Source organism: Lemur catta, chromosome 8 (assembly GCF_020740605.2).
Source record: "Lemur catta isolate mLemCat1 chromosome 8, mLemCat1.pri, whole genome shotgun sequence".
Lineage (NCBI taxonomy): Eukaryota > Metazoa > Chordata > Mammalia > Primates > Lemuridae > Lemur > Lemur catta.
In genome coordinates, this window is record NC_059135.1 from 82,349,955 (window position 1) to 82,422,043 (window position 72,089).

Consider the following 72,089-nt stretch of genomic DNA (forward strand, 5'->3'; position numbering starts at 1 on the left):
TATGATTTCCATGGAGAAATTACAGAAACGTGGACAAGCTATGATCAGAGCACAAACTACTTACTTCAGCCTAGCACAAGGACACACTGTGGCAGGGAGGCTGGCCCAGGGTGTGAGTTCAGCAATTCTGCAGGAGTAAAGCTACTGAAGTCTCTTCCTCAAAGCTATGGGGACTGCTCAGATCGACAGAACATGCAGAGTTGAGAGCTGATGATGGATATCAAGGTACACAGAGCGGAGGAAAGGACTGAAAGGTTGTCAAAGTAAGGAGAATCAGAAGCAGACATACAATACGCAAATATGGAGGTGGAATGAGAAAGGCAGCCAGGTAATATTGTGAAGCAACAGGTGGAATGGCTGTGTGTTAGGGAAGATACGGGCAAGTTCAAGGTACAGAGATTGTTGTCATTGCTGGCTTTCCATGATGTGAGTGGAAGAGCCAGGTGAGCAAAAAAGGCCAGAGTTAGAGGGGAGACAGATCGCACCTAGGGTTGGGAATTATTCTTAAGGAACAAGACTTTGTAAGTTGCAAGACAGGGTCCTTCCCACTATGTACGATAGTATTTGTATTCTTATTAATATGTATACATTCACTCTTAGAATACCTGTGGAATAAATTGCATACAATTTTATTTTAGGATGAGTTTATGCATTCTCAATGAATCCTTTGGTGTTATTGCTAAAGACTAAGTTACTTGCCTCCCAAGCCTGATATTGTTACAGAGAAACAATAGGAAGAGACAATAGAGGTTTGAGGCCAAGGGCAAAGGGTCTGGATCTGCTTGCCCAGGTGCCAGTTAACTTGTTTAATCCATGCGTTCTTTAAATGTAAAATGGGACCATTAATAGTCTCTCATAGAATTGTCCTCCAAATTAAATGGGTTTATATGAGGAAATTCCTAAGAAGAGTGGTACACTGAAAGTGTTCAATGAATGTTCACCATCATTCTGATAATTATTTTCTGGAATGGATGGACACAGTTGACAAATGTGACCAAATTTTGGTAGCCAGAGAAACAGACACAATAAATAGGTCATTTCTCTTCAAGAGAGTGATAGTAATGAAGCTTATTTCTTATAGGTGTGTTACCTATAAAATCAGAAAATGGGGCCTAACCGTATAGTTGGTTAGATGAAGCATTATTTCAAATAAATTAGAAAGTAAATCCCAACACAGTATATGTATTTAGAAGATAAACTGAGGAAGTAAATTTTATTGCCTGCTACTTCAAAGTTTGTGGGTTATCACATTTGAATATATACATATAGAGGTATATATATATTTCCACCACTGTTATTTTGTGCCATAGAGAATTAGAGAGTTTAATAACTCTCCTTTTACTTAATTTGAAGCTTCTTCGAGCTTAATTCTAAAAAGACACCAACAAAAAGAGGCCTAGACAAATTTCTTAGATTTTATGATGGAAGTAATATGAAACTTTACGTACAGGAAGTGTGAAGGTAAACAGCTTGTTTTCTTGAGTTGTATTCAAAAAAGGAGACTCCTGAGTAAAAGGAATATGAACAAAAAGCACAAGAAACATCCCAGCTCTGAAAAGTTAAAGTGGTCCTTTCAATGGATTTGAATACAGCATAATTTATGCAACTCTGAGCACAGAGTTAAATGGGGAGGAATAAGGTAGATTTGGCACAAAATGACTTTTGACACATGCCATGTATCATTTACCAGAAAATTCTACCACGTGCATTGACGTGACAGGCATAGGTACTTGATCAGCTGAAGCCAATTGGTCAGTACATATAGTGAAATTTGGTTTGGATGTTTGTGGGTGTATGTGGCGAGAGGATGACAGTAGGAAACTCAAATATCTGCCTCCCGAAGAGAGGAAGTTGTCTGAGTAGAGGTGAGCGTGGGAAGAGATGGGAGGGCAGAGGTTGAGCTCCAGGCCAGCGTACATCCAAAATTGGTAGGTTGTGATCACTCTTGTGAGCTCCGACAATGGTTTATTTCTTAGCAACAACATATCACTACATCTGGCTTTTCTTGTCCTCCTTATGAAATGAAGGAATATCTTCTCTATCTATCATCAGTGATGATAAGATGAGAGAAGGAAAATGCTTTGAGGATTTAGAAAGAATTATGTTAAACAAAACCTAATGTGTAATTATTTTTTACTTTGTAAGAGAAAGTTATTCTCCTTACCCTTCCTGCTCTAGTTGTACAGGCCTCCTCTGGACCCATCAACCTTATGGTTTTTCATGAGGACAAGTCAGTGCTGTGTTCTCACCTTGTGATGCCTCAGAAAGTGGCCTCCCTGTCCCCAGTGTAGGAAATCAATTTGATTTTCTGCCTTCTCCCACAGCCTCATGTTTCCCCTGGGACAGCTTACGATACGAACAAAATATGAAACATGCCTACAGTTTTTACAGTGACAGAGCCAAAGATTTTCCTGCTATCATTTGTGTAGCCCATGGGGAAATATCAAAATAGGGATTGATCTTGGCAAAGAGATAGTCCACAGAGATGGTTGAGTTTAATAAACCCCTGCTATAAAAGACTTATTTAAGTTCCAGCAAGTCTCAAAGCTCATTCCGCCAAGGCTATCTAATCTCTTGCCTCCTCAGTTACAAATTAAATTTCCCTTTGTCACTATTTCTTTGGAATCTATTTTGAAGGAGATAAAAGATGAAGGCACTCCATCAGCCCATCCCCTGCATTACAGAAAGTTCAGTCCCTCAGGCTAATTACTTTGATATGTGTTCCAGAGGAAATGATGGCTTGGTAATAAATATTACTTAGGCTAGGTGACGCTACCTTTCGAGGACTACGGAAGTTCTATCGTTCATTTCTATTATTCCCAGACTTCTCAAGAGAATTCATTTTACTCATGAGGTTCAAGGAAGAAGAGATACAAAAAGAGATTACGCAGCTCTTTTGGCAAATGATTGCTTTAAAGCCAAAGGTAGTTGGTTGTAATATAATACAATTGACTGATGGTTCTGAAAATAATCTGCTATCAATTACATATGTATAATGCACACATACATGTATAAAATGATATATACATATGCATTATGTTATATATGATTATAACACATAATATATGGTATTTGTATATATCATGCATTGTACAATATATAAATATATAATTATACATGAATATATATATTAACATGCATATTTAAGATTAATAGAACAACAAATTTAATTATCCCATGAAAAACTCTTTTAGCCTGGGTTTTCACAACTTTGAAAAGACCGATTTGGACCATATGAACTTTTAGATCTTAAATTCCATGATAAACAACTTCAGGCCAATCATAGCAACTCCACCATAAGCATTTTCTCTAGAACCTAGTGAGAAAGGAAAACAGATCAATTTGAGTAGGGCTTATGACCTCTCCCGCTGCTCCTTGTTTGTTTAGCATTGTTGTGATTAGTCGTGTAAATTACCCAGTGGATAATGATTTATTAGAGGACAGAACTCAATATTCTTCATTCGTGAAGCCAAAAGAGAGAACTTGCACACTGTTGGCATTCAACAGAAAGTATACAGGCAAATTGTTAAATGACTTAGAAGAGTTCTCAATCATCATTACTTTAGCTTTTATAATAGAATTATCACTGGACCACTCCCAACACTTGTGCATACCCACATCTTTCTATGTGCATAATGCTTTTCTAAGCCACTGTGTTAATATTGTGTTGCATCGAGTAGCAGCCCCGGTCACCTCAAATAAACTACTGGAATAGATTTATATTTATGGCATTTGATTTACTAACAATACACCTGAGGCTGCAGGGCTTGTACACATGCATAATTCATGCACACTCAGCATTTTAAACTCTACCCGGGGTTTACTTTAAAAAGTCACATTGATTTTGATTTAAAGCCCTAAAGAACAAGCAGAACCAGGCTGCTAGGTTATTTTTATTAATAATATTTTATTCTTTACCACTGGATAAGATGGTAGTGACGACAAAGCCCTTGCTAAGCCTATGTTCACAGTATAAATAAAGGCCTTTTGGAGAGTTGTATTCTAAGAGTAATCCATTGAGTTGGAGGTTTAGCCAAGACAGTATTTGAATTTCTTGACAATTTGGAAATAAACAGATGCTCTTTAAAAGGATCAGCAACTTACCTGTATTCACCAATCTAGGAAAGCCATCCCTCTGACCAGCCTGACACTTTCAGTGAGTACTTAAAACAATAACTAGAATGGAATTTTATAACTAAATGCCAGGCAGCACCGTCAGAAGGCAGAGAGACCGGGAACACAATGTCTTCTACTTCAGTTCACTAGATTTTTCCTTCAGAAGCTGGAATGTAGAAAACATGCTATCAGTGCTATCAGTGTGTTCTGTTCTTACTTTAGAAACATTCAAAAAAGAAAAAAAAAACCCAGAATAGGTGGAGGAAACTGTCTTAGTATAGTCTAGATATGTCTTTGTTTTAAGTCTCAATGTCTTCACCTATGAAATGCAAACAACCTTTAAAGTCCATTTCATCTCTATCCTTTACCCTCTTAGTTCCCAATCTGGCAGCAAAGGAAATGGCTAGAGTCCCAGAAGGGAATTCCTGGGAAGTGATTTTTCAAATGAGTGGAAAAGGCAAGTAGTGAATTCACATTCCAGCCTGCAAGGAACAGCCTGCAGGATAGTTTACCTTAAGCTGATTGCTCAGAGAAATATCCTTAAGCATTCGTTGGTTAGCTGAAGAGACCTCCCATTCATACAGGTTACTAGAGGTTGTCACTCTGCCTGGGACTGAGAGATGTATAAATATTCCCAATATCATTAGAGTTTGGCTATTGATTAGCCTCACTGGGAATGATATATGCCTGGGGGTGGTGGTTTAATAGCCCACTACCACACATTGTACTATCCTTGGTTTTGCTACTTACATGGGATAGTTAAGAGGGAGTTTTTGTTTCAATTACCATCTACATGCCCAGCACTCTTGAACCCAGGCCAGCCTACTAAGACGTTTTGGTGATATTTTAACTTAGCATGTCCTGAATCAAACTCCTTTTCTTCCTTTATACACTTGCTTCTTCGTCTGTGTTCAAGTCACAGTAAGGGATACTGCCGTCCAATCAGTTTCACAAGGTAGAATTCAGGGTTCACCCTTGAGCAGTTGCTCTCCTTTAGACCCTGCATCCTATCTGGCAAGTCCCTTCAGTTTTACCCCCTACATGACTCTCAAATCTGTCTACCCCTGCCCATCTCTGCAGACACCATTCTCACACACTCGCCATCATGTCTCGCTTGGATTACTCTACTGTCCTCCCGGAACCCTGCTCAGATTCATTCTCCAAAGTGCTTCCAGGGTGAGCTTTTTTAACACCAAGACTTCTCTGATAAAAAAATCCTTTAAAGATTTCTCATTATTCTTAGGATAAGGAAGACAATCTCTGCCATGGCCCACAAGGCCCTGCATGGTTTGGGCTCAGCCGAGCTCTTCTGCTTCATCTTGTACCTCTATCCCCCACTCCCCATCTCAGTGTCGCAGACACAATGGGCTCAACTTTACTCCTCAGTGGTGCCTCACTGCCTTTTGCTTCAGAGCTTCACCAGTGGTTACTGCCCTGCCACAATATTCTCCCCCTTATTTTTCCTTGGTTAATTTCCACTATGTTGTAGCTCCAATGCTATTTCCTTAAAGAACCCTTCCTCAACCTCCCGGGTTGTGCTAGATGCACCTGCTCTGTCCTCTCATGGCTTCTGATAAATTCTCTTCGTAATACCTATCACAATTAATATTGTGCATGGCTACTCCATCAATAGCTCCTTCATCCATGTCCAGGGTCAAGGTCTAAGACTGTCTTTTTTCATTGTCACAGCATCTAGCACAATGCCTGTTTCACAGTCAACACTCAATAAATACCTGTTGAATGAATTTAAAGAAGTTCTGGGTAGATCAGTTGATCCATTAGAAATGTAGAGTGCAAATGTTTGTTTCCATAGGTAATTCTGAATCACAGGAAATGGATTTGCTAGTAAACAATTCCAGTGTATATAAGAGTTTGTCTTTGACCATGAGCACGTTTTTAATCTTTCAAGCAAGTGATGTACCTTCCACCTCAAAAGAGAAGACTTTTCCCAAAGTAGTCAAGTCAGCAGCTCAATTTGGATATAGCCAAAATGATCCATAACCTTGCTTTTTTCTTTAATGACATAGAAAATACAAAATTCTTCATTTTACCCATAAGCATACCTTTGCAGTCTTTCACTCTTCATGAAGGATATAGGGATCTGGAAGACACATTGTGCCAGAAAGTGGCTAAAAAACTGGAGGCAAAAGGATAAATACAAGGTATTGGGCAGTCTTCAAATGTTTATAATGCACTGGGATAGAAGAAGCAGTAGTTTCGTTTGGCTGAAAGGTAAAGTTGGACAAATGTGTGGAAATTATACAAATCTAGGTTTCAAATCAATTAACAAAGAGCTTGTTGACATCATGTGATGTATGCTTAGCAATGAAATGGGCCATTTCCTGAGTTAGGGATCACCATGCCAGGTCAGAGATGCTGTGGGAGAGATTCCTACATCAGTTGCTGGGCTGCCTGCATAATGGCTCCTTCCTGGCTTGGGTTTGCAGAAGGACCGAAGGAAATAGAAATTTAGAGCTCTGTTTGGTTCTTAAAATACTGTCCAGCTACAAATCCAAATTTGTTTGAAGGACTCTGCTTAACTGATAAGCTCAGTTGTATATGGATTTCCACATGTGTGAAGATAGCTAACTCGAATGTGTTTAAAAATAATTGATTGAAGGAAAATAAGTTTAAAAAATCAAAAAGAAACTTCTTCCAGTTCAATTTAAGAAACATTAGTATACAGTAATATGCATGACATTTTAGAAAAACTGGCTATTTTATGATTAATTGCTAATATTTGAGACATGTGCTATATTTCCTATCTAGTTATTTTGCCAACATTTGATTATGGTGAGGCAATTTATAGACAGGGTAGCTTGCTGTTTTTAATGAACTGGATGTGCTCTCTAATGGAATTGCTAAATTGGTGTTAAATTGTAGCTTGGAGACTTATTATTGTGAGATTCTATCTTCTTTTCATTGGTTTTCTTCATTACAGAGAAGAGACTTGAATTGACTTCAGGTAGAATAGTGAATAATAATTGTTAGTTTTTATAAGAATTACCCTATATCTTTGACTTAGTTTAACTTTTATCAGATATTTAGTCTGTGGAGGATGTAAAGACTCTTTCACTCTCTATTTTTATTATCAAGTCTAAATTATTCTAACACTTTGAATTATACATGTGGCACTTATCACAAATGCCCTTATCTTTTGGTTTGCAGAACTTAGTTTTAAATTCAATATTAATAATAATATCTATCACATTTAAAATTTTCTTTACATCATGTCAGTCTCCTCTGAGGCCCCAACTATCTGCTTGGTGAGAAGTTCAACCTCATCTGAGTTTGGAGTAGCCCACCCCACTTCAATGGGACAGAAGGGATCCTCCTGCAGCCTCTTTAGAGATCAAAGAAGGACTCTCTTCTGTAGCATACTTGGCTTGGAAAGGTGTTTCTTAACTCAGGAAACCCACAGTGTCACTGGGGTAATTGAGAATTTAAGGCATTTTACAGCACAGGAAATCAAGAAGTAGCCAGGTCTTTAGTTCATGGTGGAGGCATCTTCACCACCTGCTCTCTCCACTATCTGATACAACCATTAACGTGGATCCTTCATCACTCATTGTCTGTGCTGTTTGGGGCAGACCCAGGGACGCTCTCGAGGAAGTTTTAGTTTCTAACCACGTACTCATGCCAGGAGGCCTCAGCCACTGGTCTTCAGGCCTTTGTGCTCTCTGACAGGCTCTGCAGGTATGTTGAAGATATCACCCACCTAGGGGATTCTCCAGTTGCAGAAACTATTCAAATATGGTTCTGTTTTTTCAGGCTCAAGGAACCTTTAATACATACACCCCTCCCCGACCCTTTTGACCTATCTGTCTCAAAGCATTTGGCTCCACCCCATCTACCTTTGAAGTGATTCAGCTTAATTCTTCCCTAAATAGATTTGAACTTAAAAAGCTGCTTATTTCTCTCCAGATGATGAAGATTGAGGATAGCATAAATAGCATCCTCTTTTGTCCATGTATGGCTAGAGAAAGTTATTTTTTAAAATAATTTGTCTTGTCACAGTTTTTATGTATGTTTTAATAATTCACCCTGTTGCATTTTTGTATGTGTTTCCATGTCTCATTTGCTCCTTTGTGTGTGAAAATTAGCCATTATATCAAGTACAGTGCTGTGCTTTACTTTATGCCCTTAACTGGATTCTATCTTAAAAACAAGGGTTACACCTAATACATTAATCTGTCAGCCCCCAAATCCAGGACAGGGTCTTGTACTTTGCAGATTCCCTAAACACTAATGAACTAATTAATTATTTGTGTATGATGACCACATCCCCTTTCTTCTAGCCATTAGTTTGATCCTGCAGTATTGAATGGGGGACTAGACTCTCAATGTAACAAGGACCTGCATAGAATACCAAGAATGACGATGAGGAATGACCACCTGGGCCTGTGTGAGTGTGCATAAATGTGTGTGTCCCAAGTATTTAGGTGTATGAATGAGAATGCAAAAATCATTATATCAATTCAAAGGATATTAAAGTAATTTCTAGGATCTCCATATCCCTTCTGTCTTCCAGTTAACTGAACTCAATTGAGTTACCCAAGTGTTAAATGCATGTTAGTTGAGAAAACCTTGGTCCGAAGGTTGTAGGGTCCTGGGCAAGTGTGTAACCACTGTTCTGGATTGGAATAGGGGAGTTGGGACCTAGTTTGATTCACTGCCTATCCCCCAAATTCAGGTGTAGGGACTCTTTTCCCCAATAACCAATTAAAGGTCCTTAGCCCTACACCTGCTTTTCTTGTGCTCATTGCTCCTATGGGATATTGTGTGTGTGTCTAAGAGTTTGTGTGGATGTGTATATGGGTGTTGGGGGGAGGGTCTTCAAAAAGTCAGATGGAACCCTGGAGGTTTGGGTACTTATTGTCACAGATTATGGTCACCACTTGTGTTGGGTGGATTCTTGGGGACTAACAAACAGAGTTCTGCCCTGGACTGCAATGGGAAGGACAGCTGGTGTAGCCCCTGAGTGCAGACAAAGAAAGGTACCCACGTGCATGGAAACCAGGCTGCCATGCATGGTAAGTCAGCTTCCACTGGCAGGAAGGGTGCCTCTCGCACTGTCCTTTTATTGAGTTGTCCCTCCTCATTCTTGTCCTTGCAGCCCTCATGTACAGGTTATCTCTTAAGGAACTAGCCAAACCACCCACTTATCCCTCTTCTTCTTCCACATTCCTTCTGACATTTCCTGTTCATCACATGAAACGCATTCACCTCTCCCTCTTCATGTTCCTCACCCATGAATCTCTCCCTCAACTTTAAAGCTCAGCTCAGAGTTATAATCCCTTTAACCAGCATATTCTTTTGGAAGCAAAAGCAGGGATGATTAAACTGCATTCTTCTTTTTATTTCTCCTTTTAGCCACCTGTGGGAAAGGGAAAAAACTGACTTGAATTAATATCTCAAACATATGACCTTGCCAAACAACATTCAGAATATATATTTTTCCCGTGATCCAAATTACTCATTAGTAATTAAATACTTTTCATTAGATAAATTATATGATATGTGGAAGTGCATAGTGCCTTAGAAAGCCCAAAGTTCCCCCCAATTCCCCCAAATATTTATGTGATCAGAAAGAAGTACTCACAGTCCTATTGGAAGTCATTAAATGCTGGCAGAGCAGAAATAAAATGAAACTCATTACAGGTGTCCACACTATGATCCCATTGCACACTAACTGCAGTGTTATCCAGAGGGACAAAGGGGGGCTGCCCCCCTGAACTAGCAGAATCCAAAACCATATTGTTGGCCACCCATAGGATCCCGATGGTCAAGTCCATACATGTGCTTGTGGTGCTAGAAACTGCTTTTTGATGTAGAGAGCAGTGATTCATTGCACTGTAGCTGCTAAAGCACAAGAGAAAAAAATCAAGTCTAATAAAAGAAAGCAACTTTGGAAGGTATACTCATATAAAGATATTTTTCTCATCTTGTAGAAAAGATGGATGATCCTTTGTGAGAAGGTAGATTTGGGGAGAAACCAATCAGAATCATGGAAAAATACTTCCTTGGTTAATGCCAGGGAAAAGCAGGTACTTATGTGGTAGCTTCTTTATCTACAACTATTTTTTTTTCCTGCAGAGTTTTTTTTTTTCCTTCAGTTGTCTTTCCTTCCTTCTCTTTTCTCTTTGCACTTCTTTCTTTTGTTATATTATATCTATATCCTCTCCTCCTTTTGTTTCTAGGTTCTCCTCCTCTCCACGTTCTGCCTCTGCCTCTCTCTCTGCTGCTAACACTTAGCCTAATCTCACGTCACTGGGATTCAATTCTAGTGGCTACCTGTCATAAAGGATACCTCTGTCCTACCCATAGCCTTGATAACTCACCTCTTCCCATCTATACCCTCTGACTTTTAAACACCATCCTGGAGTCAATGGTTAATTCTATGAAATGGTTGGAAACCTTTTAGATACCAAAGAGCACATCTATTTCTGGAATATCAAAACGTGTTTTCCAGAGAATATGACTCATTTTAATCTGCTGTGTCACTACATTACAGAATTTTAAAATACATTTTAGCACATGTTTTTATGAGAACAGTGGGGGATGTGTAAGACATATTCAATGTCAGTCACCTGGAAACGCCACATGCTGTTAATGGCAGGCCTTTGTGACTTTCTATGGATGTTAATCGGATCTATTTGTCTGTCCCACAGCCAAACAGGTGGCCAATGGCCGAGGCAGCACTCATTATTTGATTTGCATGTCAAATATGCATAAGGACAAGCTGAGAACAGAGTACACTTCCACCCATCTGGATACGTTGCACAAGGGAGTTTCTGAGCCACTCACAGTAACCAACCAGGCAAGAATGTGCTCCTAGTGTGTGTCAGCCCTGACAGCTATTGTGGGGGAAACAGGTTAGTGTCATCACCCTCAGAAGCTGACATAATCTGTGTCCATATGTGGGGAGACTTCTGAGGACCCTGCCATTTATCTCTTTTGGAGACAGATACTGTTCTGGATGGTCTGTTCATTGTAAGCTTTTAGTAAATGTATTTTGAAACGGTATATAGATGAAAGGATTTTATGTTTGGCAAAAAAGTAATCTGTTACATTTATATTGTTTGTCATATAATTTGTTTGATTCTCACAATTCCTGAGTTAAGCAGGGAAGCTATTATTCTTTCCATTCCATAATCACAATTGATTGATTTGCTCCAAAACAAGGTGTATATGATAGAGAACCAAACCAAAATCCAGACTTTCAGACCCATAAATTCAGTGTTTCTCCATGATGGGAAACTGAGGCAACATGCACACATATGCCATGAGCATGGGAGTTTGTACAATGAGAGCTAGTTAATTTAAATTCTTTAAAAAGTTAGTATTTGATAATAGGAAATAATATACAGGAGTTACTTAAAAACATTTGAGATACTTTATATTCACTAAATATTAAGGCACAAAAAGCACCTGTAAGCTTTACTTTTCAAGCTAAGTTTTGGCCCATTCACTTGCCAGGAAGTGAAAAAAAATATATAAATATTTATAAATATTAATTATAGATCTTAATAATCAGTGTAAACAATAACTCTACTTAAATATTTCTGAAAGCAGACATTACCAACTCTGTTAATTTAGCATCAGCTTTGCATAAGCTCTTTGGCTAAATTTCAAAATTTTAAATCATACTACAGTTAAAAAATGCCTTGCTGTGAAAAATGACATACAACAATCATGAATGTTATGGAGATACTTTGTTTCATTTTTCCTTTTAAGAACTGTTTTTTTTTACATCTTGGTGACCTTTCTATACCCTAATTTATAGATATTGACAGCTTTTAAAGTCACGCTTTGTTTGTTTCATAGCTCATAAATGAAAACATGCTTTTATTTATGTAATTTACTATTCTTCACTTTTATTGTTGTTGCATATGTTAATGTTTTGGCTTCAGAAATAAAGTACCATGTAGGTAAGCAATTAACTTTCTTCTGTAATTTACCTTCAATACAGAGAATAATTGAGCAATTTTCATTGAATAAGGAATATAGACAGAGATAAAGAGAAATGATATTTTTCTTTTGGATGTGCAGAAGATATGATGTGATTAATAGCATCATAAACATAATGTAATTTACTCTGAAGCATTGGACAGGATATGAGTTCTTAAACGATGACCCAAGCGAACTGTATTTTAGAGGTTTATATCCTCCTTTCTGCCTGTGGTCAAGATTCAATTGTAAGGCTCACACAGTTCGCTTTATAGTCACAGCCGGTGGACAATTAAAGTAGAATCCATTTATTTTGGATGAACAGTGATTTTTATATGAATAAATGAATGACTACATTTCTGATAGATGAATTTGTGTGTTTATTAAATAATTTCAATCTATGTGGATCAGTCAGTTAAGAAGTCTCTGCTGTGTTAAAAAAATCTTTTGGGTTTGGATTTGTTTTTTGCTTTAATCTTTCAGAGGTAGAGATGAAATTGAATCTGTGTTTTCTAATCTGTTCTGTTCCAGAGCCCAATCTGAAACTATGTACTCTGGAGCTAATATGATTTTTTCTCCGGTGCTTCTGAGCAAATAGCAAGTGCACTAAACAGTATCATAGCCTTCCTATAACCCAACTAACAATCTAAGAAAATGGTTTCAGAATTAGCGCTAATTTCTCTCTTTGGAGAAAAATTTCTGACTTTTAATAATCTGGCCCAGAGAAATGTATGAAGTTACAGAACTCTTTTATGTTCCTGGTTAACAGTCCATTTTTATGTGGTAGATGCCAGGAACTATATGTTGGGAAGCTGAATTTGATGTGTTGTACTAGAAAAAACAATAGAATACTTGTAGTCAGAAGACCTGACCACAGTTTTGGCCCTCTTACTAGGGCTAGAATCTTAATTCTTAGGGTATGAATTCTTTATCTGAAAAGTGATATTTTTCTCTGTACTATCTAACTCAAAGGAAGGTTATGGGGATGAAATTAGCTTATCAATGTGAAAGAGTTTTCAGAATATTTTAAAATATGCTATAGATATGGTATACATGACCTTATAAACTTGGATCATTGAGAAAACAAGCTGTTTTTTTTCTTGTCTTACTGGCTGAAATAATTGATCTACAGTCAATCATTTAATAACTCTTGAGTGCCTTGCTAGGGTGATTCAAATAGGTACTAGATACAGTCACTTCCCTCCAAAAAGGTGCATTACAGTTGAAGAGATCAGGCATTTAACATATGCAGAGTTAAATAAAGACACAATAATTAAAATTTAAAAACATGGAAAAGTTATATGACATCACAAAACAGCACAAGGTTGACTATCAAATGGAAGAGTTCAGAACAGGGAAGCATCATGGATACTGAAGTAGTCTAGGGTAGATAGGGAGGACCCTGGATTTCTGCCATGAAGAAAGGTGGAGCTGAAACGAGTAAAAAGACAGAGAAACTAGAGTGTGAGATAGGAAAACAAAGTATAAGATTTGGTAATGACAAATCAACCAGTTTGCCTAGAGGGAACATTTTATGATAGGAGGGTGAATTCATTTTTGATGGGGGGTTAGTCACTATGTGCCTCCCACACTCCTTTCCCTCGTGTCTGAGACAGCAATAGTGACAGCCCCTGTGACCACTGCACAAACCCTCCGCCTCAGTCCACCTCTCAGCCTTTGCCTGATTCTTGTCATCTGCCTGCTTGACTGATGAGCAGAAACTTCCCCTGATGATCAAATGAGCGAAGAGTCCTTGCTCAAATGCTGCAGAGTGGATGAAAGAGAAGACACATATTTCACCAACACTCAAGTTAATTTTATAGCAATGGGGAGTGGGAAGAGAAAGGCTACAGTGAGAACTTAGGACTTAGAGGCTGAAGGGGAGGATGTACATTCCTAGTCGTAGTGATGTGAAACACTGAAAATTCTCCAACTATCTCTGTCCCCTATTTATATTATTTGGAGTAACATAAAGCTTGACCCTAAAATGAATTTGGGAAAAATCGTCTAGTTCATTTGTTTATTCATTTATTCTTCTATCCATTCATTCATTCTAAATTTATTTATTTAGTGCCCAATTGTTTTCAAACATCTCAAAGGTGAATGAGACATGGGTTTGTCTCTTCAGGAGTTTGCACTGTAGTGGGATGGTGGAGACCCCACTACATTTTTATAGATAAATATATGTATATAAAACAAGAAATAACAATGTTTTAAGTATAAGGATAGAGCTATATAGTTATTATATTAATATAATATTTTCTGGAGTGAAAGTAGGGAAGCCATTTGTAGGAAGTAAAACCTGAGCTGAGGCCTTAATAAATAGAAGTCAGCAGTAAATATGTAGGGATGGGGAGAGGTCAGAGAGCATTTTACTAAGAGAACACAACATGTATGAAGTTACAACAGCATGAGGCCTGCTCAGGCCCAGAAGTTATGACTTGTCAAGGTTATAGCCATGTTGGTGATACCACCTAGAGCGGAAACTTGTATAGATTGAGCATCCCTAATCTGAAATTCCAAAATCTGAAATGATTAAAATACAAAATTTTTTGAGCACCAACATAACACCACAAGTGGAAAATTCCACACGTGACCTCATGTGACAAGTAACGGTCAAAACTTTGTTTCAGACACAAAATTATCAAAAACATCATGTAAAATTACCTTCAGGCTATGTATATAAGTTGTATATAAAATATCAATGAATTTTGTGTTTAGATTTGGATTCCATCCCCAAGGTATCTCATTATGCATATTCAAATGTTCTAAATTCTGAAAAAAATCCCAAATCCAAAACACATTTGGCCCCAAGCATTTTGGATAAGGAATAGTCAACCTATATTTCTAACTTTTTAGTTGAGCACATATACCACACACGCATGGCTTAGTATGAAGGGGCTCTTTTCCATAATATCCCCTGATAAAATACATATAATAACCAGGGAAAGTTGTAAAATTGATATGAGTTAAGTACCTAGTGTTCAGGCAGAGAGAAAAGTCCTAAGTGGGGAGAATCCAGGGCAGGTAAGTGAGAAAGAGGAAAAGATCAGAAAATGAGTGCGGGATGTTCTTTAATTTGAAGGAAAGAGGATGTGATAGAAGTTGAGAATAACCCTTTGTCTTTTAAAAATGTGGCCACTTAGGCCATTTTCAAGGTTCTAGAAGTTGTAGGCAATTATTTTCCATAGAATAAGGACAGGTGCAATCTAACTGTACCCCCCACACACATGTGATCAGTATGTGATTAGTCATAGGAGCAAAGGCAAGAAAAATTCTTGATAGCAAGAATCAGCTGTGCTGTGCTTTTCCCATCAAATGCAAAAGGCTTGACTTCTTTCGGGTAGAAGTAATATAGTGAAAATTTTTGTATGTGCATCTGACAATTACATGAGTTATAATTAAATACCTTAAGCAATCGATCCAGTAATGTAGGAGTCTGACACTTCTCAGAGTGTTAAAAGATGTTCAGCCCTGACGTGGAAGGAGTAAAATGTTGATAATCACGTTCACTGGGGGGCAGAGCACTCAGTTACCAGGAATATTTATTTCCTTCTTTCAGTTCTCCAGTCAGAGAGATTCCTTCTGCTCTATAATACTAATTATATGGGATACTAATTATTATGGGATATAACTTTTCGAAGTCTGGTAATTCAGTTAATTTCAAATACCGAAGTCAGTTGGTTGAAGAATCCTCACTTCTAATAAAAAAGTTACCATTTATTGACCAATTCTTATATAACAGGAGTAGCACTAGTTGCTTTGCATTTATTAAAGATAATTTTCAAAATAGTCTATATGGCAATTTTGAAGTGCCAGTTCTCTACGCCTTGTATGTCCCTGGAAGGACTGTAGTTTGAAAAGAGGCATGTCCATGTGACTTGGTTTGTCCAACAAAACAGAAGCAAAATGACTCTCAAGTGAACTGAGGCAAAATTGATTTGTGATGATAGAGAAATAAATGGGCTTGAGTATGCTTCTACCGTCACAGCCAGGAGAGCTTGTTTACTGGTTTATCCACTCTTTGTTTAGCCTCTGATGTCTCCACTAAAGCAGACCCTTAGTGGGAACTCATTGGTTTTCAGTAAACATATATAAAAAAAAATGATGAAATTGGCCTTAAAAGTTTTATTGAACAGAACACTTAGAGTGAAATGCTACTACTTTTAGGTAGAGAAAAAAAGTACATAATTACTGATTAATCTTTTTCAATTTTGCTTTTTGAAGTATATTTTCTTTAGTATTTGTCTACCTGTTAACGTCTAGGAGTCCATTGCCAAAATAATAATAATAAAAAATGATCCCATTAAATTTTCAATTATTCAAAATCCTGGAGACGAAATGGGTTCTTGTCAGGTATTCTTAAATGGTGTAATGTGGAAGGAATTTTGCACTTGGCCTTAGGATGAGAAAAGTGGTTCAGTATTTGTAGCAAGTGCAGCTAACAGTGCTGGTGAGTGATGGCCATGCTTAGGCAGACTGCTGATGCAGGAATACAAAACCAGGGAGATATCAAGCCGTCTGATTTAAGGCTTAGAGACAGTGGGGAACTATGAGATTGATAGCCCAGAAAGGAATCTTTTGGTAGAAGTCCATGGCCCGCATCAGAGCTTTTGGGATTGATAGCGTACTGTGCTATCAATCTCAGCACTGTAAATGGGACTACTATTCTCTATGAAAAATGGGTCATATTAAATACTCTGACATTGACTAGATTGAGAACTGCAGAATGACTAAGGAAGAATACATGTTTGCAGGGATAATGCTGTACCATTTCGTTTTATAGTTTGTTGAAGGAGGAGATTGAAACCCAACACTAGTCCACACATATCTTAAAGAAGCAATCATGTTTATTGTATTGTTACTGTAAAATTGAAATTGAAATTGATGAGAGCAGTCATGACAATCTTGTAGCCTTTGAAAGGTAGAATCATAATCACTCAGTAATAATTTAATAAAATTGAAGCAAATGAACATATGGCTGGCTGTATTGCTAAAGAATAAAAATTAAGCCCCAATTTGTGAAATGAAAGATTTAAAAGAATGGATGTGAATAGAAATCGAATGATGTTTAAAAATTTTAAAATGTTTCACTCATATATCCAAAGGACCATTATTGTGGCTGATATGTTAACTGCTATTGTCTGGCATACTTTTTGGTGCACAAAAAATAAATATTCATGTAAATGAATCTGTTGAAGTGAATAACTAAGCTATGGCTTAGAGACACTACATTTTCATTCAAAATGAAGTTTTCTCCATTTCCAATATTTTCTCATTTTATTGAAAATTCTTTTCAAGTTTATATTTCTTGGATCATAAGACATTAAATCTAAAAAAGACTTTAAATTTCATTTAGTCTAATACCTTAATTCATAATACATAAAACCAATTGCAAGTACCTAAACTTCATATATAGTCAAAGAGAAAAAACTTGGGGTAATTAAAGCTCATGTGAAAACTGAAAAAAAAGTACTATGAATGAAACGTTTCTTGAAATGAATGTGATTTGATTCCAGTAAAATCTGGTATGAAACCTGCTCAAATGTAAAAGTTATTTGAGTCAAGTTTTGGTCCAAATTGCCTTCCACAATCACTAAAATTGATTATTTCCCTGCAGACAGTATTGTTCAATATCATATAAAGTATGATATAATAAATTAAAACTTAAAAAAGTCATTATGGAATATCGTAGTCTTTATAATATATAATATCTTTCATTTCACATATTATGCCACTGGTGAAGCCCTTTGAAGAAGATAAGTCAAATGTTATTATCTCTGATATCAGTATTGTGCAAATTTCTCCTCATTTGTCCCCAAAAAGAATTTGGAAAATTATGTACTACTGTTGCACATTTTTAAGATAACATTTAAAATTTCTCTTCCTGACTTTAAACAATGTAATTTATGGCCTATTATGTTTAATAAAATTTAAAAACAAAACTTTTATTTTAAGTCTCTTATTTTAAAAGCGTCTAAATATGATAGCAATTTGATATTTAAATTATCTCTTGAAACAGACATACTGTTTCATGACAGCAGAAATGTTAACCTTGTTCCTTTTCCCCTTGAACTTGTATTTTTAATCCATTTTCCTCACATAATTTTATCTGAAAGCACTATATTTTGTATAGGAAAGTTGTTTATTGATTATCCTATTGTAATTTTCTGAAATTAAAATAATTTAAATTATCATTTAAAACAATTTCCTTGGTCTTTTGGATTGAAGTGTTTAAAATTCTGGATTGAATTGATATCAAAATTGTAACAGGTACACAGTTGATCAAAATAACATGCATATTTATAATTTTATAAATTTTTTAGCATAAAAAGTAAACTTTTATTAGAAGTGCATTTCAACGTAATGTGTGAGATTCTTTTTAATTAGTTAATGTACACCATAGATGCTCACCTACATCTATCAAAAGGAAAAAAGGAAGAAAATTAATACTGAATTTTGTCCAAATCAATAAATATTACTTATTGCTACATTTGGAGAGAATTCAGTATTAATTTTCTTTCTGTTTTTCATTTTGATAGATGTAGGTGAGCATCTATACTTATTTGCAGAAATAATAAGTATGGGAGAATTGAAGTTTTATTATATCAGTATATTTGAATTAAAGTCCTTCTTAGTTCTATACCCAAAATCACACACTTATAATTAATAATTTTTCATGATATATCAGATCTTAGGTTCTTCAATTTGGTTAAAAATAAATAACCAGAAGCTACTTATAATCTGTCTTAAAGACTTTGTTACCCATTTATTAAATTTACCAAATTCTTTAAATTCTGGGAATTATAACAAAGTAAAAAGCTTTACAAGACTCAACAAGTGACTATTAATTAAAATTGGTACTTTTTTAGTAGAGATATTTTATTGATAAAGCTCAAATTAGGTGAAATTGAGATGAATCAACCTCATAGATTGGATATTGTTCATTTTAGGATTTTGTCTATTAGCTGTGAAAACATGTTCTGTGATAAATTTTGATTTTCACAGTTTTTTTTAGTACCTTTAAAAAGTGTAAAAGAATGACAGAAAAGAATTATCTAACATAGATAAGTGATTTTATTTCATGATTGAATGATATTAAATTTCTAATGTATGTATTTGATAGAACTAAAATAATGTATCAAAATCTGAGTAAACCTCATTAAATGAAGCTTAATTTTTAAAGTCAAGACATTACATCAAGTTGCATTTGGAGAACATTTGTTCTTCACCTATATAAAAGAAGATATTCTATTTTAAATAGTACAGTTACTTTACTTTATGGAAATTACAAGCCAAAAGAAAAGGGTGATATTAGGCCACTAGGGAGTGCAAGCTTATAAATAATTTATTAATGACGATTATTGAATGCATGGTTTAGCATGAAACTCACAATATGATTCCATTAATTTAATCAGAACTAAATAAATGCATGATAGAGATAAACACCTGAGCAGGAAAGTGGATGATATGTGACAGAAAGCAGAAGATTCGTCCCCAAGTTAAAATACAAACGTGGATTTGCAATGTTCAATTATTATTTAGGAAAAAAAAAAACTAAAAAAAAAATTCTTCTCCAAATCTGTGTATTTGTTCAGGAAGATAACAATCATTTAGTTTAATATATGTTCCTTTTACTCAAAGATGGAATGTTGATCTAGTGTAGGTAAACAAACTTTTTACCTCTTCTCTGAGATAATGGCAAATTAAGTCACAGACTGATACATGAGCAGAAATGTTCACCACGCCATTTCTCATTGTTGAGAATGATAAAAATGGAGGGAAGACTCATTTCTCATTTCATAGCAGATTTGTATTTTTTATTTTGCTACTTACAGATCCTGAACATTCTGACTCTAAAGATAGAAGGATAGATTGCTCGATCAATCAATAGATAGATAGATAGGTCAATGGAGTGATAGACGGATGAATGAGTCATGGAGTCTTCTTGGATATCAGTAGCTTTTACCTGAGCTTCCTGTGCTTTATTTGCTTGAGATTCTCCTTCAGGTGTGATGCATTATTTGACAATAGTTAGGTGAGGTTGTTAAAGAAAAGTGTCATCATTCCCAACACCTGCATTCCTCACCCCAAACCCCACTCTATGTAAACTTGAATTCGGAATCTACCAACATGGGCTAATGTTTCTAATACCATGTTTGCGTCTGAATGAAATATTTAAAATGAGGAAGGATGAGAGATGGGAAGTCTATTTCTGGTTTATGGTGCTGAAGAGAAGACTTTGCTGACACCAGTATTTCATAGTGAAACTTTGGTGACTTCAGAGATTTTTTTACCCTCAGGGCAATGAAGCACACCAAGATTGGGGATTGCTGAGATCTCTGCTTTTCTTTCAAAATTAGAAAAGAGCATCTGTGAAAGGGGAGATGGAAAGAGAATTTGCATAACGCCTTGACAGCAGACACCTTCTCAGGCAGATCAACCTTAGAAACCAACACATATGGAAGCTGAGGATCAGGTATTGCTTTCCTTTAAACTATCCATACCCAAATGGCTCTTGGAAAGTTTTCATGTACCAAAATGCACAAAGACTACTGTTGTAGATGGCAAAAGTAGGACTTTTTTCCATTGGCTGTGAAAACCTACATTTTTCGATAAATTTTGGTTTTCACAGGTATTTTTTTAGTACCTTAAAAAGTGTAAAAGAATGACAGTGACTGAGTTTCTATAGTTATTTGTAGAGTAAGGACTACAATCAAGACTAAAACACTTTAACTGAGGGATCCTGAGATTTATAAACTACATAGTCCCCTATGCAATCTTTTTTCACATATGAGAAACATAAGGAGAGATCAAGATGAGCCCCATGGATTCATTTTAGAAAAGTTTGGGGCTAACGATTATTGTAAAGGTGATTTTGTATTGTTATTAATTTTATATCATAAAAGTAAGACAATATTTGTAAATTACTAGGTAGTCTAAAATGAATATGTACGGTATACAAAACCAATTTGTCTATAAGAAAATTCTAAGGTGTTGTTCACATTTTGTTATTGCTTAAAAATTTTATATTTACATTGTCTGAAATAAGCACATTAGGCATATGAACTTTCAATAATTTTCCCTGGAGAGATTTCTATAATATAGACCACAATTCGATCTACATAGTATACTCGTTCTAGCAGGGAAGTAGAAATTGTGCAGGTACAGACTTCGGCTCTCAAAATATGGAGCTATTGAATTAATTGAGTTGACAGTGCAAAGAGAATTTGAATTGATACTCCTGAAAATTATTTGAAATGTTTCCTCTTGAAGTTAGCAAGCTGTGTCCGTGAAAAGCACATTAAAAATTTAGCTGTAACTTGTCTTAATGGCAGTTTGAAAACATTCGAAGAGAAACAGACATGTATACAGTATTATATGCTTCCTCAAATAAACAATGAAGTTGTTATAGAAGGGATTTAAATTGAGGTCATCAAAAGTAAATCCAATTTCACCCAGGTAAATCAACAATAATGAACACTAGGATAAGTATCTAAAATGAAAGCTAAATTCGAAAAGAAAGCTATTCCAGAAACAATCAATGCAATTTGAGAATTATTATGTTTTGAAAATGCTAGAGTCTTTATTCGAAGAACAATGGCAATTTAAAAAAATTAAAAATCTTAAGCAGGAAACTATATTCTATGGTTCCAGATGAGGGGTGTTTTTGTCTCTCATTCTATATTTTGGTATTTGACAATCTATACTGGCTGTAGGTTACTTCAATGACAAAATTGCTTTAATTATAGGTATAAATTTTGGGTAGATGAATGTGAAAGAAGTGTTGATTTTTTTTCTTAATACAAAATGGGTGTGATAACTGAAGCTCAAATTAACATGTGCTCTGTGTGTGTGCATGCATGCACACGTGTGTTAGATATAGGTGAAAAATATAATGAAATAGAATTTGAGCTGAAAACTTAGATTGCACAATAAGATTATAATGAAAAAATTGTCTGTAAATAGAGAGATTAAGGTAGCTATTAGAATGTATCCACATAATTATATACAGTTTTACATTTTCAACAGATATCCAAGTGGGGAATAGGTAGTTTGGCGTGCGATCATACAGCTAGGTAACAACACCTCCAGGAGGATTGACTTGACCTAAGATTATTTGTCATTTAATTACCTCTCAAAATAACCCAGTGTTTTTGATTCCACACAGAAACATCTAGATAAATACAAAATGATAAAGCTCTAAATTTATCCACTATTCTCCATAATTTGGAATAGAGAAATGCAAATTTTTGATCTTCAAAAAGGCTTTGAAAAAGGCTGTTTTTAAAATTAAATGATCATCAGATTTGGAAAAAAAAAAGTCATATATCCCTAGGGACTGAGTTTCTTCTACCCACGAAACAATGAGAATAAACGGGTCCTGATACAGGAAGTGTAAACAGAGAAGGTCTTTAAGGATTGGTCTCAGAGAACATTTTTAGATGTGATCTAGAAGATAGAGTGCACAGTGACATCTTCAAATTTGCTGATGACACTGGTTCTTCCCAATAGTGAAATGCCAGGGTGACATGAATAAATTGCAGGGACATCTTGAGAGACTGTGGGAGTAAGCTGAAAAATAGTAACTGAGCTTCAGTTTCAGAAAGTGTAAGGCAGTGTGTTAGATTTGAGGAAAATAATACAAATTTTATTTATTGGATGAGTCATTCCTGTTTTATGTAAATATTTGTTGCGCACCTACTGTGCACACAGTACAGGGCTGGCCTAGTGGGGACAGAGAGAGCCATTTAACTTAACAATATTATGTGACAAGTGCTATTTTCAGAAACAATCAAGAGCTCCAGGAACACAGAAAATGGAGCCTGAGGGAACCAAGGTAGGTTTCTCTAAGTAGGTGACTTTGGAGCTACATCTTAAAGGCCAGGAAGGGGAAGGCACAGTTTTCCAAGAAGGGAGCAAAGTAGGAAATGCAATGTTTGCTTTAGTCTGCTCAGACTTATTCTTTGAACTTTACCCTTTTTTCTAAATAAACTGCTACCCAGAAACCTAACTTGTATTACAGATTAAAGCAAACCTTTTTTGCCTGGGCTTGCTCCACAATCTCTACTTTTCCTCCTGCTCAGTGCCCCCCCAGACACTGCTGCAGAACATAGGGACTTCCAGAACACCCCATGGAATACAACTGATGTGGCCTCCCTCTGATTTCATAGATAAGGAAATATGAGGGCCAGATATGTTCATTACTAGTCCAGGGGCTTAATGGAATTTAGAAAGAAAATTTTCTCTCTGGATTTATGACCTGGTAAGCATACATTTAGAAAACTTATTGGGGAATGATTTTCCTGACAAAATTAGCTGAATTTGTTACAATAATCAAAGTGGTAAACAAAGTGATGGGACTTTATCAAGGAGCATGTTAGAAGAAAAAGAAAATCCTTTCTACCCCAGTACCTTGTGTGACCATGGTGTTCCTGTAGTGGGATAGAGCGTGTATTAAATAGTTTGAGATTCCCCCACTCAATAAAAGCAAAATGCAGCTGGAGAGTACTGAAAAAACACCTGTAAAATGGACAAGGGGATTTAGAGGGTCTTTTCAGGCCCAAGGTTAATCCAGTTGGGACACACAGAATTAAGTCCATGCAGGGCCTGGGCTCAGGCAGTGGCAGCAAGGATCTGCCCAGGCTGGAAAATCCCCTTATGGTGAGGAGGGAATGTGACTAGTTCAGGAAACAGAGCTGGATCTGAGTTCAAAAAGAAAGCCATGGAGACCAATAAAATCAGAGATAAAACTAGAGGATTCCTTTGTGGAGAATGGAAAGCTGATGACAAAGGACACACCAAGTATTAAGACCCTAAAATCAGAGCCCAGAATGGAAAGGAAGATGCCAGAACACAAAATTAAATCCCAAAGCCAAATCAGGGATGGACTGAACATGTTAGACAAGGTCTCTGGAGTGAATTCAGAAGACACAGGAAGATGCACAAAGCTATTGTGTCACAGTGTTGGGCTGAGGACCAACCTTTTGAGATTCAGGTAAGAAGCTTTTCTGCTGTGTAACTACTAAAAGAAAACATTGTGGAAATGCTTCAGGACTTTGGCCTGGGCAAGGACTTCCTGAGTAATAACCCCAAAGACACAGGCAACCGAACCAAAATGGGAAAAATGGGATCACATTAAGCTACAAAGCTTCTGCACAGCAAAGGAAACAATCAACAAAGTAAAGAGACAACCCACAGAATGGGAGAAAATATTTGCAAACTACCCGTCTGACAAGGGATCAATAATTAGAATACATAAGGAGCTCCAACAACTCAATAGGACAAAATCAAATAATCCGATTCAAAGATGGGCAAAGGATTCGAATAGACATTTCTCAAACAAAGACATACAAATGACCAACAGGTATATGAAAAAATGCTCAACATCATTAGTCATCAGAAAAATGCAAGTCACAACTACAGTGAGATATTATCTCACCCCACTTAAAATGGCTTCTATCTGCTTTGTTTGTTTTAAAAGTATCTCATCTCTTCTGTTGTGTGAGCTGTATGTTTCCTTGCATCCCTATGGAGACACACTAAAATCTTTGTCAGATACATGGACAACAGCACAGTTAAAAGATCCTAGGCTTTAAAGCCAAAGGGAGATGTGAGTGTGTTCTCAGCTCTGCCGCTTACCACCTATTGGGTCTTCAGCAAGCTACATGACCTTTCAGTGTGTTAGATTTTTCAACTTAAAATGGAAATACAATGCATGCTTGCCACAATGGTTATATTAAGTGGAAAGTGGACACAATATACTTAACATACTCCCTGACATATAATGAGTGGTTAATAAATGATAGCTGGGAGAACACTTATGATAATAATGAACATGAAACTAGTGAAGGCTTTATTAGCTAAGCATAATAATAATAACAATAATAATAATAAATGTCATGAATGAAGTAAACGAACTTATGTTTATGAAATCCCGGAATAGTAGAGGCATGGATTACCTTGTAAAGAGGTAAATTTAGGTAAAACAAAAATAATAATACTCAATAAAATGAGTAGTAAATGAACAGAATTCAGCTAAATTTAAATTGACTTCACCTTTAAAAAGTGATGAGTATATTTATCGCTACTGGACTATAATTAAACAAGATGAAATAGTTGGGAAATAGACCTTAAAAATAATAAAAGTCTGGCAGTAGATCAGTCACTACTAAATAAAAATATCATATTGTCAAAAATGCTTTGGAAACAACAATGAGTTAAATCAGTCAGGTCTCTTTATCACAGGTCTTCTCAGTGATTTCAATATGTCATTAGGAATTATGTCTCTTCAAGTCGAGGGCTATAAAATATATCATTTTTCAAATACCAATGTCTATAGAATGCTTATTTTCCTTAGTAAGTCTCAAAAAGGCTAGTTCTTTATGGCATATACTTTGGGAAACACAGTAATAGCCAAGTGAAATTCATCTTATAGATAAGTAGATTAGATCTAGAATCTAGGTTTACTTATAATTACTCTTTCTACCAAAATATTACTATTTCCTCTGACTTTATGGATGTGACACTATAGAGAACAATCATTTTTTCCACACAAAACATTATTTGCTACTTTTCTCAGACAGGTCTGGCTGGGAGTGGTAATTATTGCGTTCTTACAGCATTAAATGAATTTGTCATGGTTTTTATCTTTTGAACTTTTCATCTAGTTTTACTGTTTTCATGTGCACCAAGCTCATGTTTCTTTTCCAAAGCCCTCAGAGGCTATGACTCAAGTGCTATGTTAATTTTAAGATGCAAAGGAATGAAACATCTGTTATCATGACAGGCCCTCAGGACTTTCATTTTTGAATGAGAAGGGTGAGAAATAGATTTCAAAGTGAGGGAAGATAAAAAGACCCAGGTGACATTCATTTAACACAATCCCCCAAATCCTGGGACAAACATCTTGGATGTGAGTAAAGCTCACAGAAATGTCTTGTCCCTCTCTGCACATTACAAAGCAACTCACGGCTCATTCTGTGACTCACCTTGATTCTCCAGTGCTACATCACCTGGGCCAACTGCAATCTTCCCGGCTATATATCAGTGCTAAGGGGAAGATGATACTCTGAGTTGGGAAATTAATTTTTAGAGTTTTTTTAAAAAAGCATTTTAGACCTAGGTCATCATTGTCCAGTCCCCTTTCCGAACTTGGCTGGAGCGCATTCAAATAGAAGTTTGGGGTGAGCATGAGGTATAGGGAAGAAGCCTGGCTCTAGCGTGCATATGTGGAGTCAGTTCTCTGAGTAGAAACCTACAGTGAGTCAAGTCAGAGTGCCCAAGGGGCAGTCACCCCAGAAGGGCACTGGGAATGGAACAAAAGTCCAACTGCAAGTCGAGGGAGGTCAAATAAAGAAGGAAGAGACTAGAAAAGACCCAGAGGTTAGAGTGTCAAAGAGCTGTACTAGTGAGTAGAAGAAAAAGTGAGCTGAGATTTCAGGGATGGCGCTGTTGAATGTTGGACTTGGTTTATGTCACTTCTTGAGTGTGGGAAACATTAAAGACTGGAAGTTTTTACTCCAGTCACAGGAACTAAGATCTCCAAGGCTGGGTTTACAAGGTGGATTTAGTAGACCTATTTGGAATACATTGAGAAATCATTCATTGGAAACAACTAGTTCACTTGGTTTTTTATTTTCATTGAGTTAACTAAGTTGACCAGTTGAAATTAACATCTCTAGTCAAACAAATAATTTACTCAGTGGGCACTGTTGTGATTTGTTTTTACTCACAACACTTCTGACACCAAATGTGTGGGATTTTTCCTTACCTCAACCAATCATCCAACTCTGGACACCAACAGGGTAGCCAATGATTCAATTTGATTCTGACACTAACTACCTGAGGTTAGTGCAGGCTCTACAAGACTTCCCCCCATTTCAGAGGCCAGTCACAAGTCCAGGCCACCCCTGCTTCTGACTGCCCAACTATAAATTGACGTCTCTATGATGCCCTCCTAAGACATGATAATTTGCTAGAATGGCTCACAGAACTTGGGAAAATAGTTTACTTACTATAACTGGTTTATGATAAAAGATATAAGTCAGGAACAGCCAGATAGAAGAGATGCATATGGCAAGGAAGGGGCTTGTGAGACGTGGAGCTTCCAAGCCCACAGTGTGCACCAACCTCCCAGCACTTCTATGTGTTCACTAATCCAGAAGCTCTTCAAATCTAGTTGTTTAGGGTTTTTATGAAGGCTCCATTACATAGACATGATTGATTAAATCATTGCCCATTGGTGATTGACTCAACCTCTAATCCCTCTCCCCTCCCAGGAGCTTAGGTATCGGGTGGGGCTGAAAGTTGCAACCCTCAAATTGCATGGTTTCTTCCTCTGGCAACCAGCCCCCATCCTGAAGCCATCTAGGGGCCCACCAAAAGTCATCTAATTAGCATATTAGGTGCTTATTATGAATACCAAAAGATGCTCCTTTCACCCCCATCACAGGAAATTACAAGGGTAGTAGGAGCCCTGTGCTAGGAACCTGGGCCAAAGACCAAATATATATTTCTCATTACATCACAATATCACAGTGGGGAAAAAATCTGTAAAAAATAACTATTTGGAAGGAGAAAAAAAGAAAAAGTGTTATATTTAAAGATTCACTTCTTATCCAAATGTCACAGAATATGTTCATGTCAAATTTGCTGGAATTATTTTGAAGATCTGCAAAATATCACCTATATTGATATGTGTAATACATGTATATAATAGCTACATGCTGGTTATCAGAGCTTACTGTGAATTCTGTTGGCTAGGCATGGTCACTGCCCTCTGAGAGCATTCATCTTGTCAGAGGCAAAATCATGTAAATAAATGGGTACGATTTTGTTACCTACAGTGATAAAGTTATATATAGATTGGGAAGTATTTTGGGAAAATACATACCTAATTCTGTTTTGGGAGTAGCTGAGATAGGCTCACACAGGGGCTGGTGATGGGTATAGAATTTGGGGAGGCAGACAAGGCAGGCGTGGAAAATGAGGGTGACAAGGGAATTCCAGGCAGAGAGAATAGAACTTGTAAAGGTGCAGAGGAGAAAACAGCCACAGTGAAAGGGAAATTATGAGGAGTTCAGAGAGGTTCTACTATCAAGTGCAAGGCTGTAGGATAAGTGGCAGGAGCTGAGGCAGGCAGAAGAGGGGATGCAAATACTGGAGGAAGCATTTGAGTATAGTGAGACAGAATCCAGGAAGATCCATGAGCAGAGAACAGTGATTAGGGCATGAACTAAGGTGGTGGCAAAGGCGGTGGAGAAGGTTCCTGAGACACAGAGCATCAATGGGGAACTTAGCTGTTCGGAAATGGAGAGCAGAGAAGAGGTTCAAACATGCCCTGGGAGGTACACAATGAACCAAGGGCATCGTGGAAGGGAAGCATGCAAGTGGCCAGCCTGACAGTTACAAATGGGGACATGTTTAAGTCATTGAAAATGTTTAAATTCACATTTTTTTATTAGAAAAGAGAAAAAAATATTTGTAGAGAAGTTGGAATATATGAAAAAGTACAGAGATAAAAAGAAATGTCACTCATTATTCCATTATTTGGAGATGATTTGTAATATTTTAGCATATAAACAAATCATTTTTTAACATTTAAAATCCTACCATTTAAAAATTTTGTGCCCTACTTTTCTCACTTAATATTAAGAAGTGTTTCTAACATTTAAAAAAATTCTTCAAAATCATGATGTCTAATGAATACATCACACTCTATCTTATAATTTTTAACTGTTGGGTATTGTACCTTTCCTGTATTCTTCGGCAAGGAGTTTGGTATAACTAGATTGTAAGTACAAAGAAGCGTTCCAGATGTCTGTGTGCATAACTCTTTCTTTTGTCCAGAGGCAGGGTCTTGCTTCGCTCCCCAAACTGAAGTGCATGATCGTAGCTCATTGTAATGTAACCTCTAACTCTTGGGCTCAAGCAATCCTCCTGCCTCAGCCTCCCAAGTAGCTAGGACTACACATGCACACCACCAAGACTGGCTAACCTTTTTTATTTTTTGTAGAGATGGGGTCTCACTGAGTTGCTCAGGCACCTGGCCTTGAACTTCTTGCCTCAAGTGACCTCCCACCTCAGCCTCCCAAAGTGCTGGGATTACAGGTGTGAGCTACTGCACCTGACCATATAACTCTTTAAATATTTCTGATTGTTTGCTTAGAATAGTGAAATGGTTAATTTTCTATGTCAACTTGACTGGGCCATGAGGTGCCCAAATATTTGGCCAAACATTATTCTGAGCATGTCTGTGAGGGTGTTTTGGATGAGATTGACATTTGAATTGGTAGACTGAGTAAAGTAGATTGCCCTCCCTAATGCAGGTGGGTGTCATCCAATTAGTTGAAGTCCAGAATAGAATAAAAAGGCAGTCCCTGTTCTTCCCTCTAGTAAGGGGGAAGTCCTCTTGCCCGTATGCCTTGCACTAGAACATTGTTTTTTTCCTGCCTTTGGACTCATCCCGATGCAGCAATTCTTCCTGGTTCTTGAACCTGTGAAACATTGTTCTTCCTGGTCTTGAGCTTGCCAGCATTCAGGGAACTCCATCATTGGGCACTGTCCTGCTCTTCTAGCTTGCTGACTATGGATCTTAGGACTTGTCAGCCTCCATAATCACATAAAACAATTCCTGATAATAAATCCCGTTACAATACACATGCACTCCCTATTGATTCTGTTTCTCTGGAGAACCCTGACTAATACAGACCAGTTAATGCATTTGCAAGTTTCAGATCCGATTCAGGAATACAGATGGTTGGGTGCAAAAAGGGCATAAACTTACATGCCTTCTAAGTATGGCTGGATTCTCTCCATCCCTCGCACTTTCTACATTTTATGCATGTATTGCTTACTCATTGTTAATACTTACTAACAAACGGTTTTAAAATGATAACTTTTTTCTGAATATAATTGCTTATTTCCTTGGAGACTTACAAGTATAGGGAATTTACATGTCTGAAATGAAATACTTGAAAATGTAATATTGGAGATTTTTATCATAGTGGGATTTTAAAGGGATTTGTTAATATCGACTACATCTTCAACATCACCATATACATAATGCATGCCAAATCTTTTATAAATTTTGACATAAATTATCTTTTGTGAAGTTTACTTTTTCACTTAAAATGTATTCTACAAGAGATTGCTGTTTTTACACTTGGAAAAAAAGAATTTAATGAACTAATTTAAATTTAAGATGACGTGGTGAAAGTACCACCTGTTCCTCTTGTTGACCTGCATAATCAAATAAACTCAATTAACATTTTTGAGATGTTATGTTATTGTTGGGCCATCCAGAATATTGAGAGATCAGTTTGTTCTTCTTACATTATGCTTAGATGAGTTTCATATTTTTACAACACTAAATGAAACACATGAAAAATAAAATTTCGTTTAAATTAACTTTTAAAAATCATAACATAATGGCCAAATGTTTCTCCCAAAGAGTATTTCACTGAGTTAAACTCACTTTTATTTTTGTTCACTCTATTTAGTGAAAGATGATTATGTATCCCCGCCTGTCTTGGATCCATTGGCATTTATCCTCTTCTGAAAATTTTCTAGAGGAGTAAATTTTATGACCTCTCCTTGTTACTAACTTCTACATGAAGAACTCATACTTTGAAAGCTCTTTCAAAACATCTGTAGGATTAGACTAATGCTTGGGCCTGCAGATGCACGGAGCACCTGTGAAGTGGGCTGTGGGGAACCGACCTTGGAGTAACCAGAGCTTTAAGAACATGCTCAGTTGTTACCAGTTACATACAAGCAGGCAAACAGGTAAATGCCCAGAGTCTCCAGGAAGGTTGTGATAATATATTAAAAGTACATAAATAAAAACTCATGTAGGTGGGGAAGAAGTTGCTCAATGGACCCATGGACCCTTCACTTGAATTACAGTTGTCATGGTCAGTGGGGCTTAAAGGCCAGAGTCACTTGCCCCTTCCTGCTGGGGAGTCTATTGCTCTGTGTTAGTACCTCCATGTAATGGCATTGCCTAGTGCATATTTCTCCAATTGTGACATCCTCACATTGTGTAATCTACATTACTATTTATAGGTGATAGATTTTGGGTATTTTTATTTTGTCCTTCTTAATGCTTTCTTTGTGCAAAATTTCCCATCAGGTTCATAAAATCCGAGCGTCTCATTTTAACCTTAAAAACAAATCTGGAGCTATTGAATCTAATTAACTCTGGTAAGAAATCTATTATCGCCCTATATAAATTCTTGTTTGACGTTCCGTGGTGTTCAGTCCTGGTGCCAGGTGGTCCGTGAGACTACAGGATCGAGGATGTGAAGGACTGTGTGTCCATTCACACACGGAGGGCACAAGGGCTCTGGAAAGAACTGGGAGTAGCTGGCCTGCATTGCCATGTACCAGTATCAAAGCCGCACTCAAATGGTTCTCAGAAAAGCTGAGAACCAGTTACAGTGGTCATGGATTACTCAGCACACTAGAGAAGATAAATCACATGGAGAAAATTAAGGGAGCAAATTAAAATGTTGTTTCTCCTAGAAAATCTAAAGACAAGCGCTTACCTGTAAGTTTAGTCTCTAGTATCTCCCAAGAAGAAACTGGAGCAGCTTATGGTTTTCTCTGTTCCACCTGGTTTTGATGTTTTGAGAGTGACTTTAACTCTTATTTTCTCATAACATTTTATTATGAAGAAACCATCTAGCCACCTTCAATTCTGTTTATCTTCTTTTCTGTTTGTTTGTTTGTTTGTTTGTTTGTTTGCTTTGCATTCCTGAGGAAAGATCGACCTGTGTCCTGATACAGTAGAGAGCCCACCACTCTCCCAGGAATGTTTCCTCAAAAGAAGAACAGAAAATTGAGAAAAACAAAGCCCCAGATTAGGGCATCATGGTCCTAGCCTCTGAGCCAGGACAGCTTCTTAAATTCAGTCATATGGCAAAACTTTCATCAGACTATTACCAAAATAACAAACCTGTCTTCTAATCCTGAATTGAGGGCTGAGGCTGGAAGATGGTGGAATTCCCTTGGCATGAGTAGGCTATTAAAGAATCTACATTCTAACGATAAATCTTCATTCAAGAATGATGACAAAATAAGGCCCTGTCCTCCCAAGCCATGATTCTTGCATTACCGTGTGGAAATTGGAAAGGATTGCCCTGCCCGTAGGTCTGGTATATTCCAGCTGGGTGTCAACATTAGGCTGTATACAAAGAGCCAAGAAAAGAGGACAGTGAACACTGAAAACACAAACATATAGAAGGAATTTGCAAAGAGCAGTTTTCCCATTAAGATGTATCACACCGAATGCACAGAGGAGAATTCTGGCCCTAATTTAGTGCAGGTTTGTATTTGGCACACGTTACCTGTAGAGTATTTGGATAAATTAATGATGTCAGTTGTATTTCTCTTGGAGATGAGGGAAATAGGTTATTGGCACAATAAAACATCCAGAGGCATTTAAAATGTCAGTCTAATCGCAAGAACCAGTAAGGCTTTTAATTACCTTCTGTGCAATTTTTTTTAATTGCTCCAATGGCTGTAGCGCTTGGTAAGTTCCTGACAGAGCAGCTGCAACAAACTTAATTTAAAGATTTTTTTTTTTTTTTTCTGAAGCTCTCTGAAAAAGGGGATCTGAGATGCAAGGTAAATGTTGGCAGTCTCTTTTGTTCTAGGCTCTCTGTAGGTGTTCTTGTCATTTGGTCACTAATCAAACCCCACCTTCATGTTCATCCAACCTACAGGGTTTTTATTTGCTGACATCCTTTGGAAGAGGTGTATGTTTATGGTCACCCTCCCTCTTAGAATATTCTGAGTCAGCCAGTCCACAGTACTAGGCCATTACTAACTCCACTTCCCATTGACTTGTTGGTGTTTGCTCAATTCCAAACTTGAAATTAGGGATGCACAGTTCCTTTCTTGAGCTGTGTTGAACCTTGACATGAGGGGGCTATTTTCTACATGCTTTGATCCCCCTTAGCTCTTCCTTCCTCCTTGATACAGCTATTCTTTATTTATTTGCAAACTGTCTCTACCCCTTAAGGCCTTGCTTTTCTCCTTCAAGAGCTACCCTCTTATTAAAGGACTATGTGTTGTGGCCTGAGGAGAAGCAATGGGCTTTACAGTCTAGGACATCTGGGACTGAATCCCAGTTTGCCATAAACTATCTCTATGTAGCCTCAGTTTACCTCTGTGAAGCAGGGATAATAATGCCTCCTCAGCAGAGCTGTTATGAGGATTCAATAAAGTAATGTATAAGAAGTGACTGGCAGAGAGTATGTTTTTAGTAAGAGTTAGTTTCTGGGCAGCACCTGCCTCCACTTCTTCCTTTGCTGCTTCCCTCACCTGGATTTGTGTAACCATACGTGCATTGCTAACTATGGCCTGACCCGTGGTAGGCCATGCCTCAATTAAACTACAGGTAGCAGGGGCTAGGTCTGAGGTTTATTTGCTACATTAAAGGTATCTACTGAAGTGCCTTTAGCAATTAATTTTTTTTAACTGATGTGCTAACAGATTGAAAAATATTCAGAGAATTTAAACCTGTTAGGAGATGGGTTGCAAATTAGGGTGGATTTGAGGCTAATTTTTTTCTAAGTGTTTTGTGCCCTGGGAAGGGTAAGAACTAATTAAATAGAGTCATAGAATGTTGAAGCTGGGAAATTTTCCTAATTTTATGGGATTACATACTTGTCAAGTCCATAAAGTCAACTTTTTTGAGCAATGGAGCTACAGATTGCATTTTATACAGGCATATGGGAAGAGTTTGAGTTCAGTTTTCCAATAGAAATCATCTTAGCATGCCATTTCCTCTTTTGGGACTTAGTTTTGGGACTACCCAATTGATTGGTACTTTTAGAAGCAAAATCTTTCCTTGCTTTTTCTGTGTGGCTCTCACTAACGGGCCACAGAGGTTACACGGGAAGAGGGGTTAAGCCATGACCTACTGAGGAACAGCAGGGACTGAAAAGAATTGCCTAAAGGGAAAACTGATCTAAAGAAGTCAGAGAATGAATGATTAGAGATCAGGTGTTCCTACTAACAGATTTTCAGTATCCAGAAGAATGACTTCTCTTGCTTCATGTCAGAACTTCTCCTTTGTGTTTTCATTTCCATATGCTCACTCCACATTTCCCTATTCTCTAGGCTTCTTAGAAAGGAAGGCAGATCTACAGGCCCCTACCCTCAGCTTCCGCATGTACACTGCTTCCATGGCCCTGGCGATGTTCATAGCCGCCTTTCATTGATATGGTGAGAGTTTCACAAATCCCATTTTAAATATATTCACACATACAGGTAAAATAAATAATACCCACAAAGTCTCTTCACTCTTATAACATTGCTACACATGAAAAACACCCTGAACAGTGCTAAAAAGCAGCTCATTTGATCCAAAACCCCAAACATTTTTACTCTTCTTCATTTCATTTTCTTCTATTCAGGGAATAAAGGATACCAGGGGAAAATGTTAGCTTTTGAAAGCCTAGTTAGGAAAAGGAGAGCTTCTTAAGGAGATAAGGGCCATGTCAGCATCTCCTGGAAAATTTTGAAAAATTTCTGTTTATGATCCATTAATTTCAAAACACAACAGCTCCCCACCTGAAGATCACTGGCATGATGAAAGAGTTACTCATGGAAAGGTCGGCTATCTCTTAACAGCAGAAAGTTTGAGAGGTGATGATCTTGGCATCTCCTTATACAATACATTTTCCCATCCCCAGCATGTGATTCTAGGTGTGTATGAGTGTGAGTGCGTGTGTGTGTGTGTGTGTGTGTGTGTGTGCATGTGTGTACCTAATGCAGTGAATGTGGTGCCCTGAGAAACACTGGAACTAATTACGGTTGTCTTGATGTTATTTATATGCATGTGCATACATGCACTCCTGTCCCTCTCTCCCTGCTGACACATGCACTCACCATACCTGTAAGGCCCACGTGAGGAAATCTGCCCCTTTGTTAATATCTTAGTGAGGACAGTGGTGGGAAACAGACATACTCAAACTGGGAATAACTAGGGAAGGATTATTTACAAAGATGTGGTTAGGAAACCAATAGAGTATAGCGCAGTTCCATAGGGCACTATCTCTCCCAAGTCTTTAAAAACAAGGTGACTGAGAGGTTCCTGGAATCCAGAGAGAGGCTGTATGAAGAGATTCCCTGTCAACAGCTGTGTCTGTTACTAGAGGAATACAGCCAACCTGCAATGACCCAGAAGGAAGGTTTTGGGGTGAATAGATAGATATCTTGCCCTCATTTCCTCCTATCTCTAATTTCTTTCCCTTGCATCCCATTGGCCGACCCAATAGGAAACTGGAGGCCATGAGAATCCATGGAAGCAGAGACACAAATCAGCTTCCAGGGGTACAGAGAAGGTAAGGAAAGGTAGCAGGTGAATCTAGAGGGGCAAACGGAATATAGCTAGCTAGGTAAATAGAGCAGCATACCCGTGAATTGTCAGAAGGGCCGTATCAAAATTTGGGAAAACAAGAAGAACCATTCCAATGCAAATTCTAAATTATCTCTGAATCCTCTTGGATTACTATTTAATGAAGGCTTGCTCTTTCAAATGCTTTAAATTTACCATGTCTTTATTCATCCCAATAACTATTAACAGGTAGGTACTATCATTCCTATTTTAAAGGCAAAAAAAAAAAAAAATTGAGTTTCTTAGCTCTTAGAAACTTGTCCAAGACCACAGGCACCCGCAAGAGAGCTTATATTTGATGTTCAGCTTGAGTGACTCCAAAGCTAGACTCTTTCTCATCATTACAGTTTAGTGCAGATTAAATGAAACAGCAATATAAGAAATTGCTTGCGGAATATCCTGGCTGTGTATAATGTTAATACTCAGAGAAGGCTACAGAACTTGAGCTCAGAGTGAGTTAGAGTATTTATTTTAAATCAAAGGTGCTTAACATTTTTATCTTTCAAAGTGTGAATGCAGCACATGTTGTCCGTGCCCCTGCCCTACCCCTTAAACTGTACCATTTCAAGGCGCTCTGGATGATTTCCAATTGCTGGTACCTACATCTGGAAGCACAGAAGGCCCTGCCGCCCTTGTGCATGGCAAGTCACAAGTACCAGGGAATAAACACCCCTGAGAACAGCCCTCAATCAATGATTCTTAGAAGTTGGTATAAAAATGTCTCAGTTCCCTTGCTACTCATGCAGATAATCCTGAGGTGTGTTTTGTACTTTCCCCCAGAGTTTTCCCATAGGATTAAGATCCTGTATCCCATGTTGGGTAGCAAGCTTAATAATACACCTCTTTCTGGCTGCCTTTCCTTCCCTGTATCACTTTCCCATTTCCCTAGTGGTAGTCTCTGCACTGCTACCTACACTCAAATTTTTTCTGGGACCACTCAAACTAGAAGAATTTATACAAGAAGTTCTTATACCAGTTTCCTAAAATGAAGCTCCTCAGGAAGAGAGTCTAAAATGGGATGGCTTGCTGGCCAGATGGTCTAAAAGAGACATTGTTGGTGGGAAGTGCAGTATTGATAACCCTTAACATGCAATAGAGCACAGTTTCTACGACCCTTGTTTGTGGTGAATTGGAAAGAAATAGGGGTAGAAAGGGTAACAGGGGCCTATGCAATATCTCAAGTGTTGGAGAAATATGGCTGTAATCATAGTTAAAAAGACCACAGATTTGATTGGTGCCATTAATGCAGTGAAAGCTGAAAATGGCTGGCTCCAGTCAGCCAACTGCCGATTCAGAAGCATAATATGGAAGCCAGAATGTATCTATGGTTGCATTTAATAAGACCCTTATCTTCTGTAGCCATAGTTTTCACAAAGCCACAAACTCCTAGGCTTTGTGAAATCATTAGCAGCAGGAGATAAAAAATCATAATCTGTGAGGAAAGGGAAGAATGCTACACAGATTGGAAGACAGAATTGTGAAGTCCATGTTTTCCCTGCAATATATGATTGACTTAGACTTGAGCAAGCATTCTTCCTGTGTGTGAGTTCATCAGGAAAAGATGAAATCTGCAAAGCTGTCAAGAACATGTACCTTGGCTGAGAGTTTTTGGAGCTAAGTTTCAGTCTCTTTGCTTTAATGAGACATTGAATTATTCCAAGCAGCCAGCACTGTCTTCCAGAGTGGGGCACAGGAACAGAGCATGCTGTTATGCCACTAGAGATAAACAATTACTCTGAAAACTGAGACAGGCAATCAATTAAATAAATAAGATACTGTAGGCAAATAGCCATTTGCAAATGAAATGTAGGGTGGCGGAGATACTAAATAAATATGAAATTTAATCTGTAATTATAATCTAAAACAAATCCTCTAAATATAGGGTCGGAGAGTCCAGGGGTTTTCATGGAACTGGAGGAGTGGCCCAGAGGATCCGAATTGTTGCCTGGGAATAGAAGCAGGAGTGAGAAGGGTGCTGAAGACAGTTCTTCCCTGAGCCTCAAGATGGTTCTCCTGGTAAGTGTTCCCTAAGTCCGTGGGGGCTTTGGATAGGATTGGTATTATGTGCCTGTCCACAGAGGACATTGTGAGATTATAGACTAATGTGAGGAAAATGCCAGTGAAGAAAGCATTGTTGCCTTGATGGAATTACTGACAGTGCTCCATTCCCTTTCATAAACATTCTGGTTTTGTTGGTAATTTATATTGTTACCCTAATCATCCACTATTCACACTACTAGTCATTATCGCAGAAAATGGGTGGTCTACTCCCAGCCTCAACATGTCTTGAGAAGCAGATGGGATGTAGAGCCAAAGAATCTGGATCAGTGTTCTCTGTTCACATCCTACTAAGTGTGCCAACTAGGTTTCTTCATCTAGACAATTAGCATGGCGTATTTTCTTTGTAGTGGTGTTGTGAGAATACAAAGCATGCTACCAGTATTACCTATATTATCCCTTATTAAGCCTTTGAGTCAATATTATTAGAATTCAAGATGAGTCACATGTGACCCAGGATTTGTGGTATGGCCCAAAGTCCCAAAGTCTAATTTCGGGATTATAGGAACCACGAGGATGTTCCTCTTAGATTTCCAGCTGCAGGGAGTGTGAAGAAACAAGGACCTCTGCTCCTGCTCTCGGAAGCCTGGTGCTGTGTCTGCAGAGGCCATGCTTCCTGAGCACTGCTCCCAGACAGTGACTGGGCACAGGGGATGCTAAGGCAGGTCCATGCCATGGGGCTGTGGGACTTCTCTGAAGGCCGACCTTTCCTTGAGGAATCTTTGACAGTCTCGCCAAACTTTCCTTAGAACTGCAAGGCTGCCCTGCGAAGCTTCCATCCAACCTTCCTTCCCTCTTCTCTCTGCTTCACTCAGGGTCGGGCTTGTGTCACACAGTCTGATGGCTCCACCGGCCTCTCTCACTCAGGTCCCGCCCTACTCCCTCACAGGCATTTTCCCTGATAAATTTCTTGCACATCTTATCACATTTTAGCATCTGCTTCTCCATGGACCCAAACTAACACAATGATAAAATATAATAAAGTTGCAAGTATTCGAAATCCGCATATTTTGCATTGATATTATTGAGGCTATAAAAACAATGCCACTTGTTTTTACTCATATTTTTCTATTGAATACTGTGAGTGTAAGAATAAACACTTTCATCCTTGCTCTCAATGAAGCAGCTATTTTCATTTTAAATAGGGGAGAAAATGTGGTCCCAAAGACCTTCTATTGTTTCTGCATTGGACTTTGTGAAAAGCAGGCAGATCAGCACTCCTCCAGCCAATGTTGCCCGAATAGGTCCTGCCTCCTGGAAATGATTTTCCTCTTTCTTTCATTCAGTTTGAGTCTTCCCTACTCTTCAATATCCAGCCTAGCTGTCCTCTAAGAAACCTTCTCTGACAATTCCAAAAACATTGTTTTTTCACCTCTTCCATCTGTCTTAGTACGTTAAAGTGATCACATCTTGGCTCTGTTAAACTGATTTATCTTGGCTGTATAAAAAAATAACTTGATGGAAAGATTATAGGACAGAGATATTTTCAGAAAGTGTGCTTAAAAATATTTAAGAAAATAGTCTTCAAGCCTTTAGCAAACATTTGCTACGAGGCTAATGACAAATTATCCGTAGCCCCTTATTAAAGTAGATACAGCAGGACCTCTCCTGAGGACTGTCTTTATGGCCTTTAGTGAGTTTCTGGTATTGTAAACCAAAAACACTCCATTGCTTTAGAAACATTCAGTGACATTTCAAATCTTTCCACCCACCACCAAGTCTCATTTGCTGTTTAATTCTTGAAGTTTATGTATGAGAAATTTCTTTGAAGCAGCTGAGAATGAAATTGATGGAGCTTTGTAAGACGGAAGTTGCGGGGAATCAAATTTAGAATAGAGCCCAAGAACGTGTGTCTAAAAGAAAGGTAATGATGTGAATTTCATGACTTTCTCTGGGACCATCCGTCCAAAGCCAGTCTGACTTTGTTTCCTACTAAAGAGTAAGCCCTTGAAGGAAAGGGATCCTATCTAATAAGTGCTTTGGAAGCTTATCAAATGGGTCTTAAAGATGGATGGATAAAGGACAGGCAGTCCATGAGACAGCTTGCGCTGCTTGTACCTGCTTGTGAGTCTCTACCTCCTAGGACTGGCTGCCAACACAATATATAGGAGACATAGCTGTCTTTCAGTGCTGCAGTCCCTGCCTCTCTGTTCCTAGGACTTAATGATGATCTGTCTGCCTGAAGACACTCCACAGTGGTCACCAGTCCAGCTGGGGAGGGCGGGGCTATTTAAGCTCGTCTCCTCTGCCTCCCACTCCATGTTTCATGTTCCAGGTCCCCATTTTGCCAGTGAGATAGCGTGTGCTAATCAGCTACAGTCACTTCTCAGGTACCCTATTTATATTTATATTTAGCCTGAGACTTACAGAGCGAGAGGCTCCGTGGAAGGAGGTGATTCTCTCAAGGTCACCGTGGCGGTTAGCAGTGGGTATTTGGAAGCCATGTTGCCTGACACTTGGCATGTTACTTTTTCTATTAGAAGATGCTATTTCATATCTGCCATATGTTCTGAATTACCCTAAATTTTCCCATTTCCATTTAGAAAATGTAAATTTCCTGGTAAGTTTTAGCTGCTGTCCTTTTGTTTTCTATATTTTCATTGTTATTTTATTTATTTGCAAGACTCAACTGGACTGAATAAAGCCACAGTAGGACAGGACTCTCTTTTCCTGAGGACAATGTGTCCCTCCCTCCTTTTTAATTAGACCGTACCTGGCATTGCCATTAGATGCAGGCTCTTCTGCCCTCGGCTGCCCCAGAATCTTTGGACCTTGACTCAAAGGCCATGGAGTTTAAAGTGGTTTGAGTTGAGATGCATAATTCAAGGTGCCTTTCCATCCAGGCATAGCCTGAGTATACCAGGAGCATTTGAGTTTGGTGGCAAAGAAATCCAGGAGCGAATTTTCAGGCAATGTAGCATAATTTGTGATTAAGGTTCTCGGTAATGTCTAACCTTTAGTAAATGCCAGCTGCATAATGATGGCTGGCATGCTTTCTACAGGCACTCCACTGCGGTCGGTTCAGCCAGGCCATAAGAAATCTATTTAATAGAACTCTAATGGGAAATGACCAGGATCTGACTACAGTAGATTAAAAGTGACAATGCTAATTGACTACGGGGGTATCTACACGAAGAGGGGCCAGAAAAATCATTTAAGTCTAAATGAAATTGGACTGATTTGATATTTGAAAAAAGTATTACCTTCCTGCTGTTTGGCAGGGTGAATTAACTGCTTCTTGTTTCTTAAAGAAGAGTCTTTGTGAAACAACGGGCTACAGTGGTTGGGAAAAGAACTTTCCTCAGCTGGATTAGAGAAAAGAATTGCAGCTACAAGTTTCATTGATACCACAATCACAGTGCTTAATAATCATAAGTGCTGGTCTCTTAAGTTTGAGTTGGTTCTAGACTAGTGAGGGACAGCCCATCCTCATCCTCATGGAGGACAGAATGCCAAAAGGATTCAGCAGCGATGGAGAATGTGGGTTTAATTATTAATGAAAAAGGGCCTTTTAAAAAAATATTAGGAAAAATGCAAACTAATGAAATTTTAAAGTGAATATTATCTCTCTGACTTTAATTTCTCTAATCCTTGTTGAATTAACAGATATATACAGCTTTCTCACTCATCAATTACACCACGCTCACACCACATTAGGGGGATACAGGCATATACTCTCTTCTCTCCTTTCTCCTACATAATTTCTACCCATCCTTCAGATCGCACCATAAATAGGTTCATTTTCCAGGAACATCTTCCCCAACCTCCAGACCAGGTGAATATGCACTGGTACCATTGCGGTTGAGGTCACAGAATCTCAAGATAAAAGGCCCGTATGAAAACTCTGGCTCAGCCATTCTCGAGCTCTGTAACCTTTAGCAGGTTCCTACTCTTCTCACAGCTCCAAGTTTCAGCTATTAAATGGAAAGGATGATGATCGCAATTACTTTGCAGGGTTGTTGTAAGAAATAAATATAAGGGGTTTTTGTCATTGCTATAAGCTTTCATAGCCCCGTGTACCTTTCCTTCATTGCTATTTCATATTAGTACTTTTAGTACAAATTAGTGCATACTAATACATGTACATGTTAGCACATATATTGATGTGATTATTCTGTACATATCCATCTTTCCAACTACAATATAAGGCCCATAATGTTAGGGGGTTTATCATTGGATCCCCACGGCCTAGAACAGTGCTACTTTATATTCAACACTGACTAAATATTTGATCAAATAAATGAATGCATAGTGGCTTCTGTTGGTGGCAGCTTACAACTTCTTACACTGTGGGCAATGGCAGCCATTTCTACCTATACCTTTCCACAACTTGACTCAGTGCTTCTTATTCCTGCAGCTCTGCTTAGCCTTGCTTAGGTAATGTAGCTATAACATTCTCCAGACCACTTCTTAGGAGTGACTCTAAGCATGACTTCTTGTTGTGCGCCAGCCACTGAAAAGGAGTAAGTCTCAACCCTGGTATGTCATGAGGTGAAAAAGTGTTCTAAGCAATTTGTTACTGATAATGGTAGAAAGGCAAAGTTTGCAAGCGATATGCTATTTTTATTTTTTAGGTAAAATTTATAAACAGTGAAATGCACACTATAAATAAACAATTTAATGGAGATTTTACAAATGTACACCATCTGACCACCACACCCATTAATAGAATATTTCCATCACATCAGAAAGTCACCTTTTACCTTCTTGTAATCTACACCTCCCATAGGCAATCTCTGTTCTGATTTCCATCACCATAGATCAGTTTGCCTGTTCTTGAACTTTATATAAGCACAGTGATCTTTTGCACATGGCTTCTATTCTTCAACATAACAATTTTGAGATTCATCCATATTGTTGTATATTTCAATATTTATTTTCATTATTTCTGAATAATATTTCATTATATGATATAGCATACTTTGTTTACTAATTCCTCTGCAGATGAACATTTGGGTTGTTTTCAGTTTGGGGCTACTATGAATTAAGCTTCAAGGAGCATTCTTATACATGCCTTTTTGTGGACATGTGTTTTAATTTCTCTTGAATAAATACCTAGGAGTGAGATTGCTGAATAATAGGGTATGTGCATGTTTAACTTTATTAACAAAACTGCTAAACTATTTTCCAAAGTAGTTGTACTATTTTAAGCTTTTATCAATAATGTTTGAAAATTTGAGAAGCTTTCCATCCTTGCCAATAATTGGTGTTGTCAGTCGTTAACAGGCATTCTAGTGGGTATGAAGTGATATCTCATTATGTGTATTTTTATTAAAATTTATGTTTTCCAGATCACTAATAATAAGAACTATTTGGTGTCCTTCTTGACCATTCCTATATCTTCTTTTGTAAGATGTCTCTTCATCTTTTGCCTATTTTTATTAGGTGTTTAAATTTTAATTAATACCTGGATATAAGATCATTGTCAGATATTTGTAAAATGAATATTTTTTCAATTTATGTCTTGCACTTTCATTTTGTAAGTGAGATCTTTTGTTGACTGAAATTTTTAATTTTGATGAAGTCTAATTAATTTTTATTGTGGTTGTCTTATGATTAGTACATCTTAACATCGTAAGTAATTTTTTTCTCACCTATTATGCTTTAAGATAGTCTTCCATAGGTTTTTCTAAATTCCAGAAAGTTTCAAGTTTTGATACTCTAATTTTGTTCTTTTCAAAGATTGTTTTGGCCATTGTGAAACCTTTGCATTTTCGTGAAAATTTTAGAATCATTTAGTCAATTTATACAAAAATACTTGTTTGGGCTTTTGATTGGGATTGCATTAAATACATTGATTTGATTGATTTGCAAAAATAAGATATTTTAACAATATTGAATTTTCTAATGCATAAGCATTGTTTGCCTCTCAATTTCATCTTTAATTTCTCTCAAGAATGATTTGAAGTTTTTAATTTAGAGGATTTAGACATCTATTGTTGAAATTATTTTAAGTATCTTTTGGTTTTGATGCTACTAAAATGAAATAAGTTTTTATATTCCATTGTTCACTAATATTGGAAATACAATGATTTTATATACAAATATACAAAATATAAAAATACAATGACTTTTATATATTAACTGTAATGCTTTAGTTATAGCATTACTATAATGCTAAATTCATTTATTAGTTTTAGTAATTGTTTTTGTAGATGCCCAAAGATTGTATGTATACAATCATGATGTCCATAAATGAAGACAGTTTGGCCTCTCCTTTTCCACTTAATGAGTTTCTTTTTCTTGCCTTATTGCACTGGCTAGAACCTCCAGTGAAATGTTGACTATAAGTACAGAGAGTGTATATCCTTGCCTTGTTCACAGTCTTGTTAGGAAAGTGTTACAAATGTCACAAATAAGTATCATGTTAGCTGTAAGTTTTTTATAATTGCCTTTATCCAGTTGAGAAAGTTAAACTCTGTTCCTACTTTGCCAAGAGCTTTATAATGATTGGGTACTGGATTTTGTCAGATGCTTTTTACTGTAACCATTGAGATGATAATTTTTTTTATTATTTTGTTCATGCTGTGAATTACACTGATATATTTTTAAAAGATTAAACAAACTAGCATTCCTGAGAAAAACTTACTTCTCTATAATATATTATACATTGCTATATTTAACTTATTAATTAATTTATTTTGTTAAGAATTTTGAATTGATGTTCATGAGTTAGTGGTCTGAACTTTTCTTTTTTTCTTTTCTTTTTTTTTTTTTTTTTTTGAGACAGAGTCTCACTCTGTTGCCTGGGCTAGAGTGCCATGGCATCAGCCTAGCTTACAGCAACCTCAGACTCTTGGGCTCAGGCAATCCTACTGCCTCAGCCTCAGGAGTAGCTGGGACTACAGGCATGTGCCCCCATGCCCGGATAACTTTTTCTATATATATTTTTAGTTGTCCAGCGAATTTCTTTCTATTGTTTTAGTAGAGATGTGGTCACATTTTTGCTCAGGCTGGTCTCGAACTCCTGAGCTCAGACAATCCACCTGCCCCGGCCTCCCAGAGTGCTAGGATTACAGGCATGAGCCATTGTGCCTGGCCTATACTTTTAATGTTAATGTCAGGTTTGAGCATCAGGTTTAGGCTGACTTCACAAAATATTATATGTTGAGAAGCGTTCTCTCCTCCTTTATTTTCTAATATATTTTGTGTGAGATTTGTTTTATATGTTCCTTAAGTATGTGATAAAATTCACCAGAAAACTCCTTTTCTGATTTATATTGTATTTGTGGGAAATTTCTATTTTTAAAATTTAATTATTTTAACAAATATATGACTATTAAGATTTTCTGTTTTGTCATGCATCAATATTAAGTAGTGTTTTTAAAGCTCATTTGACCTCATCATCTAAATTTGTTGAGGCCAAGCATGGTGGCACATGCCTGTAATTCCAGCATTTTGGAAGGCTAAGGTGGGAGGATTACTTGAGGCCAGGAGTTCAAGACCAGCCTGAGCAATACAGTGAGATCCCGTCTCTACAAAAAATAGAAAAATTAGCCAGGTGTGGTGGCACACAACTGTAGTCCCAGCTACTTCGGAGGCTGAGGCAGGAGGATCTCTTGAGCCCAGGAGTTTGAAGTTGCAGTGAGCTATGACGACACTATTACTCTCTAAACTAGGCAATAGAGTGAGACCCTGTCTTAAAATAAATAAATGAATTTGTTGAATTTATTTAGATATATTTGTTTATAATATTCTCTTATTATCCTTGCAATAGCTATAGTGATAGCCTCTCTTTCATTTCTCATGCTGTAATTTTGGTTAAAAAAATGACTTTTTATTCCTGATCATTCCTGGCTAAAGTTTATATTTTACTAAACTTTAAAGAAGCAACTTTTTTCTTTCCTATTTATATTTATTGTTTGTTTTAAATTTCATTATCTTCTGCTTTTATTTTTATTTCTTTCTTTTCATCTACTTTGCTTTTAATTTATTTTTCTTTCATGAGTATAAAAGCTTAAAAAATCATTGATCTTAAACCATTTTTTCTCCTTTAATATAATCATGTAAAGCTACACATTTTCCTTTAAGCACTGTTTTAATTGTATCCAGAAGATATTGACATATTGTGTTTTCCTTAACATTCAGTTTTAAGTTCTTTATTTTCCTATGATTCTTCTTTGACCCATGGATTACTTAGAAGAGTGTTGTTTAATTTCCAGATATTTGAGGATTTTCTATATATATTTTTGTAATTGACTTCTACTTTAATTCAGTTGTGATCAAAGACTATATTCTGTATAATTTCAACCCCATAGAAGGCATCGAGACTTGGTTTATGGTCCAGTATATTGTGTCTCTTAATGACTGTTCCATGCAGACTTGAAAATAAGGTCTATTCTGCAGTTGTTAGATGCATTGTTCTGTAAAAGTCTATTAAGTCAAGTTGGTTGATATAATTGTTCAAATCTTCTATATTCCTGTTTCAATTAATTACTGAAAGATATTGACATCTCCAGCTATGATTATAAATTTATTTTTACCATTAGCCAGTTTTTGTTTAATGTATTTTGAAACTCTATTAAGTGTGTACATATTTATAATTGTTACGTATTCTTGATTAACTAGTCCTTTTCACATTATGAAATATCTTTCCTTATTTCTGCTAATACTCCTAGTCTTAATGTCTACTTTGTCTTTTTCTATGCATTTCCACTAGCTTTATTATATTTACTATTTGCATGGTATGACTTATTTTCCATCCTTTTACTCTCTTCTTCTCTGTGTCTTTACAATTAAAATGAATATCTTTTAGACATCAAATAGCAGAGTTTTGTTTTTTTACCCAGTCTTAGAATATCTGCTTTATAATTGGGGTTTTCATTCCATGTACATTTAACATAATTTTTATACAGTTGTGTTTAAGTCTGTCATTTTGGTATTTGTGTTGCTTTGTCATATTTGATTTTTGTTTCTCTATTCCTCCTTTTCTGACTTGTATTAAATGAATATTTTAGCATTCTATTTTAATTTCTTTATTGTCTTTTTAAAGAAATTTTTCTTTTTGTTATAGTATGCATCTTAATTTATTATAGTCTGTTTAGAGTTAATATTTTACATAAAATAAGATTAATAGAAGAAATAAAAAGGCAGTGTTTTATACTATGCACATTTTCACCTTTTCCTGTGCTTTATATTTTTTGCAGAATTGAATTTCTATCTGTCATTAGGGTGGGGCTTATTTCAGTTTTGCCCTTAATCCTAGGGTACTTGCCCCACTCTAGAATGTGTTCCTTACTTTAGAGAATGGCCCTTAATTTAGTGTACGGTCTTTATTCTTAGGCTGGTCCATATATCATCTCTCCACTCCAACTAGGCCAAAACTCCAATATCTGCCTGCCCTACACACTTTTGGCATTTCAGCTTTCAGCCTCAAAACAACCAATCTCTGCTTAGTTTTGCAGTCTTGCTCTATGCATACATATGTCAGCCCTTCATTGAGAAGTGCACTGAATGCCCACAAAGCTTTTGCACTCCTCTCTCTTCACCTTCAACCCAAGCTTCCTCTTCTATGGTAAAATGCCCCAAATTCCAGATGCTTCAGCAGCCCTGATCTCCCATCTCTGCATCCTTAATTTAGTTTCTTCACTGCTCTGTTTGGCTTCTCCTGGTTTTATTGTGGCAGAAAGCATGCATGCATGTGGGGCAAGCCTCACGTGTTTGTTTTCTCTCAAGGATCATAGCCGTGGTCTGCTCATTGCTAAATAAATATCTCAAAGACAGTTGTCTCTTGTATTTTGTCCAATTTTATGGTAATTTACAATAAGAGGGTGAGTTCAGTACCATACACTTACTCCATCGTGGCTGAAAACAGAATTCCCTCTGATTTACTATTTTAAGATAAACAAAATGGGTTAAAACTTATACACATAATAAGGTCACATTCACATTTTTTAAAATTTCAATGTGAAGTTTTGAGTGCCAGAGACTCAGATATAGTGTTAAATGCCAAAATGCTTCGAATAACCACAAACATACCTTTGAGAGCATGCCCTGCAAATGAATGCCATCTGTCCTGTGAGGTTGAGTGTTGTTTCCAAGAGGGAGCCCAAGGGTTGCTATGATGTTGTTCTTTCCTAGAACATATTCTAAGTTACCTATAGGACTGTTAGAGACAAGCTGACCAGTCTTCTGATATTACTGCCCAACTATCACAGTTCCAATATTTCCTTTGCAGTTACTTATTTGAGTTTCATGGATCTTTTCAGGGATTAAGTGTGCTACCACAATAAATGCAAGTTGGGCAACAAATTTGCATATCCCACATCTAATTTATTACACTTCAGAGACACTAGCCCCTATGAAACCAATAAACTAGGTACCCTCCAAGCTTGAGTATCAACTCTAGTCTTATTTGCAGTTGGTTCTTACAGTCCTCATCATACTGCAGCGTGGTCATCCTCTGCTCCTAGCTTTCCTGTTTCAGCTTCATGGAACATCATTCCTATTTATTCCTGGACACATTGTCTAATAGTTGATTTCAGTGCCATATCCTTATTTCATGGAAAGAGGTGTGTTCATGGCGATACTGGATAATTTGTTCATTCACCCAGTATTATCATAAGATGGATGTCTTCCAGCCACTTACCTAAATGTTGGAGAGAGAGTAGTGAACACAAAGTTAGGGTCTTGCTCTTGTGGAACTCACGGTCTAGCAGAATCATGCTAACTCAGAAACCATTCCACCATGAATTTGCACCAAGATGGAAGTCTAACTAGGAGTACTTGGGAGAGGAATTTCTTCACTGGAGAATCTGCAACAGGCTTATAATTTACCTTCCTACCTCCCTGAGGTGTGTGTTTCATCAGTGAACCAATGTTGGAGGTAAACACTTCACAGTATATGACGAGGGTGAAGATCTTCGAATATTTTTATTCTAATTAGCCACTGTGATAAACATATTCAGGAGAGCTTCTGACATAAACCTGGGTTGTTCTCTGGTCACGCAGCCCATGTTTTGAAATACTCTGAGGCATGGTACATATATGTGCACCAGAGTGAATGCTTTTACCTACTGCGGGTCACTCCAGCAGCTGTCTTGCTCCCGTCACATTCTGCTTGAATTCAGTAATTAGGAACTTGGCCAAAATGCAAACTTTCACACACATGTGTTATGTTTACCCTGCTCATTAGAAATTCATCTATGCATTAAAAAAATCCTAACTATTTGAGGTATGTGTGCATACTAATGCTAAAGTAGCTTTGTGCCACTTTCAGACAGATGACAATGTTTACTTTTTCTCCTATTTTCAGGAATGAAATACTTTACATACATGAAATTTCCAAATAACATTTATCAAAATAAAGACTCAAAATATTTCACTATTTTGATAGAAATCTATTAAAATTATACTTTTAATAAATAGCATAGTGAATATAATGTCATGCTTCTTTCATTATAAGCATTTGTTGTATTACAGTGTACAAGACTACATATCCATCAGACTATTCAGTTAGTGTTTCTGTTGCCTTTCTAACACATGTAAATGTCAGCTTCTAGAACCTTCTCTTCATCCCAGACTTGTTAATCTCTCTGGATTAGTTTGGAAAACAATATTAACTTGCCAATGAAAGGGTTAATTAAGATTGTTGAATAAGTAATTTTTATTTTATAATACAAAGACAATAGAATAGTGAAGCTATATGGGCTTTGTGATTCTTTTTTTCATTGTAGAGCATAACATTTAAAGCAATTTTTTTTCTGATAAAGCATGTTTGTGTTCTGATTGTTTGCTATAACACTGACCTCTAGGCATATTTCTATGTGTATCTGTTATATATAATATGTGCATATTATTGTATATAATGAAGTTGTTATTATATGCCCATTGTTGCTTATATCTAAGGGGAAGATAAAACTAAATAAAGCTGCATTTCTCAGAGAAACATTACTTTTTATAAATAGTAGTAAGAATGTCAAAAGAATTAAAAGTAGAACAGATGTTAGTATAGTCATGCTAAGATTGGCATCTTTACTATATCATTTTTAGAAATCCATCTCAAACTACATATTAGATGTTAGAGAATAGTCCTAGTTTCAGTAACATAAAAGTAATAATTTTTCTCATTTATGTACTCAGTGTGAAGCTGAGAGATGGATTATAGTAATTAGTAGGAATCCAAACTTTATAGCACATTACAGTTGTTAATGGGTCATCTTAATTCTCACACTTTACCACATGAAACTTATTTTAGGGAACATTAAAAATGTCCCTAGCCCAAGCAGAGAAAAGTGTAATCAACAGAATATTCTTCCCTACGATGGTGGTGATCTAACAATAAAACAGACTGTGGAGGCAGAACCCAAGCCTGAAAGCATATGGTAAGCGTGAGTCACCGGCAGAGCTCTATATAGGGATGAGAGCGTCAGATGGAGCCCCAAAGAATGCTGTATGGTCATGGATCCCCCTTCACCAGCCAGAACAGAAGGTGACGAATGAGTCTGCTGGTCAATATAGCTTTTGGTATTAAGAGATATCTTCCTTATTTTGCCAGCCCCGCCACATCCCTCTTACTGGTTTTGGGCATCCATACCACAGCCTCTACCTGTTAGCAGTTACAGCTCCCACTTGCAACGTCTTCAGAAGACCTGGACTTGGACTCTTAGGAACCACCTTCCTGGAAGCATCTTAGAGTTTACGTGGCACCTGGGGAGGTCTGTAGCTAATGACTGACAGAAGACAGAATACAAAATCCACTCCCTTGCCTGGAGGGGGAAAAAAATCCCCTGCAGTCTTTAAGCTCTAGATCTGTGAGATCAAGCTGGGGTTAGGATGACACACACCCCTATCCTATATCTCCCACTCCTTTACCTGTTTCTCTTACCAGCATTCTCCTAAGAAATCCTTTGTATACAAGTTATTTTCTAAGTGTCTGCTTCTGGGAAACTTGGCCTAAGATAATGGTGGTCTATTCATATCTATTCTTCCATTGCCTTCCATTTAAGGTCCTAAAAATAATGTTGAACACCATGCAGGGTACAAATTGTGAGATGAACAACAAAACCATAATCCTGGGGAGAATACCTTTAGTTCTGACTGTCTTCATTGACCATGGAGGGGTCTGAGGACCCTTGTCAGAACTAAGAGGTGGGGAGAAGAGAAAACAAGGGCAGGACAGGTTAATAAGGTAGAGAGAGAATTCTGGGCCATGATTCAATAAACATTTACTGAATATTATCAATATGTTAGGCTTTCTTTTAGGCATAGGAATGTGTTTCTTGCCCATGGAGCTTATGTTTTAGTTAGAAGAGAAATGAGAAAACTGCCAAACAAAAGAAGTATAGATTTGAAGTAGTCATTGGCTGCCTTACTCGGTTTGGGCTGTTGTAACAAAATACCATAGGTTGGGTATTGTAAACAACAGAAGTTTATTTCTTACAGTTCTGGAGACTGGAAAGTCTAAGAACTGGTGTCTTGAGAGGGCTCATTTCCTGGTTCATAGACGGTGCCTTCTTGCTGTGTCTTCACATGGTAGAAGAGGGTGACTAGCTCTGTAGTGTCTCTTTTATAAGGGCCCTAATCCCATTCCTGAGGGCTCCACTCTCATGATCGCATCACCTCTCAAAAGTCCACACCTCCAATACCATCGCTTTGGAGGTCAGGATATCAGCATATAAATTTGGGGAGGACACAGATATTCAGACTATAGCAATGGTCCAAGTAATTATTTCAGGTTTCACAAAGTCCATCTAGAATGAAATGCTAATACTCTTTCACAAATAAAATGACCACTGTTACCACACAATGCTTTCTCTTTTGCATTCATGCCAGGTGTTGAAGGAAGAAGGAGAAATTTGTCCCTGGTGGGAGCCTGTTTCCTCCACTGCTTCTTGTTGCTGGGTCTCCCAGGCTCGTAGTTCATGATCTGACTTTCAATAAATGCAAAATAAATGCTGACTACTTTTGACATCATCTACCAGCAATTAAGATTCAGCTCAACCGCAACATAGGTAACCAACCCTCCTTCTGAATTTTATGCTTGTTACACTCCCATAGAGACATTACTTCTATAGGAACAACAGTTGCCTGCTTTTTCTCCTTCCCATTTATAAAACCCGATTTCAATCACTTACCACACTCTATATTCTTTTTCCTAAAGGTATTTACATATTATGTTTTCTCTAAAAATACTAGTACTATATATGAAGCATTGTAGGCATCATTTAGCCAGTGAGGGTAGATTTCTTTCTTAAATCAGTAGCCATTTTTTACTCCCAAATTCATAGCATGTGTTCTGACTTCACATGATATTAGTTTGCCAGCCAAAAAACCTCTTCCACTGACATTCTGCAGAAGCACCCTGCTTCTCAGGGTGATTGAATCAGCTAGTCATTCAATAATAATAAAAGATTAAAATGGGCTCATAAGAATGTTACAAACATACCTTAAGCAATTCTAAACATTTAGTATACAAAAAAAAATGCACATTCACATGGCAATTATTTGACAAAGGACTTGTCTGTAACTATGGGTCCATGATTAGAGTTCCATAGTTCTATTTCTTATTTTAGAGACAGGGTCTCACTTTGTTGCCCATGCTGGAGTGTAATGGTGCCATCATATTAATAGCTCACTGCAGCCTCAAACTCCTGGGCTCAAGCGATCCTCCTGCCTCAGCTTCCCAAGTTGCTAGGACTATAGCTGCACACCACCACACCTGGATAACAGCTTTTTTTTTTTTTTTTCCTTTAGAGTCAGGGTCTCACTATGTTGCCCAAGCTGGTCTCGAACTCCTGGTATTAAGCCATCCTTTGGTCTTGGTCTCCTGAAGCACCGGGATTACAGGCATGAGCCACCATGCCCTGCCTTAAAGTTCTGTTGCTTATATAAACCACATCCATAATGTATTGTTCACAATTTCCAGTTTCACTTCTTTATGATGCAACAAGCAAACAAAAACAAACAAACAAAAAACCCTAAAGAAATTTGCAAAGCAATCTAGTTCTAAAATTCTTTTAATTTTCTTGAATTATTTTTGCCCCTCTCTATTCCAGTTCAAATATTTTGTGACTAATAGTTACTGACTCTTTGCAAAGCATTCAATTTATTTTTTATAGGCACAACAAACTCTCTTTTTACTTTCATATTTGCATAGTATTTTATTTGGTTATTTTTTTATAGTTTGCTTATTTAATTAAGTTGTATAATTACAATAACAATTTTGACTGGAACAAAAGGTTCTAGTCAAACGAGCAACTAAACTAGTGGGAAAATAATTTTGTGGTTGTTCTGGGGATTAACCAGGAAGCTAATTGTTCCATCGGAATCTGTTTGGGTTACAGAGGGAATTGAGAAGGCTAGTTATTTTGCTTATATAAAGGTAAGAAAAATTCTACAGAATATGTTCCTGCCCTTTAAAGATATTGAAGAAGACAGTACCAGGAATGGGTGCATTAGATGGAAGCAAAGCAGAACTGCTAGATGTAATATCCTCCTGGAAAAAGTGAATAAATACTGAGAGCGCTGTAACAAAAAGACTCAAAGAAAAAAAAAAAAACCAAAGCTGGGCTGGGTTTCCTGGTCACAAGTTCCAGATCACACATACTATATGGATCCAACACTATTGTTCCCTCATAAAGTGCATAAAACACTACCTCATGAAAAGAGACCTGTCACTTGCATTTTGAGTTTCTGAGAAGTTTCTTCCCAAACTATTTCTTGAAGTTCTACGATTACTGATTAATGTGTTGTTTTCATTGTCTTTCTTCTTAGGCTCTTTTATTAAGTTATAATCTCCTGATCATTGTAGCATAAGAGATATCAAAGTACCTGCCCAGAAAGAATTTATCAGTTTCCTCTATGAAAGGGCTAACACAGTATAAGAACATAGAGTGACTCTGCCTATGTGCTGGGGAGTGAATAATAGGAAAGAAAGTATAGAAAAGAACTTAGAAAGGGAAAGACGGACAGCCTGAAGCATGGTCTCATCTCTTTCACAATTTTACTGAGTGCAACTTCCCCACTATTTATTTTATATGCCAGAGAATGAACCACTTGATAGAGACTGATGACTTTAAGACAGGCCTAATTTCAATCTCCTATCATGGAGAATATCCAATCAAATTGGAAGTGAAACAAGTCAAAGTAAGCTTTTTTTTAAAAAATGTTATCCGTGGTTTTGGTGAAAAGATAAACTTCTCCATTAAAATTGTATTTACTTTAAAAAATGTCAATATGATTTTTGCCCCATTTATAAAGCAACACACCTGGATTATCCATCATTGCCACCAGATATAAAAATTGCTTCAGTTTTTTCTTTTTCTTCTCATCAGCTTACTATTTTGACATGTAAAGAAGAGTCATTCTGTAAAATTCTAAACTTTTACAAAGGTAAGAAATGGTGAAATAATAACAACATTTGTCTTCTGTCAAAAAATATTGACATGGTATTACTATAGCAAAATTGGTTTGTGTTCTGAAGTATGTCTCAAAGATAAATCAGATTTTAGATTTCTTTTAAACAATCTAAATTGTTCTTTTTATATTTATGTCTATGAGAAAAACACCAGGACATACAAACACAGAAAGAGATTCTAGAAGTAGGCATAAAATTTGAATAAAAACCTTGAAATTCCCTGAACACTCATTCTCCATATTTGACATTGACTTCATTCATTTTCAACGTATAATGTGGCATATTTCATATTTCATTAGTGTCTAAATTGTGGAGTTCTTGGGCAAACAATGCCCTTTTTAAATGGCAAAGAAATGTCTGTTTACCGCCTTTGCAAGATTTTATTCAGAGAACTGGGGAAAGAGAGGGTATATTGTGTGAATGAGAAAATAAGAATTTATATAGCAAATTCATGTAATGGAGAAGAGCCCAGAATGATTAAAACATTGGCAGCAAATGCTGTTAGCAGTGAAGGTGAACTATGGTCTACTAGTCAACAATTTCTGAACTTGGAAGTCTGTCTCACTTCTTGTTTCTTATCCATGCCCAGCAATCACACGCCAGAATCAAACACCTAGTGCCATCTGTCAGATCAGACCGATAAAGCAACAGGGCATGGAAATGCAGACAAGGATGCCTTTTATACTTGTAGAAAAAAGGCTTTATTTTTATGTTGTTAACGAGAAAAAAATGAGGCACAAGCAAAATGTGACTTCATTGGCTTTAAAATATTAAATAGAGAAATAGTAATACTTCAACTCATTTGCTTTCAAATTGACAATACAAGATTCACATTCACCTTGTATTTATTAAACACCTATAATATTCAAGGCACATTCCAGGCGAAGTGAAGGAACACAGGCTGGTGGAGGGGAGGTGGTCTCATTGCAGGCTCGGGAGCTGCGGGGGCCTTGAGGCGCTGTGACACCAGAAGGGCTGCTGTCTTGAGAGCTGAGGCTGGCAAAGCAATCAGGGGCCATGCAGGACCCTGCAGGGCAGGCTAGGTGACATGGTCCTTGTGCTACAGGTAAGCGGGAGCCCTCACAGGCTCCTAACAGGGGAAATGAGCCAATTAGGGGGATTCGACTTGATTGAACCTTTGTAAGAATGGTTATGTGCAAAACGTTTCATGCCACGCACACCTTGGTGAGTTAAGGAGGAACACGGTGAACAGAAGAGGAGAGGAGAAAGGAACAGAGACACGGGGAGTGAACACTGGAGACGTAGAAAAAGGGGGAAACATTTTCTGAGCAAGAAAGAAAAAGTAAGAGAAAGACCAAATATGAAAGTTAAGTCAATTTTTAGTTGAGAATTAGGTGGAAGATACAATCTGCTGCTCCCATGGGCTGTGAGCAGCTTAGAACTCACCCACCGTTTCCTAAACCAGAAGTTAATCTGGTGGCCTGCAGTCGATAATTAACATCTAAAACTTGGGTTTACTTTATGGTATTTATTTAATTTTCTGTTTTTAACTTGTCTATTTTTAATTTTTTTTGCTTATTTTAATACATTTTAACATATTTGAAATTTGATTGCTTTTAGGAGGCTATGCTACTCTGCAAATCACCATTCCCTATTTTCCTATACCCGCATTTATATACCTGTCTGCCTTTGGTAGGTGTTTAAGTTTGTGGTTCCAACAAGGTGACCCACTGCTAAAGACTTTATCATTGAAATAAACATATGGTTTTTGCATCTGTGGATGCCCTAAAATTAAAAATAATATTGAAACACACATGCTTAGAAATTTGGGGAGGTATATTGTAGACTGCTCTCCTCCAATATTTCCAAACAGTGGACCGCTTGTGAGAAATGCATCAGATGCTCTCACAGTGCCTGGCATGCTTTATTAGCAGCCGTTACCAGAGCATCTGCCGCAAATATTTAGCCTCCTTGATGTTTTTACACAGCCCTTTGTACCACGTTGGGCAGACATCACTTGGTCAAATCTCAGTTTTGCTCATTTTCCTCTTCTCTTCCTTCAGGAAAACTAGCATATTTATTTTCCACTTGCTTTTTATTTTTTGAAAAAATGAAAGGAATCAGTTAAGAATTATTGAGTAATATAGCATTTTCTTCTATTTTTTGGCTTGCTTGCCTACCCATAAAAATGAGTTCTTCTATTGACCAATGTAGTTAACTATATTGCCAACTGTGTTGGTCTCCCATTTGTTTCCATCTAGATCTACGCCAAAAAGTCTGCAATTGTTTTTTCCTAAGTTTTAGGGCCATGTAACTTCTCTGCCACTCTTACCAGGAAGAAAGCATATATTTCTCTGTATGAGTTAAAGGTAGAAAAAGACATATATAATTATGATGATTCTGCATTTGACTGTTGAGTAGGGTATTTGAAATTTCTGTAAGATGTAAAAATGTTATCAAATTGTATACTTAGAATGGGTGAATTTTATTATATGTATATAATACTTTAATACAAAATATTTTTTAAAGTATAAGATCTAAGACCACTGGATAAACATAGCAGAGAGCACAAGCTTCCACTTCAAACTCTACCAAAATAAAGGTAAAGAAATGAAAAATTTATAATTCCATGACAGCAAAGTGACCAGAAGTGGAGAAAACAGTTAATTAAGGAGAAATGCCAATAAAATTTAGAATGACAGAAAGTAAAGAGGAGAAGACCCTAAATTCTACATTCCTGCAGAGATGGATACAAACAGGTAGTCAATCACAGGCCTTCAGAAGACAACAATGGTAAGAGGTCTCAAAATTTGTCCCTGGGTACTCCAAAACAAGGTGATTGGAGAACAAAGCCGGATGATCAAGAGTCAGACCGAAGTCAGCCTGGCTTTGATGATTGGTGAGGATGACAACCCAGACTTGGTTCAAGATTGTTTTCACACTGTTACTAAAAAATCCTTCCCCAAATAATCCCCAAACAGATTGGAATTGTGGTAAATTAGCTTCATGTGCAAAAAATCCAGAAATCAAAATATCCCTATTATCCTACTATCCCTTAAAGATCTTCCTAGGGCCGTATGAAGAAATTCTTCCCATGCAATGGTGATATTCTCTTGAGTTCTGTGAAGACCTACAGCAGATCTAGCCACGCCCACCTCAGGACGGAACCCCACACGGGACAATTGGACCTTTAGGATCCAAATTGCACCCCAGATAGCCCAGTGACTCCCTCTCCACCCTTGCAGGAAACTAGAGGTTGACTCTATGCATAAACTAAGCAAACCAGCCTCTGGATTTGGGAACACTCGACACAGTAGAAAACAGGATAAATCTATATTTAAAAACAGGGGAGTTGAATAAAAATGTGCATACAGAATGAATGGTAAGATCCCAAACTCCTTCTCAGAGGGCCGGCAGCCTGGCCTATAAACTGAAGACAAAGACTAGTAGAGCCTTCTCTGTACAGTGTCAGAGAAGATGTTAACTAAGACTAAAATTTTGGGTTTTACCAATGAAATAGCTGTATTCACATATCAATTCTCTATGTTCATCTATTCCCAAGTCATTCCTAAGCACACAGGGTGTACACTTAGTTTGTAGGGGCTCCATTCTTTAATGCAGATGTTCAGTCTAGGATGACCAGACATTTAGGAAAGCGTCTATGATCAAAGGTAGGGCTCAAAGTCAATAAACGCTAAGAGAAAACAGGGACAATGCAGAGACAAGAAAAAAGATACATATATACACAAATATATTTATGAATAGATAGATTGAACCATATGAAATTACCATTTTTATAGATCAAGTGAGCAAATAACAGTAATTTCACAAGATTAATAATGACCTAATATGCTACTAGTAGAAGTTCCAGAAGAGATAAAAAAGAAAAAGAGCATATGTTTTTATTAATATTTGCAGGGTTGAGAGGGGCAATTATCAAAGAAATAATACCAGCTAATTTTTTGGAAACAAAGGATACATTTCTGTTGATTACAGGGATTCTCAGAAAAATGAATCTAGCAATATAAATCATTCCAAAATTTTGGAACATGAGGAATAAGGAAAAGATGCTAAAAATATTCTAGATGGAAAAATGAAATGTTCACTATCTTGATTGAGGTAATCATCTCATGGGATGTCAAAATGTATCCAATTGTAAAGTTTAAATATGGTTTATTATACATTAATTATACCTTAATAAACCTATACAAATAGTATAAAATTGACAAAATGAGTTATTTCAATTTAAAAAATATATCTTGGCAGAAACATATAAATAGCAGAAAACATACCCAAAGAGTGGAAAATAGCCGTCTCTGGGGAGTAGGACTGGGGAAGAGGCAAATACTGCTGGTTCTTAATGTAAACCTAACAGTACAGTCTTTTAAAATTATGTGCATGTATTACTTTCATAAAACTTAATAATTTTTTAGGTGCATTCTAAAAATAACATGTATATACACACTCACATGTACTCATGTTTTCACCAAAGAGACAAGAATGTGTGAGGGGTTGACTTTTGTGTTTAGTCTTTGTGGCTCAATAAATAGTTAGAAAATGGATAAAAAGGGCTCACTTTTAGTGAACTGAAAGTAGAGGTCTATGAGGAAAAACCTTTACTTGCCTAAAGATTATCTTTTTGCTTATAATCCTTTGCCACTCAACTAACTGCAAAGTCAGGAATGCTATAACTGGCAGATTCTAAGGAAGAGTGGTTTAGGAGAATTGGGCAAATATGGCTGATACAACCTTTAAGGTATATTTTTCTTAGTCTCTAATCAGCTTTCCAAAATTTGGAAGCTTTGTTTTTGAATTTTCTAATGGTCAGGAAACTGTAGGTTTAAGCTCTTCCTGCAATGAAAGGAGGTCTCCTTCAATATGCCTGGTGATTTGGCTTCCACATAATCAGATGACATGAGTTAAAACTAAGTAGAAATTTCAGGGGAAAAATCTTGTTTTCATAAGGAATATTCACTTTAATGAATAAATATATGAATGAACATACCACAACCAATAGCTGATCTATACTAAGACAGTAGTTAGACCAAAGCGTGGTAAATCAAGGAAGTAAAGCACAGCTAATGTCAGTTCAGGTGATATTCCTGTCACACTTCTCATTTCACTTTGTGCCACAAGTTTTCTTGGAATGTTATGACTATGAACTGAAACACATATAAGAGAGTTCTTTAAAAATGATGAAAGTAGTAATTTATGATTACTTACACTTTGCGCCATGGAATCTAGTGGTAAACATTCAGAATAATACATTTTATAGTAACTTGAAATAACTTCTAAAATTGGTCATAATCTTGACCATTGTAGCATTGCCTCTGAGTTTGATTTTGACAATAAAATTTATCAGCAACCTATTAAAAATGTAAATACCTTGTTAAGTGTTTCTATCCGATGAGCCTTCCTCATGTGCAAAGGCTATTTAAAATAACAAAGAAAATCAGCCACCTGAAGGTGATGACTTTATTGCCATATAGAAATAGACTCTGCTCCTTGCATCAGAACATGTCGTCAGAACATGGGTGGGAAACCCTGCCTGTCTTACAAATACTTCCTAATGAGTTCACAGGTTTTTTTCTTTCCCCTAATTAGTACAAACCTGTACAATTGCACATTTCATTACCCATAACCATTTTCCAAAACACATTGGTACTTTGCTTAGGATTAAATGGACCTACATTGGTTTAAAAAAAAAAACTTGGACAAAGAATTAGAACCATGCACATGGCAATATCAGAAAGTTGATTCAGTCCACATGTAGACTCTAATCTGGCTAAATGAATCATCTTCATGTTTCTCTATCAGCATCACTTTAAAAATCTTCATCTCCCCATGTCTCCCCAATCACTGGACAGACACAGACAAGCAGAGACAAGTGAAAATAAGGCACTTTAGAGGATTCTTTATTAAACTTAATGGTTGTTCATTCTCAATAGAAATTTGTTGGATACAATTTCCAGAATACAAATATATTTGATTATTACTGACATAAAAATTAATGACAGGAGATAGGAAGGGGAAATACAAAGGCTCATATATCTGAATATACCTGAATATACCTGAATCTTTACTGATTTTTTTTTTTCTTTGGTTGGGGGTGAACAGAGGGAATTCATGTTCCAGAAAAGGAAGTCAAAGACTTGGAAATGAATGAACAAAAATATCATAACCTTTTCAGATGACTGGCTAAGAACATCAATGATAATATGTCGGTCTAAGTCAGCACAGAAAGAAAGCAGAAGTTCCAAGTCCTTACTAGCTAAGCAGAAAATAAATAGTCATGTGCCATGTTTTAACATTTATAAACAAAACCCAGAGCAATTAAAGAAAAAATATCACTCATTAAATTCAAGCTATGGTTATTTTTTAATTAGATTTACATGTAGCCAACTTCTTTGGCAAAAAGATTATCTTCTGCTTTTTATGTATGTATGAAACAGAAAAACCCTTTTATTTCACTGGTTTTGAATGATAGGGATAATGATATCTTTAAAGCCACTATGGCACCAGACATTTTACAGTTAGAATCAGCGAAGTTACAGAAAGCACAGTGACCCACAGCATATTCAAAACCATGTAATAAAAACCCAATTCCCAGACAAAATCTTCCAAATGAGGAAAATCACAAATACCATGGCAGGAACATGATGTGTGAGAGATGTTGATTGTGCTGTGAAATCAAGAGCATAAACTTTCAGGTCAGAAATGCTTGGTTTAAGTAGAAACCCTTCTGCTTGCTTGGAAACAGAGCAACCCAGGGCAAATCTCTTGAGCTTTCTTAGCTGAAACATCTGCCTCAATGTGCCTGTCCTACACCTTCCCAGAGTTATTATGTAGAGATCAAATAACATGTAAAACTGCATCATACTTTACAAAGAGTTATACCAACATAATGCATTCATTTTCTTTCTTAGTAAAACTGAACAGATCCTCAGTTATAAGATCATCCTGAAAACATTTTTAACATAAGATGTAATAAGATCCTGTAATTAGGTCCTGTATCAGTTACTATGGAAAAGCAAATTTCATTTACCATCATTGAATTTTTTTATAACAATGTTCTGAGTAAAATTCAACCTATTATAGTTTTCAAATGGTTGTAAAGAAATTCAGTGTTTTATGTGAAATGATTTTAAGATTTCATCTTCACCCTTTCTGTTTGGGGGTGGCAGATTTTAATGGTGGTGAGATCAACTTTTAATCAACAGAGAAAAACTGAGAACAAATAGGAGATGTTATGCCAATACACGTAATGAGTATTTCTTCTTATTGGATACACAATCACTATTTATACATGAATTTTAAGAATTTCATCATAAATACTGATGATGACCACTACCACTCTTAAAACGAATTACATGGCTGAGAAATGTTAAAATAGCCAACAACCCTAATTTGGAATTTCATTACCTTCTTTTTCTGGGTGACCTCAGCTTTAAGATAATTCTAATAATTATAAATATCCATCTAGAATTCTAGAATTAATAAAGCAATTTCAATTCTGTGACCTTATTCAACACTGTGTTAATCCATTTTCTGTTGCTCATAACCTGAAACTGGGTAATTTATTAAAAAATATATTTCTTACAATTCCAGAGGCTGGGAAGTCCAAGGGCATGGCTTGGCATCTGGTAAGGGCCTTCTCCTGGTGAGGACTCTCTACGGAGTCCTGGGGCTGAGTGTGCTAATGTGCTTGTTCAGGACTCTCGTCCTCTTTTTATAAAGTCATCAGTTCCATTTCTGTGATAACCCATTAATCCTGTGGTCCCCAACCCCTGTGCCATGGATCGGTATTTGTCTGTGGTCTATTAGGAACCAGGCCACACTGCTACCTGAGCTCCCCCCAGGCCCATCCGTGGAAAATTGTCTTCCATGAAACTTAGGAACTGGGCAGCACAGCAGGAGGTGAGCAGCGGCCAACAAGTGAAGCTTTGAAGCTCCATCTGTATTTATAGCCACTCCCCACCTCTTGCATCACTGCCTGAGCCCCACCTCCCCTGCTTCCCCCCATCTGTGGAAAAATTGTTTTCCGTGAAACTGGTTCCTGGCCCCAAAAATGTTGGGGACCACTTCATTAATCCATTAACCCATTTATCCATGATCCAGTCAACTCTTAAAGGCACTACCTTTCAATATTGTGACATTGAAGGTTAAGTTCCCAACACATGAAATTTGGGGAACATATTCAAACCATAGCAAACACTTATATTAATACAATCCAGTATAGCGAGTTTTACCATCATGATGATGAATGTACTTGCCTATAACACAGATGTCAAGGGAAGAACCGGTAATGATGTCCAGTGATGATGTCTTTGATAGAAAGGCCTGGGTCCATGGTTATTGCACTAGGCTGCTCAGCAGTGTAATAATACTCAACTGCATGTCCATGTCAAGCCCAACTGTGCTTCAATGTAAAAAGCAACATTACAACAACCTAAACTCCCATGTCTCTGTGTAGACTAGTAAACATTGGACACATTGGCTCAGATGACTTTATAGCCCCTTATAACCCTACGGTATTGTACCCTGCCTTGCATCATAAGTGCCTCTGGTTTAGGATGAATGTATTTTCATGCAAGACTATATATATAAAAGGAAAGTTAGTTTTCATTGACTATATTACCTTAAGTCAGTAAGTTTGTGTTGCATGTTCCTCATTACAAAAATGGCTTAACAATACCTGCCTTTACCATATCATAAATGCTTATGTGAAGGTGTTCTACAAATATTAGGTGGTCTTAATAAATTCACTGCCAGACCCCCATCCTCCTGACTCTAATCTGGCCTTTTCCTTTAGATGAGGTTGTCTGACTTAATATCATTTCAAAGGACTCAGAGGCTGCACCATCCTGAGATTTCATGAGATGTGATGTGGATCCCAACCAACACATTTTCTTTCCAACAGTCACACAATTGTCAACTCATTCCCACACAAAGATCTGAGTCTGTTTGTGGTCAAAGGCACATCATCCAGATACAAAAGAATTTTGCCTCTCCTAGCCCCTCACTGTGAGGGTAAGGAGTCTTTAAGTAAGGCCATCCTTAGATCAGCAGGAAGACAAGGAAAAGAGTGTATTTTCCCTCTTCTAGGTTTTCCAGGGACCCAATGATACCAGCACACACACAAACATATTTCAGAGAGTAATTATTGTATCAATTCATAATATATGACATGATGGATATTATTAGTTCTCTCCTGAAATTGCACCACTATGGTTGCCACAAATGTTCTAGAGGATCTCTAAATTTCCTTCAATTTTGACATCCAGGATTCTTTGCTGGGACCCGGGAATATGAGCAGGAGTTGGCAAACCAATAAGACAGTTGGGGTAGTACATTGAAATTAAAAGCCTTTTGGATCTCCCTAAGCTTTCAAGTCATTGTATGCAGCTACTGAGGCCAAGGGTGCATAAGGATGGCTGAGTGTCTCCTGGCCAAATTGCTTTACTGGGCACCCTCTGCAGTGTAGGTGTGCCAGAGATCCTGGTCTAATTCAGCTGCATCTGCATGCACACACACACACACACACACACACACACACACACACTCCACAAAAGAAAAATAAAATGCCTTGCAGTACTCAAGGTTTGGCAATTACCAAATATATTCTGGTAGATGCAGAATACCACATTGGATCCTGATGCCTATCAAAGGAATGATTTCTAGGCTCTGTATACTCTATAATGAAAAAAATACATGAGCTACTGTTTTCATTGGACAATAATCCTGTGATGTTTCCATGTTTTTCCTCTATACATGTGGTCTCATCTCATGTTAATACTTTAAATACATGTTAATAATAAAGTTTCATAAATTATCTAACTACTTATTTAATGCTTTGAGAGATAATTCAGGCCTGGAATTAGATTTTTAAAAATTTGAATGTGAATACAAACATTATTATTTCTTCAAATTAAAAGAAATGTAAGAAACAACATGCAAGAGTTTTTTTCTTTTTTTTAAGAGGCTAAAGACTATGTAAACAAATATATCTAAACTACTTAGTCTCCTAACAATTTTAATAGTCACAAGCATTATTTTCTGTCATCACTGCTTCTGCTATTATCATTTGAATACTTACATCAGGAATGGATCAAATCAAACTCTAGATATGTGTCCTTTTGACATCTTGGAAGGAACATATATAACACTGGAAGAAACTCATTCCATGCTGTCTAAGAAATAAAGAACATTTTCAGTGAAATTGATGCAAGGGCATTGGAAAGCTTCAGAAAAATATGTTTTCATGCATTACAGGAGATATGTATTTTCTTCTATTACCTTTTGTTGATACCATTTTCATCAATAAAGGTCTTCATCTGGCTGCAAAAGATACAAAGAAAACTCTTTTTATATCATAGGGAGAACAACCTTGATGTAGTTCCCCTGGCTTTGAATTATAAGGTATATCATCAGTAATGTAAGTTGTTATAATTTACTTCTGACATTAAGATGTTGCTTTAGGGCATATTGTTGCAAATGTATCCTATTCACTTTCTTGCCTTCTAAATGCCCTTCATGTTTCAGTAAAACAATCCAATCAAAACTAAAGACCAAAAACACTGTAAAACAAATCAAGCATACAAACAGTTCCTAAGCATTTCTGTTACATTTTAGCCCTTTAGCCAGAGGCTCTTAAATTTCGTAAGCTGTATATAGTAGTTTAACTTGGCAATCAGGCCACAGAAAATGTCATCGTGAATATTGTTTTCAGGCAGGTTCTGAGGGGCTGCAGGGAAAGACCTGGAGGATACTAGAATTATTTGGATCACAAGAAGCCAACCCATGTAAAGTTCTCAAAGATCACATCCAAAGTGAATTAACCGTGTTCCTCCCCCTTGTGCCAGCTTGGCATAGGATGCTCACACTGGAACCAGCAACCAAGAGTCCCACTGAGATGTCCCCAATCAGCTAGGGATCCCTTTTGAAGGATCTGATTTGTGGTTGGTGGCAAAAGAATTAATTCAAAGCTGTTAAAGAAACTTCCACCTGTAGAGTCTCTGGAATAAGGATTTTTATTATTACTACCAGTGATAAACTGAATTTTTGAAGCAGAATATTAATATTAATTCACCATAGGAGAGAAATTGCCAGATGTTTATTGCAAAAATATCAGGCTGCCAATGGGGGAAGTGCTGGCAAAATTGTTTCTGTAGTGACACTTTCATTCCAGAGTCCAAAGTGGATTTTCATATTATCAAATAGAATAATTTAATATTATTCTTAAGTACCCTACTTTCAGACAAATAATTTAGAGACAATATGTGTGTGTGTGTGTGTGTGTGTGTATGTGTGTACACACGTATGCATATATAGTTTTCCACATTAGAAAATGACCTCGGAGTTGGAGTCCTTTTAAATAACATCTTCTCCAGTTTTAAATTATTCTGTATAGTACATAATATCTATTAAGCCTCTACTGAGCATGAAACATGGCACCATATTAGGTACTAGGGACACATCAGTGATTGAAACAGACACGGTTCCAGGCCTCATGGAGCTAACATTCTACTCAGGGCAGGCAATAATGTATAAGTAAGCAGATAAGCACTGTACTTTCTGATAAACACTATGAAGACTAATGCAATTCAGAATGACTGAACTTAATGGCTGTACCTTTACATCATCAGAAGGACTTTTCTAGAGACGTGATACATGAACTGAGACTCAAATAGCCAAAGAAATGTGTTCAGAGCAAGTGCCAAGTATTTCAGAGCATGTGCAAAGGCATAGGGAGGGAACAAATTTGGCTTATTTGAGAAATACAAAAATATATAGGTTATGGTCGCTAGGGCCTGGGGAACAAAAGGAAGATGATACAAGAGGTAGGCAGGGGTTGACAATATAGAGGCATTTCAGCTGCTGGAAGAATTGTGGATTTGGTTTTTGATAAGACATTGTTGAAGATTTTTAAGAAGGCCAACAGCATCATCTCACTCTGGCTAGTCCTGGATGATGGTATAGGGAGGCAAAAGTGGAGAGAGAGAGAGAGAGTGGAAAACTATTAGATTAAAGGAAACAGATGGCAGTGGTGTGGGCTAGGATGGTGGCAGTGGAAATGCAGAGAAGGGTCCAGATTTGGGCATATATTAGAAGTGGAACACCCAGAAATTGCTGATGGTTTTTGGCAGACACAATTCTACAATGGCCCCTAAGATTCCTGCCCCTGGTATACATGCCCTGTATAATCTCCTGCCCTTGAGTGTGAGTAATACCTGTGACTATGTTGGGATAGTCACTTCCATGATTATAGTATATTGTATCAGATTTCCTTATATCATGCTGGAGTGAAAGTTTTCTTCTGGCTTTGAAGAAGTAAGTGGCCATGTTGTAAGAAGGTCATGTGGCCAGTATCTGAGGGTGGACTCTAGGTGTTGAGAGCCACCCTCAACTGATGGGGACTTCAGTCCTACAACCACAAGGATCTGAATTCTACCAACAATCTGAAGAAGCTTGGAGGAGGACCCCAAGCTTCAGATGCGATCACAGCCCAGCTAATTACAGCCTTGTGACACACTGAATGCTAACCAAGTGCCTGACTCCTGATTCATAGAGAAAATAAATTTGTGTTGTTTCAAGCTACTATTTATAAGTTTATGGTAATTTTTTGTGTGGCAATAGAAAACTAATACATAGTTTATAATGGAGAGGATAAAAGAAAGGTATAAAACAAGGAGAAATTCAAGATTTTTGGATTGGTTTCTAAATACTACTCCACTAAAAGGAACAGACTTCTTTGGAAAAATGGATGATTCTGGGGCTAAATCAGAGACTGAGCAAAAAAATTCATAAACATCTTTTTGTGCTACAAAGAAAGTAAGTATTAAAAGAATAATGGGATATATCAACAGGAACATTGTGTCAGATTGAAGGAGACTCCCACTGGTCAACTTTGAGACCAACTGAGCATCAAAATGAATAATAGATCATGGTTTACAATCCCTTAAAATAAATAGCAATTCATAAATCTACCTCATATAAATAAATGAAGAGACAAATCAGAGAAAAGAGAAAGTTCTTCCTTGGAATAGAATTCTAACGAACACATGCAGAAAGAATGACAGAAACTCACCATTGATGATCATCATAATCATAATTGATTATGAAAAGTAAAAGGTATGAATAGATGCTACGGCTTCAGGCTGGAGGTTTGATGGACAGCAATATATCAGTCATGGTCCAAGCAGAAAGATAGAACAAGGAGATTGCATATATACAAATATACATACACATATACATACATATGATTTCTTATAGGTATTTGGCCTTCTGCAATTGTGAAAGCCACTTAAGCACATCAGTGGGCTTTTGTGTCTGTGATGCTGAAGTTTTAAAGACCAAGTGTAGGAAAATAGATGTAAATGGCGCTGGGGTGGAGTGGAGAGCAGGCTGGAACCCACAAGCGTAAGCTGCAGACCACAAAGATGGACTGAAACCTGTGTCCATTTTTGTTGTTTCTGGCTTTGATGGTGTGGCTGTCCTGCAGAAGTCAGGGCCCTTCTCCCAGCCCAAGAGTCAGAGAAGCTCAAAAAGGGTTCAGGGAAAGGTGTGCAGTTGCACAGGTGTGCAGGTAGGACAATAGATAAATGCCAACGTGTAAGAGCTAGAGCATGGCTGCTGCTTCGCCTCCACTCTCTTAATTCACCACGAGAATCTCCTGTGTGCCCCAGCCTAGCTAGAAACACTCTGGGAAATGTAGCTCAGCCTAGCCAGGCTGACACGTTACAAAGCCATCATCATACACCACCACAGGTTTAGATGTGGTGTATCTTCCACAAAATACTTATCATATACAAAGGGGAAAATGGTGACTTTAATGTAGAAAAACCTGGCAGACATCAACCAGATGTTTACATAACCTCTTTTGGGAAGGGTCATCCTTATTATCCCCCTGATGCCCCAAGAAGGATGCAGCATGATTTCTGTGGTACTCAGTCTGAGAATACGCCATCCTGTCTGGACCCGAGGAGTCCTTGGGCAGACCTGGGCTGAGGGGCATCCCGCAGAAGGAAAGATCTTGACTCCTTAAACTACCAAGGATATATATAGAAGGCAAGGAAAGGCTGAAGAACTCTTCCAGATGGGAGGAGACTAAGGAGACATCAGAACTAAATGCAATGCATGATTCTGGATGGCATCCTGGACTAGAAAGAGAAAAGAAACCTAGTTGAGACAGTTGGAAAAATGTGAATGGGATTGAGGTTTGGATCGTAATGATGCATCCACACAGATTTCCGGTTTGGGTGATTGCATAGCAGTTATGCTGCAGACTGTCCTTGTTTTTGGAAAGTACACAATGAAGTATTTAAGGAGAAAGGGATATCATATCTGCAAGTTACCCATAAGTTGTGCAGAAAAGTAATAATGATGAAATAAATGTTACATGTATTCACAAAGAGACATGGACCAAATGTGGTAAAATATAAATAAACAATTGGGGAGACTGTGAAAGAGATTCATGATTTCTTTGTGCTGTTCTTGCAAATGTTCTATTAGTTTCAAATTGCTTTAAAATAAAATATGAAAAGAAGACTGGATATGAAATGAATAAGAGTAGGAAAAGATAATATTAATAATGATTTTTTCAACTTTTCTGTGACTTGGGGGGTGAGAGGTGGTGCAGGACTAGTATTTGGAATATTTGGTATCAAGTGAGGATTTTTAAAAGGTGGTTGTTAGAACTTTTTTTATGTTGATGAGAATGATAGACATAATTGAAAGGGACACAAAGAGAGTGATTTCAGAAGCAAAATCTTGGCAAACCACGATGATGTCCACATGACAAGTAGATAGATAGTCTTTGAAAGAAGCAGGAACATTTGCTCATTAAAACAGAAAGGAAGCAACAGAAGGATTCAGATTATACTAGTTTGTACCAAATATGAAATAATTAAAAGCAGACATGTCACCAGCCTTGATTATCAGGAACTAATGTTAAAAAAGTGAAGCAAAAATGAATTATAATTCGTATATGAGTACCACATATAACTTTTAAAATCAAACCTATAACGTACCCATGTTTAAACAACTAAAACATAAGAATGTACATATCACTTCCAGCCTGATCTATCAACTGCTGGAAAATTTCTTGCAGGGTGCAAGTGGGAATCCAGGCAAAGAATATGACTGAACCCTAAAACTGGCCCTGTGCACTCTGTAGCGATGAAATAGTCAAGGGTTGTATCAATAAAATTGAGTTATGTAAGAAGTCAACATGGAAAAAAGGCCTGGCGGGGAGGAAAGCCTGTCCCAGTTGTGGGGAATTTTGCAATCCAGGTTGGTCAAGTTACCCAAAGACTTGCTGACCTGTGCTGTTGACTCCACTCTAAATTTTTCAGAAAGTTGAAAACTAATTTTTCTTTGAAGCAGAAAAATGCCTTCGTTTGACTGGGAATATGTGTGACTAATGGAAAAGATCATTGGAGGAATTACACTTCCATTTTTTCAGGCTTCATTGAAATTGGTCATTGAATCCTAATCTTTTTCACAAATATCCTACAAATTTAGCATTTTATAAACCTGGCATCCAGGAATTAGTTACTACTTTTACTTATTCATCAAAACATGAACTTTTATATAAGTCCACAAAATTATCCTTGCAAAGAATTGATGAATTTGCCAATGTTCCTTCCTTCCTTTTATTCATAAATATTCCTATATTTATATTTTTGTTTAAACACATGTAATTCTGTTTTACAAACATTCTGTTTCCCAACTTTGCTAACAAAAGAAATTACTTCTATCTATTTGAAGTGCATGCACAATGCTACATCCACTAGCCTTGTGAATTATAGAGTGGTAATACCAATGGGCCCTGGCTTAAATCCCAGCTCCACCACTTGCTGCATTCTTGACCTTGGAAAATATACTTATCATCTCTAGCCTTAGTTTTCTCAAATGCAAAATGCAGGAGGGATTGTATCTTGTGATTCATTTAATGGATATGCTCCCTCTATAACATAACTTTCCCCTGGGGTTTTGCTAAGTATTTTAATTCTTCTTGTGGGATTTCACTATGTAATTAGCTTAAATCATGTGTATTAAGGTTATTGAGGCTAAATACTAAGACAGAAAGAAGTAAACTCTTCAGAAAAGCAGGGACCCTTTGGAATAATCTAGCCATCCCACGTTTATCTCTAGGGGTTCCCTAGTAATCATAATGATATTTAGTAAATAGTTAAGGGATGAACTTGTGACCTAATTCTGAATAAGGTGGGCCTCCCTGTGGTGCCCTCATCATCAGGATGTTGTGTAGATTAGATGAAAGTATAAACCTGTAGTACAGAGAAGTTTCTGATACAAGTATGTTCTTGGTAAATGTTGAGTTATGATTATTATTATTATTAATTATTCTCAATAATCTTTTGAACCAAAAAATCATGCTATTCTCTAGAACCCAGACGAATAATACACTTCACATGGACAACAGAGTTTGGAAACTTGAAAAGCTACATGATTCCTTGAATAACTTTTACAAGGGCACAAGGACTCCCAGTGAGGAAATGTCACTAGGGCAACACGAGAACCCAGTCTTCTGAATGGCTTTACGGCAGCCCTCGCTAGTGCTCTTTTTAATAGAGTTACTCTGCTATATTCCTACACTGCTTCTAACCCAGTCTTTAATTACCGAGTCTAACCCAGCCTCTCATTACCTTAGCTCAATTGTTAATGAATGCATCCCATTGCTTAGGTCAGGGCACAAAATATCATTCAATTGATAATTCATTTATTTCCTACTTTTTATACTCAAATTCACTCTGTCTCTAATAAAGATGTATGTATGTATGTTTCCTGTCCTTATCATTTTTTTCTCCAAAAAATGTTAAAAATCTTCACTTTTGTTGTTCCTATCCAGTGTTAAATAGAATTCTATTTTTGCTTTGCTAAGACTTTTGAATTTAATGGTTAAGTGCTTTTATTATACTTTTAGCCTATTAATTTGATTGCTGCTTCTATGTATTTCTGGAGAGGCTCTGGAAAGTTTGTATTTTGTGAAAGCCTATGTGTGTACCCAGGGATAAAGAAATCTCATCACTATATCCAATACAGATAGAGTATTAATGGAAAAAAAGGCAAACTCTGTAAAATAATTTTAAAGAGATTTATTCTGAGCCAAATTTGAGGACCATGACCCGGTGCCATGCCCAAGAAGCCTTGAGCAACTAGACTCAGTGTGGCTGGGTTACAGTTTGGTTTTATAAATTTCAGGGAGACAGGGGTTACAGGTAAAATCATAAATCAATATATGGAAGACATACATTGGTTTGGCCTGAAAAGTTGGGCCATCTGGAAGGGGGGTGGGGGTGAGGGGACTTACAGGTTACAGGTGGGTTTAAACATTCTTTGACTTGTAATTGGTTAAAGGCAGGAAGCTTTGTCTAAAGGTTTGGAATGTTTTAAGATAAGATCTGTTAATCAGAGACAAGCCACCAGACATACATTTGTTGTGTAAATTGAGGACCTGTAGGTTTGTCTTGCATAGCCTTAGGCCTGTTAATGGGTTACAAAAGATGTCTCCAAGAAGGGAGGGGGGTATGATGAGGCATGTCTGACCTCCCTCCTCATGGCAGGCAATTTAGTTTTCGGATATTCCCTTGGCCAAGAAGGGGTCCATTCAGTCAGCCTCTTGGGGAGGGGGTGGAGTGTTAAGATTTTATTTTAGTTCCCAAGAGGCATTTGCCTGTATTAGAAACCACCACGTGGGTTTACATTATTATGACTTCTGTGTTAGTCACTAGAGGATTTCCAGGGCTTTCAACCACACAGAAATGATTGCCTCCCTAGAAAAGGTGTCTAACTACAAATGATTGTCAATAGCTATCAGTAAAAACCCTATTAGAAAACAGGCTACTGATGGGCAACTAAAATAAAATGAGACCTGACATTGTTCTCCATTTAAAACCATTTGCTCAGGTTCTTAAAACTTAAAAAAAAAAAAAAAAATCATTAAATGACCTAGGATGGCATAAGATTCTAATACAAATGAATGGGAAGCAGATTTGTAAAATTACTGTTGCCATGATCCTGTCATAGTTGTGTTAAATTATTAGATGAATGGAATGGGAGAGGTTCAGATTGCTTCATTATTCACTCAATACCAGTATTGGACTTCTGCTGCCTCTTGGTTCACTGCTGCCAGGTGGGACCACATAGCAATTGAGTCACTGCCTCTTCAGCTTTCCTCAAGTACCTGAGATGCACTTGGTCATTCTGAAGTTGGAA

The 72,089-nt window shown here is 37.1% G+C and overlaps 1 long non-coding RNA gene across 1 annotated transcript; it reads left to right on the forward strand.

Annotated features, from left to right (window-relative positions):
• The first annotated feature begins 20,529 nt into the window (after positions 1-20,529).
• On the forward strand, positions 20,530-34,231 carry LOC123643755. The gene is made up of 3 exons (XR_006736919.1): positions 20,530-20,545; positions 22,856-22,906; positions 34,198-34,231. It is a non-coding gene; the product is annotated as an uncharacterized LOC123643755 (long non-coding RNA).
• Positions 34,232-72,089: the final 37,858 nt, after the last annotated feature.